Genomic DNA, 72,089 nt, shown 5'->3' with positions numbered 1-72,089 from the left:
ATTGGAGGTTAATTACTTTACAATATTGTATTGGTTTTGCCATACATCAACATGAATCTGCCACAGGTATACATGTGTTCCCCGTCATGGACCCCCTCCCCGTACCATCCCTCTGGGTCATCCCAGTGCAACAACCCCAAGCATCCAGTATCATGCATCGAACCTGGGCTGGTGATTCATTTCATATATGATATTATACATGTTTCAATGCCATTCTCCCAAATCATCCCACCCCTCCTCCCACAGAGTCCAAAAGACTGTTCTATACATCTGTGTCTCTTTTGCTGTCTTGCATACAGGGTTATATCCTTTTAATAAATTCTTTATCATTATAAATTAATCAGAATTGATTTCTATGACTTGCAATGAAATCAGTCAGTTTGTATCAGGAGTTTGCAAGAAAAGAGACCATCAGGGAAGTGGATCAATCTGGGGATGAAAAACCTGACCTAATGGGGCTGAAAGCAAATGAAAACCCAGTTGATTCTAAGGAGTAGATTAAGTATGCAAGAGTGGAACAGTTGATAAAAAATTAACTCTGATTTCTTGGAAGGAAGTATTGAAGGCAAAGCCTTGGGGGTCACAAGATTTTTGCTATAGAAGAGTATTAAAATAGATGATCATTTAAAGCCTGTGGGCGTAGATGATTTCTTCTGAAAGTGCTGGACAGTTTAATGAAACAGAATGGTAAATTCTGCTACTTAGTGATGTTGAGTATCTAGTTCAACTTCTCTGACATTCTCCTCTCTCTCATCATGGTTGTGAGACGGCTACTGCAGCTCCAGACTGTTGTGCCCTAACATACTATCGAAAGGTAGGAAAGAAAGGATATTTTCTTTTTTTTTCCAATTGAAGTACAGTTGATTTGCAATGCTGTGTTAGTTTCTGGTATATAGCAAAGTGATTCAATTACTATCTATATATGTGTGTATATACATACATACATACATATATATATATATACACATACATACATACATATATATATATATACATACATACATACATATATATATGTAGTTGCTGTTTTTTAATTGCTCAGTAGTATCCAACTCTTTGCAACCCATGGACTGTAGCACACCAGGCTTCCCTGTCCTTCACCATCTCCTGGAGCTTGCTCAAACTCATGTCCATTGAGTCAGTGATCCCATCCATCCATCTCATCCTCTGTCGTCTCCTTCTCTCCTGCCCTCAATCTTTTCTAGCATCACAGTCTTTTCCAATGAGTCAGCTCTTCACATCAGGTGGGCAAAGTATTGGAGCTTAAGCTGCAGCATCAGTCCTTCCAATGAATATTCAGGACTGATTTCCTTTAGGATGGACTGGTTTGATCTCCTTGCAGCCCAAGGGACTCTCAAGAGTCTTCTCCAATACCACACTTCAAAAGCATCAGTTCTTCAGTGCTCAGCCTTCTTTATTGTCCAACTCTCACATCCATACATGACTACTGGAAAAACTCATAGCTTTAACTATACAGACCTTTGTCAGCAAAGTAACGTCTACTTTTTAATACTCTATCTAGTTTTGTCATAGCTTTTCTTCCAAGGAGCAAGTGTCTTTTAATTTCATGGCTGCAGCCACCATCTGCATTGAGTTTGGGGCCCAAGAAAAAAAATCTGTCACTGTTTCCATTGTTTCCCCTTCTATTTTCCATAAAGTGATGGGATTAGATGCCATGATCTTCATTTTCTGAATGTTGAGTTTTAAGCCAGCTTTTTCATTCTCCTCTTTCACCTTCATCAAGAGGTTCTTCAGTTCCTCTTTGATTTTCTGCCATTAAATTGGTGTCTTCTGCATATCTGAGGTTATTGATATTTCTTCTTGCAATCTTGATTCCAGCTTGTGCTTCATCCAGCCTAGTGTTTCTCATGAGGTACTCTGCATATAAGTTAAATAAGCAGGGTGACAATATACAGTCTTAATATACTTCTTCCCCAATTTGAAACCAGTACATTGTTCCATGTCCAATTCTAACTATTGCTTCTTGACCTGCATACAGGTTTCTCAGGAGGCAGGTAAGGGGATCTGGTATTCCCATCTCTTTAAGAATTTTCCACAGTTTGTTGTGATCCACACAGTCAAAGGCTGTAGCATAGTCAGTGAAACAGAAGTAGGTGTTTTTCTCTAGCTTTTTCTATGATCCAGTAGATTCTCTTGCTTTTTCTATGATCCAACAGAAATTGGCAATTTGGTCTTTGGTTCCTCTGTCTTTCTAAATCCATCTTGAACATCAGTGAGTTCTCTCTTCATGTACTGCTGAAGCCTAGCTTGGAGAATTTTGAGCATTACTTTGCTAACATGTGAAATAAGTGCAATTTTGCAGTAGTTGGAACATTCTTTGGCATTGCCTTTCTTTGGGATGTGTGTGTGTGTGTGTGTGTGTGTGTGTGTCCTTATGTGCACACACTAAGTCACCTCAGTCTTGTCCAACTCTTTGCAACCCTATGGACTATAGCCATCCAGTCTCCTCTGTCCATGGGGATTCTCCAGGCAGGAATACAAGAGTGGATTGCCATGCCTTCCTCCAGGGGATCTTCCCGACCCAGGAACTGAGCCCACGTCTCCTACATTTGCAGGCAGGTTCTTTACCACTAGCACCACCTTGGAAGCCCCATATATTTTATATACCAATATACCAATATATTTGCACCAATATATACATATTCTTTTTCATTTTCTATTATGGTTTGTTTCAGGATATTGAATATAACTCCCTGTGCTATACAGTATGACCTTATTATCTATTTTATTTATTTATACAAAATTTTCTTTTATATTGGAATATGGTTGATTAACATTGTTGTGTTAGTTTCAGGTATATAGCAAAGTGATTCAGTTATGCAAGTATCTATTTCAAACTCTTTTCCAATTTTGGTTATTATAGAACATTGAGCAGAGTTCCCTGTGCTATACAGTAGGACCTTGTTATTTATCTTTGTTATATATAGTAGTGTGTATCTGCTAGTTCCAAATTCCTACTTTATCTCTCTCCTACCTTCTTTCCCCTTTGGTAGCCATAAGTTTGTTTTCTATGTCTGAATGTATGTTTCATAAATAAGTTCATTTGTGCCATATTTCAGATTTCATATATAAGTGATATCAGATGGTATGTCTTTTTCTGACTTACTTCATTTAGTATGATGATTTCTAGTTGAATTCATGTTGCTGCAGAGACATACTTTCATTTATTTATTCATTTTTTGGCTGAGTAATATTCCATTGTGTATGTATACTGCATTTATGTTGTTTTTCTGTCTTGGCTATTATCAATATTGCTGCTATTAACCTAAGGGTGCATGTATTGTTTTGAATTAATAGTTTTGTCAGGCTATATACCCAGGAGTGGGATTGCTAGATCATATGGTAATTCTGCTTTTCCTCTTCATGGATCACTGCCTTGTCATGGCAAAGGGGCTTGCATAACTCAATGAAGCTATGAGCCATGCTGTGCAGGGCCACCCAAGACAGACGGGTCATAGTGAGGAGTTCTGACAGAACGTGGTCCACTGGAGAAGGAAATGACAACCCACTCCAGTATTCTTGCCTAGAGAACCCCATGGACAGTATGAAAAAACAAAAAATATGATCCTGGAAGATGAGCCTCTCTGGTCAGAAGGCGTTTGGTATGCTACTGGGGAAGAGTGGAGGGCAGTTACTAGTAGCTTCGGAAAGAATGAAATGATTGGGCCAAAGCGGAAACAGAGCTCAGTTGTGTATGTGTCTGGTGGTGAAAGTAAAGTCCAATGCTATAAAGAACGTTGCATAGGAACCTGGAATATTAGGTCCACAATCAAGGCAAATTGGAAGTGGTCAAGCAGGAGATGGCAAGATTGAACATCAACATCTTAGGACTCGTGAACTAAAATGGACAAGAATTCAGTTGAATTCAGTTCAGTTCAGTTCAGTCACTCAGTCGTGTCGAACTCTTGGCGACCCCATGAATCACAGCACGCCAGGCCTCCCTGTCCATCACCAACTCCCGGAGTTCACTCAGACTCGCGTCCATCAAGTCAGTGATGCCATTCAGCCATCTCATCCTCTGTCGACCCCACTCCTCCTGCCCCCAATCCCTCCCAGCATCAGAGTCTTTTCCAATGAGTCAACTCTTCACATGAAGTGGCCAAAGTACTGGAGTTTCAGCTTTAGCATCATTCCTTCCAAAGAAATCCCAGGGCTGATCTCCTTTAGAATGGACTGGTTGGATCTCCTTGCAGTCCAAGGGACTCTCAAGAGTCTTCTCCAACACCACACTTCAAAAGCATCAATTCTTCGGTGCTCAGCCTTCTTCACAGTCCAACTCTCACATCCATACATGACCACAGGAAAAACCATAGCCTTGACTAGATGGATCTTAGTCAGCAACGTAATGTCTCTGCTTTTGAATATGCTATCTAGGTTGGTCATAACCTTTCTTCCAAGGAGTAAGCATCTTTTAATTTCATGGCTGCAGTCACCATCTGCAGTGATTTTGGAGCCCCCCAAAATAAAGTCTGACACTGTTTCCTCTGTTTCCCCATCTATTTCCATGAAGTGATGGGACCAGATGCCATGATCTTCATTTTCTGAATGTTGAGCTTTAAACCAACTTTTTCACCCTCCTCTTTCACTTTCATCAAGAGGCTTTTTAGTTCCTCTTCACTTTCTGCCATAAGGGTGGTGTCATCTGCATATCTGATATTTATATTATTGAGATTTCTCCTGGCAATCTTGATCCCAGCTTGTCTTTCTTCTAGTCCAGCATTTCTCATGATGTACTCTGCATAGAAGTTAAATACGCAGGGTGACAATATACAGCCTTGACGTACTCCTTTTCCTATTAGGAACCAGTCTGTTGCTGCATGTCCAGTTCTAACTGTTGCTTCCTGACCTGCATACAGATTTCTCAAGAGGCAGGTCAGGTGGTCTGGTATACCCATCTTTTTCAGAATTTTCCACAGTTTCTTGTGATCCACACAGTCAAAGGCTTTGGCATAGTCAATAAAGCAGAAATAGATGTTTTTCTGGAATTCTCTTGCTTTTTCCATGATCCAGTAGATGTTGGCAATTTGATCTCTGGTTCCTCTGCCTTTTCTAAAACCAGCTTGAACATCAGGGTGTTCACGGTTCACGTATTGCTGAAGCCTGGCTTGGAGAATTTTGAGCATTACTTTATAGCATGTGAGATGAGTGCAACTGTGCAGTCGTTTCAGCATTCTTTGGCATTGCCTTTCTTTGGGATGGGAAAGAAAACTGACCTTTTCCAGTCCTGTGGCCACTGCTGAGTTTTCCAAATTTGCTGGCATTTTGAGTGCAGCACTTTCACAGCATCATTTTTCAGGATTTGAAATAGCTCCACTGGAATGCTATCAGCTCCATTAGCTTTGTTCATAGTGATGCTTTCTGAGGTCCACTTGACGTCACATTCCAGGATGTCTGGCTCTAGATGAGTGATCACACCATCGTGATTATCTGGGTCATGAAGATCTTTTTTATACATTTCTTCTGTGTATTCTTGCCACCTCTTCTTAATATCTTCTGCTTCTATTAGGTCCATAATATTTCTGTCCTTTATCGAGCCCATCTTTGCATGAAATGTTCCCTTGGTATCTCTAATTTTCTTGAAGAGATCTCTAGTCTTTCCCATTCTGCTGTTTTCCTCTATTTCTTTGCATTGATCGCTGAGGAAGGCTTTCTTATCTCTTCTTTCTATTCTTTGGAACTCTGCATTCAGATGCTTATATCTTTCCTTTTCTCCTTTGCTTTTCACTTCTCTTCTTTTCACAGCTATTTGTAAGGCCTCCTCAGACAGCCATTTTGCTTTTTTGCATTTCTTTTCCATGGGGACGGTCTTGCTCCCTGTCTCCTGTACAATGTCACAAACCTCATGCCATAGTTCATCAGGCACTCTATCAGATCTAGGCCCTTAAATCTATTTCTCACTTCCACTGTATAATCATAAGGGATTTGATTTAGGTCATACCTGAATGGTCTAGAGGTTTTCTCTACTTTCTTCAATTTAAGTCTGAATTTGGCAATAAGGAGCTCATGATCTGAGCCACAGTCAACTCCTGGTCTTGTTTTTGCTGACTGTATAGAGCGTCTCCATCTTTGGCTGCAAAGAATAGAATCAATCTGATTTCGGTGTTGACCATCTGGTGATGTCCATGTGTAGAATCTTCTCTTGTGTTGTTGGAAGAGGGTGTTTGCTATGACCAGTGCATTTTCTTGGCAAAACTCTATTAGTCTTTGCCCTGCTTCATTCTGCATTCTAAGACCAAATTTGCCTGTTATTCCAGGTGTTTCTTGACTGCCTGTTTTTGCATTCCAGTTCCCTATAATGAAAAGGACATCTTTTTTGGGTGTTAGTTCTAAAAGGTCTTGAAGGTCTTCATAGAACCGTTCACCTTCAGCTTCTTCAGTGTTACTGGCTGGGGCATAGACTTTGATTACGGTGATATTGAATGGTTTGCCTTTAAAATGAACAGAGATCATTCTGCTGTTTTTGAGATTGCATCCACATACTGCATTTTGGACTCTTTTGTTGACCATGATGGCTATTCCATTTCTTCTGAGGGATTCCTGCCCGCAGTAGTAAATGTAATGGTCATCTGAGTCAAATTCACCCATTCCAGTCCATTTTAGTTTCTGATTCCTAGAATGTCGATGTTCACTCTTGCCATCTCCTGTTTGACCACTTCCAATTTGCCTTGATTCATGGACCTGACATTCCAGCTTCCTATGCAATATTGCTGTTTACAGCTCAGACCTCATTTCTATCACCAGTCACATCCAGAGCTGGGTATTGTTTTTGCTTTGGCTCCATCCCTTCATTCTTTATGGAGTTATTTCTCCACTGATCTCCAGTAGCATATTGGGCACCTACTGACCTTCGGAGTTCCTTTTTTGGTATCCTATCATTTTGCCTTTTCATACTATTCATGGGGTTCTCAAGGCAAGAATACTGAAGTGGCTTGCCATTCCCTTCTCCAGTGGACCACATTCTGTCAGACCTCTCTACCATGACCTGCCCGTCCTGGGTTGCCCCTTGGGCATGGCTTAGTTTCATTGAGTTATATTAGCCTGTGGTCCTAGTGTGATTAGATTGACTAGTTTTCTGTGAATGTGTTTTCAGTGTGTCTGCCCTCTGATGCCCTCTTGCAACACCTACCACTAAGCCCAGCTGGCGCACTAAGCGCGCGGCGGAGAGGAGCTACCCTACATCCGAGGTCAGGGGCAGTGGCCGAGAGTGCCAGGCTGTGAAGGTGCAGGAACAGCCGAGAGGAGCCATTCCGAGTCCAAGGCCAGGGTCGGCAGCCGGCAGGGGCCACCCACTTGCAAGGAGCAGTGGCTGCGCTGGTGCAAGAGGGCCTAGAGAAGCTGTCCCACGTTGAAGGACAGGAAGGGCGGCAGTGAGGAGATAGCCTTCGCCCAAGGTAAGGAGCAGTGGCTGCGCTTTGCTGGAGCAGCCGTGAAGTGATACCCCACGCCCAAGGTAAGAGAAACCCTAGTAAGATAGACAAGAATGGGTGAGTTTAATTTGGATAACAATTATATCTACTACTGTGGGCAAGGATCCCTTAGAAGAAATGGGGTATCCCTCATAATCAACAAAAGAGTATGAAATGCAGTATTTGGGTGCAGTGTCAACAAGGACAGAATGATGTTTGTTCGTTTCCAGGGCAAACCATTTGCAATCACAGTACAATATTTCGTTTTCTGAGGAACTCCCATACTGTTTTCCCCAGTGGCTGCACCAGCTTAGATTCCCACCAACAGTGTAGGAGAGTTCTTTTTCCCATATACACACTTTCTAGCATTTGTTATTTGTCAACTTAAAAAAAATTAATTTATTTTCATTGGAGGCTGATTACTTAACAGTATTGTAGTGGTTTTTGCCATACATTAACACGAATCAGCCATGGGTGCACATGTGTCCCCCATCCTGAACCCCCTCCCGCCTCCCTACCCATCCCATCCCTCTGGGTTGTCCCAGTGCACCGGCTTTTTTCATGCATCAAACTTGGACTGGTCATCTATTTCACATATGGTAATGTACATGTTTTAATGCTATTCTCTCAAATCATCCCACTCTTGTCTTCTTCCTCAGAGTCCAAAAGTCTGTTCTTTATATCTGTGCCTCTTTTGCTGTCTAGCATATAGGGTCATCATTACCATCTTTCCAAATTCTATATATGTGCATTAATATACTGTACTGTTTTTTAATGATAGCCATCCTGAATGGTGTGAGGTGGTAACTCTTTGTAGTTTTGATTTGCATTTCTCTAATAATTAGCAGTGTTGAGCATCTTTTCATGTGCCTATTGACCATCTGTATTTTTTTCTTTGGAGAAATGTCCATGTGGTCATGAAGACTTTTATTTTTAAGGTCAGGTTCTGAAATTTTATTATAGTATAAGTAGGCCTATAAAAAGAATTTTATTGATGGAAATGGAGAAAGGGATAAAAATGTTATTTAAAAACAGTAAAATAAAGGACTATTGTTTTCCTTCTTCTATTTTTATTTTACTTTTTGGCCATATTGTGTGGCCTGCAGGATCTTAATTCCCTGACCAGGGATAGAACTTGAGTCACCCTGCAGTGGATACATGGAGTCTTAACTACTGGACCACCAAGAAAGTCTCTCCTTTTTTATTATTAAATGCCTAATATACTTACAAATTCTTTCTAAAAAGACCCTGAAACTTCAGAGAAGAAAAATGGTCTATCCTTGGGTTTAAGTAATAGGATAAGTGCATTCTCGTTTAATGGCATTCCAGAGAGGAAATATTTAGGGCTTTTACACAGTTCAATATTTGTCAACAATGGAGATAATTGACTAAAGAATATACAAATTAACCTGCATTTAATGGTATATGATTCAGAATAGGTGTTTCTCAGACTGCATATGGAATATCGAGTTTAAGAATACTTGACAATATGTAATTAGGAATAAAGAGGACATGGTGGTAAGGGAGAAAGAAGTGTGTTAGGCAGCTTCAGCTAGCAGAGGGGCTGAATTTTGTGATGCTAAATAGGAAAAGGAGTATGTCAAGGCTGTATATTGTCATCCTGGTTATTTATTTTACATGCAGAATACATCATGAGAAATATCAATCACCTCAGATATGCAGATGACACCACCCTTATGGCAGAAAGTGAAGAGGAACTAAAAAGCCTCTTGATGAAAGTGAAAGAGGAGAGTAAAAAGTTGGCCTAAAGCTCAACATTCAGAAAACGAAGATCATGGCATCCGGTCCCATCACTTCATGGGAAATAGGTGGGGAAACAGTGCAAACTGTCAGACTTTATATTTTGGGCTCCAAAATCACTGCAGATGGTGACTGCAGCCATGAAATTAAAGACGCTTACTCCTTGGAAGGAAAGTTATGACCAACCTAGATAGCATATTCAAAAGCAGAGACATTACTTTCCCAACTAAGGTCCATCTAGTCAAGGCTATGGTGTTTCCAGTGGTCATGTATGGATGTGAGAGTTGGACTGTGAAGAAAGCTGAGCGCTGAAGAATTGATGCTTTTGAACTGTGGTGTTGGAGAAGACTCTTGAGAGTCCCTTGGACTGCAAGGAGATCCAACCAGTCCATCCTAAAGGAGATCAGACCTGGGTGTTCATTGGAAGGACTGATGCTGAAGCTGAAATTCCAATACTTTGGTCACCTCATGTGAAGAGTTGACTCATTGGAAAAGACCCTGATGCTGGGAGAGATTGGGGGCAGAAGGAAAAGGGGATGAGATGGCTGGATGGTATCACCGACTTGATGGACATGAGTTTGAGTGAACTCCAGGAGTTGGTGATGGACAGTGAGGCCTGGCATGCTGCCATTCATGGGGTCGCAAAGAGTCAGACACAACTGAGAGACTGAACTGAACTGAGAGAACAGAACTAGGGAGGCAAACTTTAGTTTTAGCCATAAAGAAAAATTTGACCTCTTTGCTATGTACCTAAAGAATATTAAAAATGGCCTTGCCCTCAAAAAGCTGTGGTCCAGTGATTATTTTGAAGACTCAGATTAAATAATGCACATGAAAGTACTTTTAAAAATGTCAATCATGATATATGTGAAAATTGCTGTTGTCTCCCTGAATTCTTTTTCTCAAAGGAAGTGTGTGAAAGTGTTAGTTGCTCAGTAGGGTTCAACTCTGTGACCCTATGGACTGTAGCCTGCCAGGCTCCTCTGTCCACACAATTCTCCAGGCAAGTATACTGGAGTGGGTTGCCATTTCCTACTCCAGGGAATCTTCCCAACCCAGGGATTGAACCCCAGTCTCCCACATTGCAGGCAGATTCTTTACTATCTAAGCCACCAGGGTAGCCCATTTTCTCAAAGAAAATAGATGGAAAGATAGTAAAGAAACAAACACCAGAGGGCATTGTGGTAGCATTTGGAAAACAATGACAGTCCAAGACGTTTGAAGACAGTTAATACATGTTAAAAAATCATTTTTTTTCCTTCTAAGGAGAAGTGATGGTATTGCTTTTATCCAGGTATTATTCACCCTGTTAACTGGCATTCTTAAAGATTTCTAATAATTTCAGGTCACAATATCCTTAAAAAACACACCTGTGTATCTTACTATGTTAGAGAATACAAACCTTTACCTGGTTTTTCATCTCATATTTTTATTTTGGAAGGGTCAAATTCCATTTCAGTTTTGTTTCAGTGGCTTTGTGCCCTAGAAATACTATAACTTGTATTGCTCCTAGTATTTCATAAAGTAACATTTTAGGGAATTTTCCGGTGGTTGGTCCAATGATTAGGACTTGGAGCTCCCACTGCTAGTTAGATCCTACAAGCCAAGAGGCACAGCCAAAAAAAAAAAAACAAAAAACAAAAAACAAAAAACAAAAAACAAAAACCGGTAACATTTTGGAGAGGGATGAATTGAGAGTTTGGGGCTAGCAGATGCAAATTATTATATGTAGCATGGATAAACAACAAGGTCCTCCTGGATAGCACAGGGAAATATATTCAATATCCTATAATAAACCATAATGAAAAAGCAAAAATTTTTAAAGTAACATTTAAAAAGTAACAGATGACTATTAGAGCCCTCAAGAAAACCATACAGTTGTCAGTAGTTTGCAGATTATTTTTTATGTCTCTAAAGTGCAGGTTTTAAATGGAAGTTTTCTGCATATTAGCAAATGAATTATTGTTGCATGATTTTTATTGTTTCTGGAGTATTCTGTAAAAACTCAGCATTATTTCTTACCTTAAGAGGGGCTATTTGGATAACTTTGACATTAGATGTACATTTTGGAGAATTATGCTATTTAAATTCACTAGTAATTTCAACTGGGGACCTGGATGAGAAAAAAGGCCTTTGCTGCTAAAGGAATGATAATGGTTAAGCCTTAAACCCCATATATATCACCCTGAGTTTTCACTGATTTCGTAAATATTCCCAGCATCTTTGTTAGGAATAATGAGACTTTTTTTGTTTTTCAAATCAAAGAAGCAGACATGGAAAAGTAGAAGACTGATAGAGGCAGGGATGGTGAGCATGAGTGTTTGGAGAGAGAGAGGGAAACTACTGCTTCACAGCTTAGTTAATTGTTATTAACCTAGTTATTAATTTTACTAATTAACTTTAGCAGTTAATAGTTTTAATTAATTAATTTACTAATTAAAAATAAAATTCCTAATGGCTATTCTAAGTTTTTAGGGTTAGATTTGCATTTCTCTATATAGGAAAAAAAGAGGGGTATAGAAATGTTTTGGAAATTTTTCATTCAAAAGGTCTAATACAAACTATTTGGAGACTTGTTGAAGGAGGAAACAGACAGAACAGGCTCCATCTTGAAAGCGGGACTCCACCTTGGGCTGGACTGTGGACTTATGCCCAGTATCTATGGAGACGACATACCAACTAGAAAACCAGACCCTCACCCCCTCCATGGAAGAGCCCCAAGGATCGTACCTAGACTCTCCGTTACCTAAAAGAATACCCTAATTATCTGTGTAACCAAATAGAATCATAAATTCTATTATGCTTATTGGGGTATGACCACAGGCCTATTGTTAATTGTCCACTGTTAACTACCTAGGCTTAAGGCATATGAATCACAGGTTAACTTTGATTGTATCTTTCTTTTCATTTGTTCAGACTAATTTCAGGGAATTTAGGGAGGCAGGTTTGGGTGGGTACACTTAGGGTATATAGTGAAGTCAAGTTGCTCAGTCGTGTCCAGCTCTTTGCAACCCCATGGACTATGGCCTACCAGGCTCCTCTGTCCATGGGATTTTCCAGGCAATAGTACTGGAGTGGATTGCCATTATATATAAGGTTTTCACAAAAACTGGTCGGGGTCCTTGGCTAAGAGGAGACTCTGCCTTGGGCCTGCCGGTGTAATAAACTGCACTCTGCTATCTGCATTGTCCTTCTGAGTGAGTTCGTTTCCTGGAACGTGTGGCTACAACATTGTGAGGATAAATTTTGGTATCAGACACCATGTATCCATTGAGCATTTCTAATAGAAGGGTGGATTCAAGGATTGTTCTACCTTTAAGGAGCTTACCAACATAGACTTGAAAATAACAATGGAAGAAGCTGCATGTGGTAAGGTTTCACTAAAGACACTAAGAGCCAAAGGAGATCAGGGAATAAATACAGCTTTGTGGCTGCCAAGATCTGAGAGGAGGTGGGTCTCAAGCTAGACCTGGGAAGGACTGAGGAAGCCAAGGAGAGGAGGGCAGGGCATGAGGAGAAGGAAGAGAACTAACATAGGAAATAGCATGAGAAAGGGCAACCACACATGGGGTGCATCCTATTCCCCACAATGCCGACAAAGGGAGCCTTTACTGATGGATCGACTGGCTGCTATTTCTAATGAGAGAATTTAAATAAAGACAAATAAAAGTTTCTACTTTGAGATATTACTACCTTCCTCAGCCAAAACTTCAGAGAAGTTTATCTTCTCTCAGAGTTCAGTGTGTTGTAAACATTAAAAACAAACAAACAAAACCCCAAACTGGTAGATTTCAGAAATTATGCTAAACTGAGAAATAGTCTTTGTTTCTCTGATCTGAATTATTATCTATCTTAAACTGTCCAACAAACAAACAAAACCCCAAACTGGTAGATTTCAGAAATTATGCTAAACTGAGAAATAGTCTTTGTTACTCTGATCTGAATTATTATCTATCTTAAACTGTCCATTGTAAAATCTGTTAATATAACAGTTTGAAAACTCTCATTTTGCTTTTCATATAAATCTTATTGTCTATTATGTCCTGCAACTATTAGCTTTATTTACATTTATAATAAGTACATTGTTCTTTGTCATTTCTAGTTGAATATAGAAAATAGATTAATATGAATTATTAACAGATTATTTAGTACAAATTTAGTAAATAGATGTTCACATTGTACATTGTGATCATTCTGAAATAAGAAAGGGGACTTATTTAATAAAAACAGAAATTAGAGAGTATAAATATATTTTCTAAAAAAAATATATATACACTTATTTATATAGTTTCTGATATCCCACTACTTGTGATTATAGTTCACAGTGGTGAAGTGGAGCTAAGAGAAATGAACAGGTATTAAAATTATTTAGCAGCTAATTAGGGAAGAATAGCTTGTTACTTATTTTAAATTGTGTTACATAATGATGCGTGTTTTAAAGATATATGTATCTTATTACAGTGTACATATCAATAATGATTTTTTTCTGGTAAAAAGATTTTTATTATGGAAAAATGAAAACATATACAACAGTAGAGAGAGCAGTATAATGAAATCCCATATATCTCTCACCCCACCTAAAAAATTATAAACATATAGACAATCTAGTTTAATTTGTGACCCCTTCATTCCCCACTTCCAGCTCTCAGAACTAGTTTTAAACAATATCCAAACATCATATGACTCTCTTCACAAACATATCAACTATTAAGCTTATTTAACATAGGAAATATTGATGTATTTTATAGATGCAAATGCTATAATTTTTATAGCTATTTAATATTGGGTGTTACCTGTAAATATCTGTTTAAACTGATGGCTATCATTATTCATCATATCAGGTAATGGATTAACCAGACAGGTTCAGATTTAGTCAGCTAGTATTCCAAATTGTTCCTGGTGTTGTCAAAAAAGCAGGACTGTCCGAATGCTGTTAATAATAATAAAACAACAATCAGTATAATTTGCATGGTAAATTTCACCAAAATCCACAAATAATTTTTTTTGTTTGTTTCAAGATTGGGTTTAATATTTCTGTATAGATACCTACTTTGCTAAGCCTAATTTCTTTTATCTTGTCACCCACTTCCATTCATGACATTACTAATGTTTCATATGGTGTTAGTAACCTGGGGAAAAATTGGAGACCCTCACTTGACTCTGGGCAAAGTTCTTGCTGCCCACTGGTGTTATAAAGAAGTAGAGTACTCCACTACAGTGGAGACTGTAGTGTGATTTTTGTCTTGGGGTAATTGTTCTTGGCTCTCCTGTAGCTTAGAGGAAACTGGGCATCAAAAAAAATTAGTGGTTGATGTGTTGGAATGCTGCTTTCAGAGAATTCAAAGATTTCTTCTCCTTCAATATATGCAGTCTTCTCCTGGACCTTACTGTTGGAGCTGTGAAATCCCTGGCATCAGCAGGTTGCCAGCATACATACTGTTTTCACCCAGGACCTGGAGCTACACCTTCCGATGGAAGGAGAACTTCTGTGGCCTTTCTGCACTATAAGTCAGGGTCAGTGTATCTTGAGAGGCCAGCTGGGTGCTGTGTTCCCTCCACTACCTTGCTACTATGCAGTTAGTATGGCAGGAGGGTCTAACCGCAATTGTACTTCTTGTTCCTGTATGGTATCAGCATACCTGGATGTATCAGCATCCCTGGGGAGGCCCATCCTCTGCCTTCTCTTTTGCCACCTTTCTAGCTGTGTGGGCAGTCAACTGGTTTTCTTGGTGAGCCAGGGGGAAGCCGGAGACCTCATTCAGGTGGTCTACCCCTTGGCCTCCATTCTCCACTGATTATCAGGCCTACATGGTATAGTGCGGGAGTCTTGCCCAGGTATTGGTAAAGTAGTGCAACATTTTCCGTTTGGCTGCTCTTAGTAGTCTTGTGGATATATGCCATGACTGAGAAAAGAGTGCTGGAGGAGCTATGAATGCCAGTAAGGCTCTAAAGGGAAAGTGAAAGTTGCTCAGTCATGTCCAAGGCTCTGCAACCCCATGGACTGCAGCCTGCCAGGCTCCTCTGTCCATGGAATTCTCCAGACCACAATACCGGAGTGGATAACTGTTCTCTTCTCCAGGGGATCTTCCCAACCCAGGGGTCAAACCCAGGTGTCCCACATTGCAGGCAGATTCCTTACCATCTGAGTCACTAGAGGAGCCCAGTAAGGCCCTAAATCCTAATCCAACTCCTAATGTGATGAATACTACTTACAGGGTTATTGAGATTGTACAAGATATTGTGGGGCTTACACACTAAATTACTCTGTGTAGCTTAAAGAATAATGCTTATTTTTCCTGTTTTTTTCTCTAGAAAATCTTCACTTTGCAATAGCTAGGAAGTAAAGCAACTTTATATCTGTATGGATTAGTTTCAGGTTAGCTCCTAACCACTGTTAGGATCCCAGAAAAAGACTGAGTGAAGTCAAGATATTAGGAAAAGTGTGGACAGGGAGAGACCTTGTGAAAAGGAAGGAAGGAGAGCCCAGAAAGAGCAGCGAGTGGGAAGGGACTCATGAGAAGGAACAGAATGCAGATAGTCATAAACCGAACTAAAGGATCCCTGGGAGGTGGCTCAGACAGAGCCCACACATTCCACCCCTGTGCTGCTGTCATTCGCTGGACTTCTTTCTTTTGCAGAAAGAGCTCTGCAACTTTAAAATAGAGGTCTAAAAGCAAGGGCTATGACAGATAGTTATGGTCATTGTCAGTGCCCACAGATAATTAGAAACATTTGGGAGAAAGAACTACCTCTACCTAACTCTTAAAACACAACCATGTGTGCAATGTTACAGCTCAATTGTAGGCACGATTTTCTGGCAGAATCGACTGCCTCCTGGAAGAGCAGAGGCCTTTGCCCACCTGTAGACAAGATGTCTCTCTCATTGGGCTTGTCATTACTCTTGATACAGAAGATGTCTTATGTGGCCAGTTCAGTATAACTCAGGGGTGTCCAGGTCTCTGCCTTTGATGTAGTTTGATGTATTTCTGGTAGTATTCTGGATTTAGATCTTTATCCATAGGCTCCTTCTGTGAGTGTTTTACAGGACTGGACAGCTGCGTGTCCACCGTGAAGGCCTCAGGGTAGAGGTATATGCACTTTCACCCACTTGATATTGAATGACATGCTTGGTAACTGAACCGTAGGGAACTCGGCCATCCAGGTGCTCAAGCTGCTCTGTGATCTTGGGAATTTCTTGTTGCCTCATTTCAGTCAGATACGCACAGCTTGTGTAGACTTTTTACTTTTCCTCCATCAGCTGAGTTTTTGGTGGGAACTCAAATCTCTCATAGTCTTGATCATACCACTGCTTGTGGATATAGGTCTCCCTATCATCCTCTGCCATCAGGGCATCAGAATCCATGCCCCCTCCAAGGCCTAGTTTTCTGACAGGACTTTCTAGACCTTTACTTTGCTGTGAATGTGTGAAAAGCTACATGTCCTCACATTTGCCTACTAGGAACAGCTCCAAGAGGTCTGATGTGATATCATCCAGGTACTGTCTGCACTGAATGCACTTCAGAGGGTGGGTCTTGGAGGACACCACTGTTTTAGTTTGAGCTGTTTTTTCTTTTTCTCAGTTGGGTCTTTGGATGTAGTTTTCCATCTCTTCTCCTCTCTGCTGGCACTTTAATCTTGGACTTCCAGTTTCCAGAATTTTTCATCCTCATCTTTGTAATGAGAAACTTGTGATTTTACTCTTTCAGGGTATTTTTCTTCATGTCTCTGGCAGCTAGAGTCTTTGGGTTGTCTTTTGTGTTTCTTTCCATCTTTCTCATCTCCTTTATCCATTTCAGCCTGAACTTCTGGTTCTGTGTGGCTCCTCCTTAGATTTCTGTTTAGGTGTTGGTTCTTTGCTTGACTTCTAAATCTCTTCATGTCTTTGTTCTTCCATTTCCAAGTGTGTTTACGGGTTTTACTCTTTCTGGTTCTTCTGCAGCAAGTGGTCTAGCAACTGGTTCTCTGGATGTGACTTTATGTCTTTTTTCCTCTTGGTCCTTTTCTTCTTCATTGACAAAACTGTCCAATTTTGGTCTTTCAATTTCTTCCTCAGGTCTCCTTGTGAAATGAGATGTGATGGTGGTCTGCCTGCTAGTTTGCCTTATAATCCTGGGTGGGCCTAAACTTTGTTTCTCATCAGACTTGCTTTTTCTCAGTATACAAAGTTTAGAAACGAGTTTGGGGGACTCGTTTTCCTCTGCTGTTCTCATTCTGCAGTCTTTACCCAGTTACTAGGGATCCCATAATTGGGACACTTTTATAAATCAGTTCTTAGGGTCTATGCCAGGAGAGCACAATATAGCTGAAATTGTAGACTTGAATTACTTACAGGATACCCATGACAAACCTAGAAAATGAGAAAGTTGGGAGATCCTTGAAGTATTGGACATCTGCCCCCCACTGCTCACATTTTCATGGTTTTCATTTGAATCTAGACATCCATTCACTTCCCAACTGAAAGCCTGAGCTCTGTTCTCGAAGGACAGATCTTTATATAAAAAGGATTTGATTTTACCCAAGTAGCCCTCCACTGATAATTCTTCTGTATGTAATTTACATAGTCACATAACTGCTTCTTTATTTCTGTTTGCAGAAATTCATGCAAGAGATTCAGTTTCTTCTTCACACATTCCTTTTCTGTGAAGCTATCTGAAAGCACAGGGAGTCTGCTCTCAAACTGCAAAGAAAATTATCTTCACCTCACTCAGCAGGGATGATTTCCTTTCTTTTTATTGACGTTCCTTTTGATATGTCGCAGTGAACACATTTGCAAATTAGGAAGTTCATATAGTAGAGATATTTTCTCAGGTTTCTTCCTCAGGAAATATCCTGGGTCTTCACACTGTGGACCTATTTTCTTCTTTTGCAACATTTATTCTCTGCTTCAGATTCCTGTCATTTAACTGTATGGTTTTCCCCTGCCTCTTTTGTGATATATTTTCTTTTTGTTGCCTTTTTGCATTTTCTCTATTCAATACTGTTCCTGGTGTTTTGTCCTTTGCTCCCGTTGACCTGTGCTGTGGTTATTTTAACCAAAATCATTGATCCTAGTCTTGCTCCCCAGTTACTAGGGATCCCATAATTGGGACACTTTTATAAATCAGTTCTTAGGGTCTATGCCAGGAGAGCACAATATAGCTGAAATTGTAGACTTGAATTACTTACAGGATACCCATGACAAACCTAGAAAATGAGAAAGTTGGGAGATCCTTGAAGTATTGGACATCTGCCCCCCACTGCTCACATTTTCATGGTTTTCATTTGAATCTGATAATGAAGGACCTGGAGTGGGCCCTCTATGTCAATTGCAGACCACAGTGATTCCAGATCCAGGGCAATAATGTACCAAAGGAACCTGACATTATAATCTAGAAATCACTCTCTCTCCAGAGTAGTCCCAACTGAGTTAAAAATTGTTTACAAAGGGGAAAATGTGTGTCAGTTTATACCATCACTCTATTTTGGAACAGTGTATGGAAATCAACTCTGAATATTCATTGGAAGGACTGATGCTGAAGCTGAAGCTCCAATACTTTGACCACCTGATGTGAAGAGCTGACTCATTGGAAAAGACCTTTCTGCTGGGAAAGATTGAGGGCAGGAAGAGAAGTGGGTGACAGAGGATGAGATGGTTAGATGGCATCCCTGACTCAATGGACATAACTTTGAGCAAAGAGAGAATGAATTAGTGAAAGAGAGAGAAGATAGTGAGAGACAGTGAAAGACTGTCTGGGGAGATAGTGAAAGACAAGGGAAGCCTAGTGTGGTGCAGTCCATGGAGTCACAAAGAATCAGACATGACTTAATATACTCCATGTATATTTGGGAGATAGAGTAGGAAGCTTTTCTTTTTTCCAAATGGCCACTATTTAATCTTTTAAGGGCTTTGAGTACTTTTGATAATGTGGAAGTGTCAGAAAAGAAAAACTGGTTAGTTTTCAACATCAAATGAAAATAGAATCATTGTAAAGATTTTTCAGACTACTCACTCATCTGGTAATTTACCTTTTTCCTTGGTACATTAGGTCAAATGCCTCATTGACTTTGTCAAAAGGCAGAGTATGGGAAACCAATGCATCCAAATCCAATTTCTTATTCTTGTAGTCAGCAGCCAGCTTTGGAACAGAAGTGACACTTTTCCAACCTGTAATTGCCCAAAATGTCAAATAAACACATGGATCTTGACATGAAGGGATAGTTTAACCGGTGTTTGTCAAATGAACGAAATTTTTAGGTCAGATATGGGTTGTTTCAAATAGATTATCCTCCTGCCATCTTTAATTATTTTTTTTGTATTTTTAATCTATTAAATTTTTTCTTCAAGAGAAAAATCCAAGATTATTTTCTATTTCTAGATAAGAAATTATCTCAGTTTGATCCAAGTCTACCTTTTGTTCCCCTATGTTGGTCTATTTTAATGTAAATTGAATTTCAATTTGCAAATTACAGTTATCCTTCTATAAAAATTCTGTTTACTTTCAAGTAACCAATAGAATAAATAGCTTTCATGTAGTCTTCAGATATGTTCTAGGCACTCAATATTTTTTAAAAATAATTTTTCTTTCCTTTCAGTAACCTTCATTATGATAATTTGAGTACTACTGTGAAGAAAAAAGAAAACAAAAACTGACCACCAAAGCTTGTTCCAGTTAGAGTGCGGCCCATTAATAGCTCCATTGCAGAAACATTCAATCCACTGTCATTAACATTTACTGCAATGATAGTGCATACTCCCCAGCCTACTGTTACACTGTCCAGGGCTGCTCTCTGGAAGGTCAAACAAAAAAAGATTAGCTGAGTAGGTAGAAAAGTAGAACATGAACTGCAATGTGGGTGTGTTCAATGCTTCCGGGAAAATTTACACAACTCTGCATTATGACCTTATGGTCATAATATAGACTGAGACTTTCACTTATGTTCTGTTTCAGATAGCACATCCAATAAAATTCTGAACACCATCAAAAATGATATTTAAACAAAACAAAACATATTTTACTCTGTTTAATACCACAGTAATGCTGAACCTATAGTGTATTTCATTGTATGTCAAGAAAAATACACATAGATCTATAGATGATATTGTAAACTCGATTCAACAAGTTTTTGACCATCTACAATGGAACATGCAAAGATATTTGCAATTCCAGAGGCTTAGGATCCAAATTAAGTCATGAAGAGAGAGTGAATAAGTAAATATGAGGCATATACTGTAAACTTAATAGATCTCAATGTAGGATAAATTAAAAGAAATATTATTGAAAATAGAAGACAAAACAGTTAAACGGAAAATGACAGTGGCTGCTGCTCATCAAACATTTCATCTGCTTCCCTATAGTTTTTAGCTCTCCTGTGGTTACATACAGTCATATGACTAGTTCTGGGCTACCGGCCAGAGTAATGTGTTCCATTTCCTGGCCAAAATGGAAAAGCCGGTGGGCAACCTGCCAGCTATCCCTTCAGCTCTAACAACCAGGAGAACCTCGTGTTAAGATTGTAAAGCCATAAATTAGAACTTCCTTCATTGCCAAGTCACCACATGGAAAACAGGGACCCAGAGGATTTGCACTGATCTTTGCATGATAGAAGAAAAAATATTGTTATCTTAACCCACTGCAGGTTTGGAGTGAATATGAAATGCCAAGATTGAAAACATAAATAAGTTTAAGAAAAATATAAACTTGTGGATGGCCATTCCACGTAGAAGCCCTGTGGTATAGTCGAATATTTAAAAATCTTTTGAGACTGATGTCATAGAAGAAAAGCATAAGATGCTTTTGAACTGTGGTGTTGGGGAAGACTCTTGAGAGTCCATTGGACTGCAAGGAGATCCAACCAGTCCATTCTCAAGATCAGCCCTGGATTTCTTTGGAAGGAATGATGCTAAAGCTGAAACTCTAGTACTTTGGCCACCTCATGCAAAGAGTTGACTCATTGGAAAAGACTCTGATGCTGGGAGGGATTGAGGGCAGGAGGAAAAGGGGACGACAGAGGATGAGATGGCTGGATGGCATCACAGACTCGATGGACGTGAGTTTGAGTGAATTCCAGGAGTTGGTGATGGACAGGGAGGCCTGGCGTCCTGCGATTCACGGGGTCGCAAAGAGTTGGACACAACTGAGCAACTGAACTGAACTGAACCCCATATCCTTTGCGATGCGTACTCAGTCACTTCAGTCATTTCTGACTCTCTGCGACCCCATGGACCATGGCCCGCCAGGCTCCTCTGTCCGTGGGATTCTCCAGGCAAGAATACTGGAGTGGGTTGCCAATTCCTTCTCCAGTGATAAAGTGTGAAATGAGTGAAGTGAATAAAGTGAAGTCGCTCAGTCGTGTCCCACTCTTTGTGACCCCATGGATTGTAGCCTACCAGGCTCCTCTGTCCATGGGATTTTCCAGGCAAGAGTACTGGAGTGGGTTGCCATTTTCTTCTCCTTTGCCATAGTACGTAGTCAACTTGATTCTCACTTGTCAACGTGACTTTTACTTCTACAGAAGTTCCACTAGAAATACTGTTTCTTTTCATCACTGATCACTATATGAAAGAAGCAGTCTGAAGTATGGTATATTCTCTCCCTCTTCTCTCGCTGTCGCTGTCTGTCTTACCAGGGATGGAAAATGACCTAGAACTTTTAGAATGTGTTTTGAAATCTTTATTTGAATATGTGTTTATTTATAGTTTTGAAAATTTCAAACATTTCTAAATAGCAACTCTTTTACTTTCTACACTTCTTGTATGGCAGAAGCATTTTTGTTTAATGCATATTGTACAGAAGAACCCACAAAGAGAGGAAAACCACACAGGCACTGCTTGTTACCTTTAAGGGAGCTGCTTAGATTATTCCCATTTTGGGTTTGGCTGTGCCATGTGGCTTAGGGATCTTAGTTCGCTGGCCAGGGATTGAACCTGTGCCCTCTGCAGTGACAGTGTGGAGTCTTAACCACTGGACTGCCAAGGAACCCTCCTCTTTATTTTTAAATTTAACGTCTTTCCTATTGCCCTTTTCTCCATTTCTGAGCTTTTCTCCAAGCAGGGAATTAACCTCCATAAATATGACTTAGTTAAATGGATATTATATGCAAATAGAGGGTTTTATTTAGTAGCCTCTGATATCTTTTGATGATAATTATTTTTAATTCTCAAAATCTTATAAAATTGTCCATTACTGTAAATCTCTAGTTGTTTTGTTGGGTTTCTTAGGCTGCTTTAGAGCATTAGAAATCATCAGAATCAAGTTCATACCCATTACTGGAATGTCTTCCACAACCTAGAAATTTAGCTTTCCTTTCCTTTGGTGGAAGGGTAGGCAGCTCATTTTTTGTGGTTAAATAAACCTATCTTTTTTAATTTGGATTCTCTAGTGTGATTCTGATCCATAATTTAGAATACATTTCTTGGTGTAATGAATAAGATAATAATGGAACCTGAAAGATTTAGATCAGTGGTTCTCAGCTTGAGAAACTTGTAAAGAATATTAGTACCTTGGTCCCCAGTGCATGAGAATATCCTAGGTATGGTCTATTCGCTGACACTGAAAAACAACTCCCCAGATACTTCTAAAGTATAGCCAGTTTTGAGAATCTCTGTGCTAGAAAAATAAGGTTAAATGGGCTGAATTTCAGTGTTTGTGAAACATGTGAGCTGTGGGAAGTGGAGGAATGGATGTGGCACATTGCAGTCCTCAGGTTCCAAGGACAATTTAAAAAGTAGGGCCTGAAGCTTTGGATGCAGGGGAGCAGTGCAGGATGAGGAGCCCTCCCTGAGTGAATTTCAGTAATAGCATTTATTGAGTCCTTCCCAGGTGGTGCAGTGGTAAAGAATCTGTCTGCCAATGCAGAAGACACAGGTCGGGAAGATCTTCTAGATGAGAAAGTTGCAACCCACTCCAGTATTCTTGCCTAGGAAATCACATGGACAGAGGAGCCTGGTGGGCTACAGTCTGTGGGGTCACAAAGAGTCAGACAGGACTAAGCAACTGAGCACATATGTGTATACGCTTATTACCGGCCAGATCCTCTCTTAAGCAGTCACACCATTTGCAGTGAAACCATTCTGAGAGGCAAGACCCAGGAAGGGCAGCCTATTGCTCTCAGCAGCTCTTCCCAATTTCCATTCTCTCCTGGGAAAGACATGTCAGCTGAGAACTGAGGAGAAGAATCAGCAAAGCCTGCTCCTGGGAGACTGAAGTACAGAATTGCATTCTTTATAGCCTCCCAGTGCCCAGTTGTGTCTGCCTCTTTGCACCCCTGGTATTCAGATGGTAAAGAATCTGCCTGCAGTGTGGAGACCCAGGTTCAATCCCTGGGTTGGGAAGATCCCCTGGAGAAGGGAAAGGTGACCCACTCCAGTATTCTTGCCTGGGAAATTCCATGGACAGAGGATCCTGGTGGGCTACAGTCCATGGGGTCACAAAGAGTCAGACATGACTGAGTGACTAACATACACACACACACTTTGCAACCCTTTTGACTGTAGCCCACCAGGCTCCTCTGTCCATGGGATTTCCCAGGCAAGAATACTGGAGTGGGTTGCCATTTCCTTCTCTGGGGATTACACCCTCGCCTCTTGTGTCTCCTGCATTGGTAGGTGGGTTCTTTACCACTAGTGCCACCTGGAAAGCCTCTCCTTAGAGGAGAGTTTTAGGAGCCAGGCTGAGTGAAGGTGTAAATAAAAAGGAAGAGTGTCATAACTATTAATGTTCACAGTTCTCACTAATGAAATAAGACTCCATACGCAGAAAATTTAGTTGATGATTTCTCTAGTCATCTTGTTAAAAAAAAAAACAAAAACAAAACTCTTCCTAATGGTGTCTTTGAGCAAATATGCATTAGCGAGTATTTGCTGGAGACTGAGGCTGCGCACTCTGGAGGCTAACTAATCCCTGTGTTGCCTGTTGGCTCTTTATCCCATTTTCTGGAGCAGAACAGACAGAACTAGAGGTGTGGATTTGCAATCATGCAGTTTCTCAGGACCCCGCACTTAGAAGGGCCCTCCTTTCCTGTCCTGAGAGGAGAAGAAATCTGAATGAATCAAAATTGTAGTGTTTAGGAAAAAAGGATTTAGATTTAATTTTGCAGCTTGTTGATTTTTTTAATTGAAAATTTTACACATAATTTGGACCTAATTCTACTGCTGCTGCTAAGTTGCTTCAGTCGTGTCCGACTCTGTGCGACCCCATAGACGGCAGCCCACCAGGCTCCCCTGTCCCTCGGTTTCTCCAGGCAAGATTCTGCAGCCCGTTTATTTAGATCTGATGGACAGAATTGGCTTGTTTGCAGGTTGCTACCCTCTCCTGACTGTACTTTAATGTGAGTGGATACCTTTGGCTGTTAAGAGGCACACCAGTCACCCTCACTATTCCCTCTTCTAGGACTGCCTTTTCTTTTTCCCTCACTTTTCATAGGCACAATTTTTTCATCAAGTTTTAATTTCTAAGTTTTCTCTTAATGTTTTTGCTGAATTTCATGTGAAAGAATAAACACATGTTAATAACACATTAATATTAAGTAGTAATTAGCAATATAACAAATAAAAATTAATTACATGTTATGTAACATATAATGGCATCTAATATATTAATAAGTATTGCTTATATAAACTTAACTTATATATACATAAATATTAATATTAAATATAAACATATTAATATATTTTCAATGTTAATTATGTCAATAAGCAATGTTTATTATATCCTATAATAAAAAATACATACCATGATTTTAGCTCCTCCTGCACACTCAAAGGCAAAGTCCACACCTCCATTGGTCATTTCAACGATGACCTCTTGAATGGGTTTGTCTAGGTCTTTAGGATTGAGGCAGTCAGTGGCTCCAAGGGCTTTGGCCTTTGTAAACTTCTCACTATTGATGTCAATAGCTATGATTCGGGAAGCTCCTGATGCTTTACAACCCATTACAGCAGAGAGACCGACACCTCCTAGGCCAAAGATGGCACAGGTAGAACCAGGTGTGACCTGCAGGCAAGAACATTATAAATTAACTTTTCAAGCAGCTGCTCCCATTTTTGAAAAAGGGACAGAGTGAAGCGGGAGCAAAAAAAGGGACAGAGTTAAGTGGGGGCAGGAACAGATATATTAAAGCCTGTCTGTTGTAAAGCTAAATGATATAGCTAAATGGGGGAAATTTGCCAATGTGAAAATGTATGAATCACTGGCTAAATTTGAAGAAACATTTGAAGGCTATTGGAATTAGAATTATCAGCTCATAATTCTACAAACCCAAGTAAAAATCATTCTCTTATCTTCCTTTTCCCTTTAGTGTTATGAGAACAAAAACTGAAGCCCAGACATTTTAAAGGGCTTATTGGTTTCTTTTTAAAATAGATCTTCTCTGGTGGCTCAGACGGTAGAGCATCTGCCTACAATGCAGGAGACCTGAGTTCAATCCCTGGGTCAGGAATATCTCCTGGAGAAGGAAATGGCAACCTACTCCAGTACTCTTGCCTGGAAAATCCCATGGACGGAGGAGCCTGGTAGGCTACAGCCCATGGAGTCACAAAGAGTTGGACACGACTGAGCAACTTCATTTTAAATAGATCACAAGCCCCAATGCTCATTGCAGCACTATTTACATATGGATATATGTATATGTAGAACTGAATCATTTCGCTGTACACCTGAAACTAACACAACATTGTAAATCAACTATATTGCGTTATAAAATAAAAAATTAAATTTAACTAAGATATAGATCAAAAAAAGTCACAAGTAATTTGACATCTGTATTTCTAATAGGTCTTTTTTGGTTTTTTGGTATTAATGTTGTGATTGGTTTTGAATGACCAATAATATGCCTCTGAATGTAAATTAACATGATCATCCCAAATCATCACTTCATTCAAATGGAACAAAGAAGGTATGTCTTTGCATGGTATTGAAGGATTTTTATTATCTTGGTCTGATACCTTTCAACTTCTTCTCCATAATCATCGCAGTGCTACAACTACAGCCAAATGTTGCAGTTTTCTTTCCCCATGCCTTAGTTCATGCTGTTCCCTCAGCTTGATGTGCTTTTCACCTTATTTCCTTTAGTCAAAATATAACCTGTATGTCTAGATCTAACTTAAATCACACTCTACCCTTGAAATGTTTCTTGATTCTACAATTAGAAATTAGTACCCATCTTTTTGCTTTTTCTATATCATATAATTTAAAATTAGTTTTGAATGATTTTGTGTGTGTGCACATGGACTAAAGTCTTTGAGGGCATATAACCTTTCGTATTGATATCAAGGAGTCTTCTGTATGTTTTGTCTGTAGTAAATGTTTGTTATATTGAATTCAACAGAAACATGATATGTTAGATGACAAGGAAAGCTGCTGTAACTGGAATATGCTATTTTGTAGAGCGGTATAGTGGGAAAACTACTATACAGAGATATGTTCAATTAATATTTTCCAGTGATGATAAGAACCTGTTAGAATTAAAAGCATAAACCCAAGAGAAAGAGAAAATGTGTCCAGGAAAAGTCCTTGATATATTCTAATTTGAAAACAAAACCGTTAAGGAAAGAGAGACTATTTTACTTTAGTTTATGTGTCATACTCCGGAGAAGGCAATGGCAGCCCACTCCAGTACTCTTGCCTGGAAAATCCCATGGATGGAGGAACCTGGTGGGCTGCAGTCCATGGGGTCACTAAGAGTTGGACACGACTGAGTGACTTCACTTTCACTTTTCACTTTCATGCATTGGAGAAGGAAATGGGAACCCACTCCAGTATTCTTGCCTTGAGAATCCCTGGGACAGGGGAGCCTGGTGGGTTGCCATCTATGGGGTCGCACAGAGTCAGACACGACTCAAGTGACTTAGCAGCAGCAGCAGCAGCAGACATGCATACACTGGCTTTTGCCACTCAGGGAAAAAGAATATATATATTTTGCAAATATTCAGAACACTGTTCTATACATACTATGTAATCTTTACTATGATACTGTGGCATGAGTTTAGTATATTTCCAAATATATTTCTCCAGAGACTGTTTTAAATTTCGCCAGTAAGTCTAACTGGAAGTAGACATGCATTTTTCTCATTGAAGCAATGTTGTACACAGTTGTCGTGCATAGCTTACAACAGTGCCTAAACTGAATACACTGTACCAATTGTGTTATACAACTGGACACTTGTGTGTAAAAGTGTCTTTAATTGCAGTTCGGGGTGGGGGGGGGGTCATTATAAAGTACTGTTTGCTTTTTTGTTTGTGTTAGTTGTTTAGTCATTTCCGACTCTATACAACCCCATCGACTGTTGCCCACCAGGCTTCTCTATCCATGGGATTCTCCAGGCAAGAATACTGGAGTGGATTGCCATGCCCTTCTCCCAGACATCTTCTCAATCCAGGGATTGAAGCTCAGTCTCCTGCATTGCAGGTGAACTCTTTACCAACTGAGCCACAAGCGAAGGTTATAAGGTGTAACCCCACTTAAAAATAGAGCTTTAAATAGTGTGTGATTATCTATCTACAGACAACACTCTTAGGACATTTTTATGCTTTTAAAGATCTCTATGAAATGTAATTAATTTGGCAATAAGGAATGCAAACAGATTGAAAAGAACAAGTTCTGGTCATGCTGGGGGAATGGTCCTTAATAATTAATCAGAGTTATTGCATCACTTTTCTTCTCAGAGGTAATTAAAAATTATGAAAGCTCTTGTCTTTTGTCTAGATTACTAACAATTCACTTCTTTTTACTTGCTCCTATCAAATTTATTTCTCTTTTTTGAGTATCTCATGAGGTGGATTAGCTGTTCTTCAGCATCAGGAAGAACAGATTCTGAGAATTTAGGTAAGCTTTGACTAGATTTAAAAGAAAATTATGGCTGAATCTCAAGGGTTAATATCCCTGAAGAAAGACTCCAGTGGTAGAAGGTGATAGTCGACATGGAGTCCAGAAAAGGGCAGGGTGAAAAGGTGGCTGTGGTGGTGGTGGTGCTGGCGATTGTAGCAAAGAACAGTAATTCTTTCCCATGTCTCCAGTGTTATCTAGAGGAAAATATGCCTTGACTGCCAGGGTCACTCAGCTCTTAACTCCTCCCAACTAACAATGCCCTTCCTGTAGGAGCCTTCAGATTATAGTTTCACTTCCCATATAGTCTTAAATTTTTGCTAATGAATAAATGAATGAATCAATTTTTAGAAAGAGATAATATACTGAGAGCCAAGAATAGTATCCCTATCTGCTTGACTGATACAACTCTCAACAAAAAGTTGTATCTTGATATTTTGGCTACTAGGTCAGCCTTTTATTTTGGTTAGGCTGACTTCATTTTCTTGACACTGAACAACTCTATGTAATCTTATAAAAAAGAACAGTTGGATTGCAAAGCTGAGGACCAAGCCTCACCAAGATGTTTTAGGGATTACATATGAACCCGGCTTTATTCATTCACTTGCTGAAAATTTTCCAAGCTCATACTATGTGTCAGGCACAAGGCTAGGCTCCAGAGCCATCACAATGAACAAGAGAGAATTCTTGTCCTTATGGAGCAAATCATCTAATAAGAAGGAGAAATAAGTGGGAAATATCTCCATAATGTGATAAGAAGGAAGAAAGGGATAAATACAGATACTTTAGGGGAAACTGTGAGGGATGCCCAATGCATGCCTGGGAGGATGGAGTAGGTTTCCAATGGGAAGTGACAAATAACTGGAGTCAGACAGAAGAAGTGGGGGAGCTTTCCAGGCAGTGTTGGTGGGAGCCAGGTGTGAAAAGTCTAGAGGCCATATTTAGAACCCAGAGCCTGGGGGTCAGGCCCAGGGGAACAGCGAGCCATGAAAGGAAATAGAAAGAATGACTAGCATATTGAAGGAAAAGGGGACTACTTAAAGGGGAATGAAATCTCCAGATTTTGTTGCTTTTAGGAAGACCACTCTGGTTGCATTTTGCGGTTTAGAGTTAAGGGATAAAGATTGATGTCAAGGAGGTTCAAATAAGGAGGTTACCAGTATTCTTGCCTGGGAAATTGCACGGACAGAGGAGCCTTGTGGGCTACAATCCATGGGGTTGCAAAGAGTTGGACACAGCTTAGCAACTGAGCATGCAAAATCCTGCAGAAGTGGTAGAGTGGGGTTTGAACCTACATGTGCCTGACTCTGGCAGCTCTGTGCTTTCCCTCAGCCTCCTGAAGCTTAGAATGAGGCCCTTGAAATAGGCAGAGAGCGAGCGCTAGTGGACGGATGGAGAGAGGGAGAAAGGGTAACTAAGGGCAGGACAAGAAAGATGGATAGTGTGCTCAGATCTGCCTGTGGGGGAGCGCTTGGAGGCAAGGGGGTGGGTTCACCTATCCGGGGTGCTGCATGGGGACAGTGAGGGCAGCCTGGGGACCAGCTTCTCAGGTGGCACCAGAGGGAGGAGGAAGTGGGAGTGGATGGAAGGGGAGCCTTTGCTTGCAGGCAGGCAGTACAAATTTAAAAAAAAGAAAGAAAAGAAAAAATAGAAAAAAAAGAAGGTCGTTTGAAGCATCCAAGTGATAGTGAGATCTCTCTAGTCTGTCAGTTGAAGAACTTTGTAAAAAGCTTCTAAATTCTAACATGGAATTTCAGGGATGCACGTTGCCACCATCAGGGCTGCCATCTGAGACCCTCCCTTGAAGCCACAAAGGGGTAAAGTGAGACATAGAGATGAATTACTACATTTGAGAGAGAGGAAATGGCAACCCACTCCAGTATTCTTGCCTGGAGAACCTCATGGACCGAGGAGCCTGGCTACAGTCCACGGGGTCGCAAAGGTCAGACACGACTGAGCGACTTCACTTTCTTTCACTTTCACTTTCTAATCTGCTGCATCAGGGAGAAACTAGGTGGCTATATGGGTGTAGTTTCTGTTGTCTCTTGACCGGATCTGCTGTCCCAGGACAAGGGACATATTTAGGGGACATGTTTAAGCAGACTGTACTTAAATCAGGGATAGTCAATAATCTAACATAGTAGTAAAGGAAAGGAAATGAACATGAACTGGGTGCCAGCTATATGCTAGCCTCTGGGCCAGATGCCTTGCATATGTAATATGGTTTAATTATCCCTACAACTATTTGTAGTAGATATTACAGTAGAGAGAGAGGAGTGGAGAGGTTAAATATCTTGCCTAGAGTCACAAAGGTAATAAATGACAGAGCTAGTTTTTGAAGATAAATCTGGCTGCTTTATCATGCTGCCTCCCATAACATCTATCTTACACAGCCTGGTGATTAACCATTTTACCTTGGCATTGTTGATGACAGCTCCATAGCCAGTTGAAAATCCACATCCAAGCAGACAAACTCTCTCTAAATTGGCATCGTCCTCTAGTTTGGCAAGGTTGACATCTGAGACCACAGTGTATTGACTGAAGGTACTGGTCCCCATGAAATGGTAAATTGGTTTTCCTTTGCAGGTAAACCTGCTAGTTCCATCTTCCATTAATTTTTGATCACTCAAAGGGTTTTTAAAATTCCTAGGGAAAAAAAAGATACAAAAAAGGGAAAGTTGATGGACAACTGATAACTTTCCTGAAAAAAAGTACCTACCTGCTCCCTGATGCAAGCACCTACCCTCCCCACTTTGGACTATTTTCAAGTAAATCTCAGACATCACTGTTTCATCTGTAAATATTTCAGTATGTGTCTCTAAAAGATTCTTTTAATTCTACAGATTTCATTTGGTTGGTGTGTCTCTTATTTCTTTTGATTTATAGGTTCTCACCCTACCTCTTGTTTGTTCCCCCGCAGTTTTTTTGTTGAATAGTTATTTGTTCTACAGAATTTTCTTGAATCTAGATTTTTCTGATTATGTTCCTATAATCTGGTTTAACATATTTCTCCATCGCTGTATTTCCCCTAAACTAGTATTTTTGATTTAAATGCTTGATCTGATTCAAATTTTATGTTTTTGTAGGAATACTGCTAAAATAGTGTAGTGTATTTTCATCTGGAGGCATGTAATAGCTTATCTCTTTGTGATGCTGGAAAGAACTGATAGTCATTGTCAAAATCTATTATTTCATTAGAGGTTTGCAAAAGGGTCTATTCATTTTTTGATTATCTGCAACAACCCTGTGAAGTAGGTATTATTATTGTCTCCTTTTTATAGATGAGTAAATTGAGGCACAGTATGGGCAGAAGAGCCTGGAGGGCTATGGTCCATTGAGTCGCAAAGAGTCCAACATGGCTGTAGCCACTGAGCACGCATGCATGCATAGATATGAGCAGTAAAATTTTAGCTTCTGAAATAACTAGTTTCAGTTAGCATTAAAGATAAATATTTCGTTTCTATAGTCTAAGTAAAAAATAGGGCAATTAGGATTTTTGACCCCGGATCCAGACTGCCTAGGTTCAAAATCTAGCTCCAATCCATGTGGCCTTGGAATAAATTACTGTGACACATTGCATTTCTCTCTCATCCTCTGTAGAAGTGAGAGGGTAACAGGCAGGTAAGGAACTGAAAATCAGTCTGGGATGCCATCAGGTATATCCCTGATGCATCTCCACCCCGCCTCGGTGGTAGAACCAGGAGGTATGAGTATGGTGCCTGCGTCAGTAAGGGACAGACTAAGTCAGACAAGGGAAGGAAAGCTTCGGTGGAAAGTCTGTCTACATCCCCATCTAGAGCAGGGAGGGACGCCTCCGGTAGAAAGATGGTGCTGGTCACTTTTTTTCTCTCTTACAGATGGGAGCTAACAATTCCAGCCTCACTCCTTTGAACTGTATCCTGAAAAACTGGGATAGATAGATTTGATCCTTAGAGCTTAAAGACGGTATGCCTGATCTTCCTATGTGGTACTGCATGGCCACGGTATCCATTGGAGGAAGGCAAATGGTAGCCAGTTGGAGGGCCTCTTAATTATAATACTATTTTACAATTAGGCCAGTTCTGTAGAAAACAAGGGGAATGGGTAGAAGTAGCATATGTGTTGACCTTTTTCTCTGCAAGACATGCCAGACTTGTGTCCTACGGGTGTAGATTTGGGTATGAAACCTTCAGCTCCCTTCTGTCTTCCTACTTTGCCCCCGTACCCGGGGCTCCAAACTGAAAGTCAGGCCCCCCCTGCCCCCCGCCCAGAAGGGTTGCCTCAGTAAAAATCCAAACTGAGATTCAAACTGCCCAAGTAGCGGTCCAAACAACCCCTGTCTCATTATGACCTCAGACTACGCTGGTTTCAAAGAAACTCAAACAGTTGAAGTAAGAGAAGCTCAGACAGCTGTAAGGCGAGTGCAGAGGAAAAGAGAGTGAGCTGGGCAGTCAGGCAAGAAAAAGGAAATTTATTAGAGGGAAAAGAGAGAGTGACTGGCTCTTAAGGAGAACCAGTGTTCTCCCTTTCTGACAGAGTCCTTCTTATACCAATGAAAAATTCTCTGAAGGGATGGTCACATAGCCAGAGGTCTGGAATCTGGTGGCCTTGCAGCTTTGAGAAGATAAGTGCCAGTGAGATAACAGGATGCCATTTGGGCAATTTGGTCAGTCTCACAGATCACTGTGATTTTACTTTTCGTTTGCAAGGTCGACATAATGAGCCACCTTATCAATGAGACCCCATGTGGGTCCTATCATTCCAGCCTTTTTGATTTAGGATAAGGGCCAAAGGTCAATCTTCTGTAACTACTTCCTTCAGGGCAGGGGCATCATGGGGGTAAGATAAGACATTGTGGGGGTAAGATAAGAAAAGGCTGCATTGCGGGTCAAGGGGTTTTGTGTGGGGTCAAAGTTTTTGATAATCTGAGTGAGTTAGAAGTAGCTCATGGATAGTTCAGTTGGTGAAGGCTTGTAAGCGGTCCTGCCATTGTAAGAGTTACCCTGGGCTCCGTAGAGGTAATGAGAGTCAGGCTCTGGGGCCCTGGGCACCTTCAGTCTTCAGTGGCAAGTCTGTGGAAGCTGGGCAGAGCTGGGTCGGAGGACTCCTGCTCAGAACCAGGAGGGGAATGTCCGGATCCTTGGAGGTGGATTTGGGCAGTTGATCTTCCAATATCTCGTTATGCCACAGCTGGGACATGGACCTGGAGGGGGCCTTGGCTTTAGGCACGAGCGTGTCCAGTGGCCTTCTTTGCCGCATGTGAAGCAGGGTCCAGGTGGCTTCCTTTCTTTGTTGGTTGATGGCGGCTTGGAGTCATGTAGGGCAAGGGCTAAAAGGTGGCATTTGGCCTGATCTCTTTGGGCCTTCTCTAGCTTTGCCTATTCTTCCCGGTTATTGAAAAATTTTAAAGGCTAAATTTAAAAGGTCTCGTTGAGGGGTTTGAGGGCCTTCTGCCTTTTGGGTATCTGGGGACGACTGGGAGATAAAATGGATATTAAGGACAATGGTGCCCTCTGCTGAAAGTGAAAGTGAAGTCGCTCAGTCGTGTACGACTCTTTGCAACCCGTGGACTGTAGTCCACCAAGCTCCTCCGTCCGTGGGATTCTCCAGGCAAGAATACTGGAGTGGGTTGTCATTTCCTTCTCCAGGGGATCTTCCCGACCCAGGGATTGAACCCAGGTCTCCCACGTTGCAGGCAGACGCTTTAACCTCTGCACCACCAGGGAAGCCCTCAAATGTAAGAATCCAAGTACTAACATCAAAGATTTCAAGGGAGGAAAGGAATCCAGGTTGAAAGAAGAAGGGAGAGGAGGCGGGAGAGGGGGGGCGAAAGGGGTGGCCTTACAGACATCTCCTGCCACCTACACATGCCCAGGCGTTATGGGACTTTTTCCTGGGCCTCCAGAGAAGGGGGGGCTGGAACTCGGCCCTACCAGAAATCAGACCAGACCAGAACCAGAATTCGCGTTCTCTGCCAAGAGACCAGAACCAGAATTCGCGTTCTCTGCCAAGAGGAGGTGATCAGTCTCCAATCCTCAGCTCAGGCTGAGGGCCTTTTGACCAGATTCCTGCATCCAGGACCAGGGGACTAGAAAAACAGGGAAGGATAGGAAGGGTTAAGGAGAGGAAAGAGAGAGGGAAGGGGAGAGAGGTCAATAAAGTCTCTTGTTCCTTATTGGTCAGGGCACTCTGGCCAGTTGTCCACATCAGGAGGAGCCCAGGGACAAAAGGGTCCCAGTTGCAGCTGCTGGGTCTGGTCCATTGGCAGGCAAGCTGGCCCCTGAGTACCCCGAGTGGTCAGGATGTCAGTCTCAGTGAAGAAGAATCTCACCAGAGTTGCCATTTGTTGCAGGAAGGTGGACCCCTTCCAGGACCCAAAACTGGGCTCTTGTCTAACACTCGGAAATGAATTGTCCAAGGAGACACATGTGCTGACAAAGCAAGAGATTTTATTGGGAGAGGGCACCTGGTGGAGAAAAGTAGGATAAGGAAACCCAGGAGAACCACTCGGCCGCGTGGTTCCCAATGTTGGGTTTTACCATCTGAACCACCAGGGAAGCCCTCTGCTGAACTTAGATCTAATTTTGTATATTTTTGTAGTGCTTCTGTTAGCCTGGCTAGAAATTTGCTGGGTTTTCATCTAGCCCTTGAGTTATTTCCCGGAGCTTATCAAAGTTGATGGCTTTATGCCTTGCCTTTTGAAGGCCCACAATGAGACAAGCAACCATGTGATTATGGGCTGCTAGTCCAGGTCTCCCTGCCTGATAATCCTAGTTGGGATCTTCTCAGAGGACAGCTGTTGCCCCTACAGGCTTAGTGTCTGTCCTGTGTATCTCATCAGCATGCGCCTGAGAGGCTTGCCATACTCATTCTTTCTCTTCTGGGAGAAGAGTGGAGGAAAGGATGATGTAAATATCATGCCAGGTTAAGTCATAAGGCTGGGTAAGACACTTGAATTCTTTTAGATGATATCCAGGTATGAGGAGAAGGAGCCAAATGTTTTCAATCTGAGACAGATAGTGAGGGAGAATGGGACATGAACCCTAACAATGCCTTCTGCTCCAGCTACTTCCCTTGAAGGGAGGAGTGGAGCAGGGGAAGGAGCGGGGTCCTGCAGTGAAGTTTCCTGTTTTAAAGTCGTTCAGGACTGCCTATGGGGGAGGGGATCTAGGGAGGTCTGGGTAAAGCAGTAGGACCCTCAGGGTAGAGGATGAGGCTGAGATTTCAGAGCTTATTACAGCCAAAGGCTGGGGAAGGGAGTTGGGAGCTGCCTTCAGAAAGATTGGGCTTCCCTGGTGGCTCAGAGGTTAAAGTGTCTGCCTCCAATGTGGGAGACCTGGGTTTGATCCCTGGGTTGGGAAAACCCCCTGGAGAAGGAAATGACAACCTATTCCAGTATCCTCGCCTGGAGGAGGCTGGTGGGCTACAGTCCACAGGGTCGCAAAGAGGGTGCCCACTGCAGTCCACGGGGTCGCAAAGAGTCGGACACGACTGAGTGACTTCACCTTCACCTTCAGAAAGATGGAGGGAGGAGGGGATGTAAGGTGAAGGCTGTGGAGCTGGATCTGGAGCAGCTGCAAGGGGATCGGGAGCTATAGGGGGTAGGCTGTGGTCAGAAGGGTCGAAGGAAGAAGAAGAAAAGTCTAAACACGAATTGGGAGACATTTTATTCAGAGGATGTGGCCCAGAGTAGGCTAAGAGTATTTGAGAAGTAGAAAAGGATTCACAGAGAGAGGGCTGAGAGCAGAGAGTGAAGAAAGCCTGAACATAAGGGATTTCTAACCACTTGCCATTGTGGCAGCAGATGTTTATCAAGGTCCCATAGAGTATTATAACTGAAAGTGAAAGTGAAGTCGCTCAGTTGTGTCCGACTTTTTGCGACCCCATGGACTGCAGCCTACGAGGCTCCTCCGTCCATGGATTTTCCAGGCAAGAGTCCTGGAGTGGGTTGCCATTTCCTTCTCCAGGGGATCTTCCCAACCCAGGGATCAAACCCAGGTCTCCCGCACTGCAGGCAGATGCTTTACCGTTTGAGCCACCAAGGCAACTCTCAATTATAATTGAGAGTTCTGTTTTCTGGCCATTGTGATCCACTGGAGAAGGGAATGGCAAACCACTTCAGTATTCTTGCCTTGAGAACCCCATGAACACTATGAAAAGGCAAAATGATAGGATACTGAAAGAAGAACTCCGAAGGTCAGTAGGTGCCCAATATGCTACTGGAGGTCAGTGGAGAAATAACTCCAGAAAGAATGAAGGGATGGAGCCAAAGCAAAAACAATACCCAGCTCTGGATGTGACTGGTGATAGAAGGAAGGTGCGATGCTGTAAAGAGCAATATTGCATAGGAACCTGGAATGTCAGGTCCATGAATCAAGGCAAATTGGAAGTGGTCAAACAGGAGATGGCAAGAGTGAACATTGACATTCTAGGAATCGGTGAACTAAAATGGACTGGAATGGGTGAATTTAACTCAGATGACCATTATATCTACTACTGCAGGCAGGAATCCCTCAGAAGAAATGGAGTAGCTATCATGGTCAACAGAAGAGTCCAAAATGCAGTATGTGGATGCAACCTCAAAAACGACAGAATGATCTCTGTTCATTTCCAAGGCAAACCATTCAATATCACGGTAATCCAAGTCTATGCCTCAACCAGTAACGCTGAAGAAGCTGAAGGTGAATGGTTCTATGAAGACCTACAAGACCTTTTAGAAATAACACCCAAAAAAGATGTCCTTTTCATTATAGAGGACTGGAATGCAAAAGCAAGAAGTCAAGAAACACCTGGAGTAACAGGCAAATTTAGCCTTGGAATATGGAATGAAGCACGGCAAAGACTAATAGAGTTTTGCCAAGAAAATGCACTGGTCATAGAAAACACCCTCTTCCAACAACACAAGAGAAGACTCTACACATGGACATCACCAGATGGTCAACACCGAAATCAGACTGATTATATTCTCTGCAGCCAAAGATGGAGAAGCTCTATACAGTCAACAAAAACAAGACAGGGACCTGACTGTGGCTCAGATCATGAACTCCTTATTGCCAAATTCAGACTTAAATTGAAGAAAGTAGAGAAAACCGCTAGACCATTCAGGTATGACCTAAATCAAATCCCTTATGATTATACAGTGGAAGTGAGATATAGATTTAAGGGCCTAGATCTGATAGATAGAGTGCCTGATGAACTATGGCATGAGGTTCGTGACATTGTACAGGAGACAGGGAGCAAGACCATCCCCATGGAAAAGAAATGCAAAAAAGCAAAATGGCTGTCCGGGGAGGCCTTACAAATAGCTGTGAAAAGAAGAGAAGCAAAAAGCCAAGGAGAAAAGGAAAGATATAAGCATCTGAATGCAGAGTTCCAAAGAATAGCAAGAAGAGAAAAGAAAGCCTTCCTAAGCGATCGATCCAAAGAAATAGAGGAAAAGAACAGAATGGGAAAGACTAGGTATCTTATCAAGAAAATTAGAGATACCAAGGGAACATTTCATGCAAAGATGGGCTCAATAAAGGACAGAAATGGTATGGACCTAACAGAAGCAGCAGATATTAAGAAGAGGTGGCAAGAATACACAGAAAAACTGTACAAAAAAGATCTTCATGACCCAGATAATCACGATGGTGTGATCACTCATCTAGAGCCAGACATCCTGGAATGTGAAGTCAAGTGGGACTTAGGAAGCATCACTACGAACAAAGCTAGTGGAGGTTATGGAATTCCAGTTTAGCTGCTTCAAATCCTGAACGATGATGCTATGAAAGTGCTGCACTCAGTATGCCAGCAAATTTGGAAAACTCAGCAGTGGCCACAGGACTGGAAAAGGTCAGTTGTCATTCCCATCCCAAAGAAAGGCAATGCCAAAGAATGCTCAAACTACCTCACAGTTGCACTCATCTCAAATGCTAGTAAAGTAATGCTCAAAATTCTCCAAGCCAGTCTTCAGCAATACATAAACCACGAACTTCCTGATGTTCACGCTGGTTTTAGAAAAGGCAGAGGATCAAATTGCCAACATCTGCTGGATCATGGAAAAAGCAAGAGAGTTCCAGGAAAACATCTATTTCTGCTCTATTGCCTATGCCAAAGCCTTTGACTGTGTGGATCCCAATAAACTGTGTAAAATTCTGAGAGATGGGAATACCAGACCACCTAAGCTGCCTCTTGAGAAATATGTATACAGGCCAGGAAGCAACAGTTAGAACTGGACATGGAACAACAGACTGGTTCCAAATACGAAAAGGAGTATGTCAAAGCTATATATTGTCACCTGCTTATTTTAACTTCTATGCAGAGTACATCATGAGAAACACTGGACTGGAAGAAACACCAGCTGGAATCAAGATTGCCAGGAGGAATATCAATAACCTCAGATATGCAGATGACATCACCCTTATGGCAGAAAGTGAAGAGGAACTAAAAAGCCTCTTGATGAAAGTGAAAGAGGAGAGTGGAAAAGTTGGCTGAAAGCTCAACATTCAGAAAACGAAGATCATGGCATCTGGTCCCATCACTCCATGGAAATAGATGGGGAAACAGTGGAAACAGTGTCAGACTTTATTTTGGGGGGCTCCAAAATCACTGCATATGGTGACTGCAGCCATGAAATTAAAAGACGCTTACTCCTTGGCAGAAAGGTTATGACCAACCTAGATAGCATATTCAAAAGCAGAGATATTACTTTGCTGACTAAGGTCCGTCTAGTCAAGGCTATGGTTATTCCTGTGGTCATGTATGGATGTGAGAGTTGGACTGCGAAGAAGGTTGAGTGCTGAAGAACTGATGCTTTTGAACTGCGGTGTTGGAGAAGACTCTTGAGAGTCCCTTGGACTCCAAGGAGATCCAACCAGTCCATTCTGAAGGAGATCAACCCTGGGATTTCTTTGGAAAGAATGATGCTAAAGCTGAAGCTCCAGTACTTTGGCCACCTCATGCGAAGAGTTGACTCATTATAAGAGACTCTGATGCTGGGAGGGATTGGGGGCAGGAGGAGAAGCGGACGACCAAGGATGAGATGGCTGGATGGCATCACTGACTCGATGGATGAGAGTCAGAGTGAACTCTGGGAGTTAGTGATGGACAGGGAGGCCTGGCGTGCTGCGATTTATGGGATCACAAAGGGTCGGACTTGACTGAGCGACTGAACTGAACTGAACTGGGGCCTGTTATCAAGTCTGTATTGTGCCAGCCAATTTTGGAATAGTAAATAAATAAACCTTTGGTCTTATCTCCCCTTGGAAGCCTAAGGCTTTTCGGTTTTGGAGAAGGCATCTTAGAGGAGTAGATTTTGAGGGATGGGATTGAGAATTTCCCATTGTGGCTGAATAGGGAGGTTAGACAAAGGCAAGAGAAAGCGAGGAGAAAGGTCTGAGAGAAAAAGCATCCCCATTCTCAGGACTTTCTCAGAGAGTAATAATAGTCTGCTTTGAAATGGGAGTCCCCTATTTCAAAGGAGAGAGGAGGAGGTGGGCTCCTTAGGAGCCCACCCAATTGCAGTGGATCTTCCCTCCCGGGTTTTCTGACAATGAGACCCCATGTATGATAGGGCCCACATGGGGTCTCATTGATAAGATGGCTTCTTATGTCGACCTCGCAAACAAAGAATAAATCACAGTGATCTGTGAGACTGACCAAATTGCCCAAATGACATTCGGTTATCTCACTGGCACCTAACTTCTCAAAGCTGTGAAACCACCAGATTCCAGACCTCTGGCTATGTGACCATCCCTTCATAGAATTTTTCATTGGTGGGGTATAAGAAGGACTCCGTCAGAAAGGGAGAATGCTGGTTCTCCTTAAGAGCCAGTCACCCTCTCTTTTCCTTCTAATAAATTTCCTTTTTCTTGCCTGACTGCCCGGCTCGCTCTCTTTTTCTCTGCACTCACCTTACAATGTGGGCCCTGCTGTGGCTGCTAAGTCACTTCAGTGGTGTTCGACTCTGTGCGACCCCATAGACGGCAGCTCACCAGGCTCCCCTGTCCCTGGGATTCTCCAGGGAGAACACTGGAGCGGGTTGCCATTTCCTTCTCCAATATAATGTGAGCCCTGTCAACAGTAAAGCTAAGGGTGACATACTGGATGAGATGGAAGACAGGAGACAAAGAGTTAAAGAAAAGTAGGTTTCTCCAGTCTATCCCTGGGATCATATGCACAGAGCAGCCAGAGGGGCTGAGGAATAGCCACACAAGCTATTGCATCTTCATGAAGCACCCACTGGGAGAAATAGTCAGTCTGAGAGTTAATAAGCCCTTTTCTTATCAAGAAATACAAAGAATCAAGGAGGATCTAGGAGACTGTTTAGAGCACCTAGAAAAATATATTAGTGCTTTTATGGGTGTTACTCTGCTTTATGACCTTACTTGGCAGAGTGTGATGTATGTCTTGGGACAAACACTAACTCCTGCCTCAAAAACTCGAGTTTTGTGGAAAGCGGTTGCTTATGGAGATGAATGGCTTGGTAACGAACCAGTTGGGAAGATGGAGGACAAGATAGCCACCCTTCCCACTGAGAATCAGGTGGTTCCCACTGTAGAACGAGATTGGGACTGTAACACAGCTAAAGGAAGATGGGATCAGAGTCATTTTGTCAGATGTGTTTTTGAAGGACTCAGGCGAACACGTGACTTTAAAATAAGTCTTTAAACTATGCCAAACTGGCAAACAGAAAACAGAACAGGAAGAGAAGGAAGCTCCTGGTGAATTCCTAGATAGACTGAGGGAAGCCCTTTGCAGATTCACCGAGACTGATCCCGAAAATGAAGAGGGAAGAGTGATCTTAAAAGATAGATTTTTCACTCAATTGGCTCCAGATATCTGCTGTAAAGTATTAAAACAGGCATATGGGCCAAATCAGTCTTTAGATAATCTGTTGCCACAGGCTCAGACAGTCTATTATAGCAGGGAATATGAGGAAAAGAAAGGCAGAGAATAACAAAAGAACAGGCGGAAGCCCTTTTAATGGCTGTCTGAACCATTCTTAAACAGCCCGAGAAAAATTCCCAGAGGGACCCAGGTGAAAAGGCATAGGCTTGCTATTCCTGTGGAAAGGAGGGGCACCTCAAACAGGATTGCCCTCAGGCATCTAAGTCACTCCTGGCTCCATGTCCGGTCTGCAAGGGACCACAGTGGAGGAGAGACTGCCCCAGAGATGTAGGTTTCAGGGGTCAGACTCCCAAGACAATCAGGACTGAAGGTGCCTGTGGGTCCACGCACGAGCTCCCATCCTAATTACATCTGAGGAACTCTGAGTATTAATAACTGTGAGGGTGCCAATCTGTCGATTTCCTTTTGGACACTGGGGCAACTTATTCTGTGCTTACTGAAGCCCCTGGCCCTCTTTCTCCCAGGTCTGCTTCCATAATGGGACTGTCTGGACGAGCCAAATGTTATTATTTCAGTATGCATCTGGGACTCTGCTATTTTCACACGAGTTTCTGATGGTGCCAGAGCCTCCCTCACCCATTTTGGGAAGGGATATAATGAATAAGGTCCATGCCTCTGTTTTTGTGACTATGGAGCCCTCCATTTCTCTCCTTTTAATTGAACAAAATGTAAATCCAAGAGTGTTGGCTGATGGAAAGGCTGTGGGTCAAGCACAAAACGTTATTCCTGTAGCTGTCAAGCTCAAATACCCACACTTATTTTCACATAAAAAGCAGTATCCACTGAAACGTGAGGTTAGTTCAGTTCAGTTGGGAGGGTTAAAACCCATTATTGAGAATTTAAAGGAGCTGGGGCTATTAATTCCCTGTAACAATCCGTGCAACACTTCTATCATGGGTATAAAGAAGTCAAATGATAAATGGAGACCAGTTCAAGATTTACAAACAATAAATGAGGCTGCAGTTCCTTTACACCCCACGGTGCCTAATCCTTATACTCTATTGTCTGAAATTCCTGAATGAGTCAAATATTTTTCAGTCATTGATTTGAAGTTTGCTTTCTGAGTTAAACCTATATTAAATCATCCTCTACCTATGACTTTAAGACAATTGAGAGGATTTTTTGGAATCATAGGGTACTGCTGCATTTGGATTCCCAGTTATGGGGAACTTGCCTGGCCTTTGTATAAGCTTATAACTGAAACTCAACAAGCCCAAACTGACAAACTGCTTTGTTCTCCAGATGCTCAAAGGCTTTTAAGGCTCTTCAGATTGCTCTCCTGCAAGTTCCAGCTTTGAGCTTGCCCGCAGGGTCAGAAATAAATTTGTCACTGAAATAAAAGGTATGGCCTTGGGATTTTTGACACAACCCCGAAGGCTTCACCAGCAGCCTACAGGAGTGTATTCTTAAACTCTAAGGTTAATATTTGGATGACAGACAGTTGGCTTCTTAGATATCAGTCATTGTTGTTAGAAGGACCAATAACTAACTTTAAAGTTTGTGAAAACTTAAATCCTGCCACTTTCCTTCCTGAAAAGGAAAACGAAACACCTGATCATGACTGTTCCCAATTTCTAACTTTATGCAGCTTGGGAAGATCTGATGGATACCCCATTAGACAATCCTGACATGGAAATATTTACAGATGGCAGTTCTTTTCTTTGGGATGGGAAGTGTAAAGCAGGTTATGCCATGGTAATGGCTGAACAGGTTTTAGAAGCAAAATCTCTCCCAGGGAATGAGTGCTTAGCTAGTGGAGATTGTGGTTCTGGCTCTCGAGTTAAGCAAAGGGCAGCGAGTAAATATCTACACTGATTCTAAGTAGGCTTATTTGACTTTTCATGCTCATGATGCAAATTGGAAAGAAAGACAATTTAAAATAGCAACAGGAGAATCTATTAAGCACATTTCAGAGAGAGTGAGAGACTTTTAACTGCTATATATTGTCCTAAAGACAGAGAAGGCAATGGCAACCCACTCCAGTACTCTTGCCCAGAAAATCCCATGGATGGAGGAGCCTGGTAGGCTGCATGTAGTCCATGGGGTCACGAAGAGTCAGACACGACTGAGCGACTTTACTTTCACTTTTCACTTTCATGCATTGGAGAAGGAAATGGCAACCCACTCCAGCATTCTTGCCTAGTGAATCCCAGGGACTGTGGAGCCTGGTGGGCTGCCGTATATGGGGTCGCACAGAGTCGGACACGACTGAAGCGACATAGCAGCAGCACAGCAGCATTGTCCTAAAGAAGTAGTAGCTGTTATGCATTGCAAAGGGCACAGCAGGGACAGGAGTAAAGGAGCCAAGGGTAATCAGCTGGCTGTCAAGTCAGAAAGGTGGCACTTAAGGAAACCCCTTCACTACAGAAGCCTTTGATCTGGACAGGTCCTGTGGATAAGGAAAACCACAACATACTGAGGAAGAATTAGAAAGGTATGAGAAAAGAGGAGCAAAGGTTACTGATAAGGATGGTTACAGTCCAAGGATGGACAATCAGTAATTCCTGAAAATGCTCAATGGAAAAGTTTTCCTAAAGCCCTGGAATTAACTGATTATGTAACTCAGCTCTCAGCTTTTCAACAGGCATTAAAGGACTCTGAGAGGTAACTCCTGACCCAGCCTCTGAGTCAAAAAAGCTTCTGTTTGAGCTAGGAACAGAGGTCCCGATAAAAGCATTGGGATCTGGGGGCCAATCCCTCAAGCCCCTCTGGGAAGGCCCTTACCAGGTTATTCTTTCTTCTCCCACAGCTGTCAAAGTGCCAGGAATTGATTCGTGGGTGCACCACACTTGAGTTAAGAAGTGGCACCCTGACCAGAACTAAGTGATGTCATTTTATGCCTTTACTTTCTATGCTCTTATTCTGTACCTTTCAGATGGGCCTGATAACCTATGTGAGCCTGCTTCTGCTGACTCCAAATTTCTTGAGACTGCTGTTTGATCCTCGAGATTATGCCTTCCTGTCCTGGGCTCACTCCCACACTGCATTCCACAATCTATGTAACTACTGGGTCTGTGGAGTGCCCCCCTCTTCATCAGTGGATGGCTTCCCGTGGCGGGAGTCCTTCCACTTCAGGGAAAGGACTTTCTCCAAATCTGTGACTACCTTCGATAACAACAATCATATGTGATACCTCATTAATCTGATGACATCTAACAATCCTAAGATTGACAGGTGCAACACTTTGTACCTTAACTATGGACATAATGTGACTTTTTGCTTATTGTTCTGTTTTTGCTGTTTGCTCCCTGCATCTGTAACGGTGTAGCTGGATTTCGTTCTAGTTGCATGGAGGTTTTTAAGTTACAAATGGTTGCTCAAACTCCTGTTGACTGCCGCAGCTTCCTCTAACTACTACTTGGGGCCCATGGATTAGAGACCCTCAATATGAAGGTTAGGAAAACAGGCTGCCTCACCAATTTAGGGACAATGCCCCTTACCAGCTTGGAAGCAGTTACAGAATGAGAATGACTCCCCTTTCCCTAGGCAACATAATTCTCCTAAAAGAAAAGGCGGGAATGAGAGGGTTAAAGGCAGGAAGGCCAGGGGTCTCCAAATGGAGGAAACAGGCTGCAAGTGTCAGATTTTTAATCTCTCTCTTAAGTGGCAGAAGGAAACAACTACAAGTGTCAGATTTTTTTCCCCTTTCTCTATGCAAACTTAAAAGAAGATTTCTCTTAAAATTCTGTGTTGCCATGACAACACCTGGCTCCACCTGAACTTAAGTTTTGTCAGACCTTGAGCAAACCAATGCATTTCTCTTGTGGAAATGTTTCTCTTAAGCTATGTTAATGAACTACGCATTTACCCTAGAGTCTGTCTTCAAGTAGGTTCCACCTAGAACTCAGAACCCAATATGTTTTACTCACACATTTGTTCTCCTAATTTATGTTAATGAAACCATATATTTGCTTGGAAACCTGCCTTTATTCAAGATTCATGGCAATTGTTTTATGGCCAGGGATGTCTCACATTGTGCCAATGTTATCTCAAAATGAATGTTGTGGGTGAGGGGCCTGGTACCACTCTGAGTTTTGAGACATTTCCTTTCTCTGATTAGCAGCCTGCTAGAAACTATATAATATCCCGCTAAAGACTAGCGGGGGTTGGGGGGAGGCACTCTGTCTGCCCTCTTCTGATACCTATGTCAGAAGCTTTCTCTCTTTTATACTTTAATAAAACTTTATTACACAAAAGCTCTGAGTGATCAAGCCTTGTCACTGGCCCCAGACTAAATTCCTCTCCTCTGGAGGCCAAGAATCCCAGTCTTTCATGGTTTAGCAACTACCTTGAGTAGCAATTATTTTCAATTTGGCACTTATCACTTTCTTTACTATATTCACATAAACCATAAACAATACGGTATATAGTATTGTTATTGTATATGACTAAATGTATGTCATAAACTTGCTTCTTTCCCTTACCATTATATGTGTGAGATTATTCTGGGTTGAAACATTCAGAGCAAGTTTAGCCATTCTCACTTTTATATGGTAATTCAATTGTGTTACTACACAATGATTGTTAATATGTTCTCCTATTGATAGGCATTTACCCTATTTTCAATTTCTAGTTATTACAATGTGGCAGTGATCACAATAGTGCATGTCCATTTGTGTGATTTTGCAATGGTTTCTTATACACACCAAGAATTAATGGGTACAGAATATGAACATTTTCAACTCCATTTAGGTATGCCAATGTATTGCTCAAAATATTTGTACAGGCTATCTTACTAATAGCTTATAGAGCTTACTTGAGTTTTCCACAAAGATTTGTGCGTGGACTCAGACAGAACTTGCATTTTCCACATTGAGGTACGCCGAGTGGAATTACTTTGTCACCTAGAAAAAAAAGGCCATGTGTTGAATGATGCATAGTTGTTACTTATAAATAGTTTTCACCAGGTGAATTGGTGGAAAACACTATTCTTTATTGTATATATCTTATATTCGGTAGGAAGTATAGGTAGCTACAATACTTTGTTAACCTACAAGATTGCTGATTCTCCCAAGTACTGCATATGTTATCTTTTTCCTTCTTTTCTCCTGGGCTGGACAGTCAAGCAACACATCTGTATTGATACCATCAGGTGCAGAATCCTGTCTGACACTCTGTTGTCCTTGAAACGCTCTGCATCATGACTATTACTTACTATATCATGCCTATTATTTGTTACATTTGTGAACACCTTAATTATAGGAGATGTGGGCAATAGGCTTGATATGGAGAGTAAATTATATATCATCTCCATGTTTCACCATAGTTCACTCAAATTCTACATTTTTCTACTTTTTATTCAATTTGAATTTAACAAAGACTTCTAGCCTCTGATGACTAAAGTCCAATAATGATAATTAACATTTGTTCAACCTTTAGTATGTGTCAGTTACCATTCTAACTGCTTGCATATATTATCTCTTTAATTCTCAGAACAACTCTTTGAGATGGGTACTATTTTATCCCCATTTTAGAAAATGGAAATCTAAATTGAGTCACATAAAAGTGACTTAGCTGACTAAGGTTACACAGCCAGTAAGTGACAGAGCTGTGCCTTAATTGGCTGGACTTCTTTGTAGATTCCAAATTTTGAAGAGCAATTTGCTTCTATAATCTTGTTTGGAATAGAAATGTGACGAGTCATTAAAGCCCTCGGCGTGTCACAGCTCTCAGGTCTTGGACAGACTGTGTTATAGCTCTTAGACAAATCAGTGTTATAGCTCCGTGTTACAGCTCTATTTTATTTAGAAAATAGCAGGAAAATCCATCCTCGAGGCATTAGGGCACCTTGACCCAAAGACATGGAAGAGAAGAGTGCCCCAGTACGCGGGAGAGAGAGAAACCCCTGGCCCTTTGGCTCCTCTTTTTATATGTCTTTTCCTCTCCCCTGGGCCTGCTGTATGTAAATTGGGCTAGCAAGGAGTGCTGTTTGCTCTACCTGAGGTCCTCACTGTGGTCCTCGGACCTTCCTTTCTTCTATTTTCACGGGCTTTTCCTTTCCTTGTCTTTTAGCCACCGCCATTTTGGACTCCTGTTTAAAATGGACTGGAATGTGTGAATTTAACTCAGATGACCATTTTATCTACTACTGCAGGCAGGAATCCCTCAGAAGAAATGGAGTAGCCATCATGGTCAATAAAAGAGTCCAAAACGCAGTACTTGGATGCAATCTCAAAAATGACAGAATGATCTCTGTTCATTTCCAAGGCAAACCATTCAATATCACAGTAATCCAAGTCTATGCCCCAACCAGCAACACTGAAGAAGCTGAAGGTGAACGGTTCTATGAAGACCTACAAGACCTTTTAGAACTAAAACCCCAAAAAGATGTCCTTTTCATTATAGGGGACTGGAATGCAAAAGTAGGAAGTCAAGAAACACCTGGAGTAACAGGCAAATTTGGCCTTGGAATATGGAATGAAGCAGGGCAAAGACTAATAGAGTTTTGCCAAGAATATACACTGGTCATAGCAAACACCCCCATCCAACAACACAAGAGAAGACTCTACACATGGACATCACCAGATGGTCAACACCGAAATCAGATTGATTCTATTCTTTGCAGCCAAAGATGGAGAAGCTCTATACAGTCAGCAAAAACAAGACCAGGACCTGACTGTGGCTCAGATCATGAACTCCTTATTGCCGAATTCAGACTTAAATTGAAGAAAGTAGAGAAAACCGCTAGACCATTCAGGTATGACCTAAATCAAATCCCTTATGATTATACAGTGGAAGTGAGAAATAGATTTAAGGGCCTAGATCTGATAGATAGAGTGCCTGATGAACTATGAATGAGGTTCGTGACATTGCACAGGAGACAGGGAGCAAGACCATCCCCATGGAAAAGAAATGCAAAAAAGCAAAATGGCTGTCTGGGGAGGCCTTACAAATAGCTGTGAAAAGAAGAGAAGCAAAAAGCCAAGGAGAAAAGGAAAGATATAAGCATCTGAATGCAGAGTTCCAAAGAATAGCAAGAAGAGAAAAGAAAGCCTTCCTAAGCGATCGATCCAAAGAAATAGAGGAAAACAACAGAATGGGAAAGACTAGAGATCTCTTCAAGAAAACTAGAGATACCAAGGGAACATTTCATGCAAAGATGGGCTCGATAAAGGACAGAAATGGTATGGACCTAACAGAAGCAGCAGATATTAAGAAGAGGTGGCAAGAATACACAGAAGAACTGTACAAAAAAGATCTTCATGACCCAGATAATCACGATGGTGTGATCACTCATCTAGAGCCAGACATCCTGGAATGTGAAGTCAAGTGGGACTTAGAAAGCATCACTACGAACAAAGCTAGTGGAGGTGATGGAATTCCAGTAGAGCTATTTCAAATCCTAAAAGATGATGCTGTGAAAGTGCTGCACTCAAGATGCCAGCAAATTTGGAAAACTCAGCAGTGGGCACAGGAATGGAAAAGTTCAGTTTTCATTCCAATCCCAAAGATGGGCAATGCCAAAGAATGCTCAAACTACCTCACAGTTGCACTCATCTCACATGCTAGCAAAGTAATGCTCAAACGTCTCCAAGCCAGGCTTCAACAATACATGATCTGTGTACTTCCTGATGTTCAAGCTGGTTTTAGAAAAGGCAGAGGAACCAGAGATCAAATTGCCAACATCTGCTGGATCATGGAAAAAGCAAGAGAGTTCCAGAAAAACATCTATTTCTGCTTTATTGACTATGCCAAAGCCTTTGACTGTGTGGAACCCAATAAACTGGAAAATTCTTCAAGAGATGGGAATACCAGGCCACCTGACCTGTCTCTTGAGAAATCTGTATGCAGGTCAGGAAGCAACAGTTAGAACTGGACATGGAAGAACAGACTGGTTCCAAATAGGGAAAGGAGTGCATCAAGGCTGTATATTGTCACCCTGTTATTTAACTTCTATGCAGAGTACATCATGAGAAACACTGTACCAGAAGAAACACCAGCTGGAATCAAGATTGCCGGGAGAAATAGCAATAACCTCAGATATGCAGATGACACCACCCTTATGGCAGAAAGTGAAGAGGAACGAAAAAGCCTCTTGATGAAAGTGAAAGTGGAGAGTGAAAAAGTTGGCTTAAAGCTCAACATTCAGAAAATGAAGATCATGGCATCCAGTCCCATCACTCCATGGAAATAGATGGGGAAACAGTGGAAACAGTGGCTGACTTTATTTTTGGGGGTCCAAAATCACTGCAGATGGTGACTGCAGCTATGAAATGAAAAGACGGTTACTCTTTGGAAGCAAAGTTGTGACCAACCTAGATAGCATATTCAAAAGCAGAGATATTACTTTGCCGACTAAGGTCCGTCTAGTCAAGGCTATGGTTTTTCCAGCGGTCATGTATGGATGTGTGAGTTGGACGGTGAAGAAGGCTGAGCGCCGAAGGATTGATGCTTTTGAAGTGTGGTATTGGAGAAGACTCTTGAGAGTCCCTTGGACTGCAAGGAGATCCAACCACTCCATTCTGAAGGAGATCAGCCCTGAGATTTCTTTGGAAGGAATGATGCTAAAGCTGAAACTCCAGTATTTTGGCCACCTCATGCGAAGAGTTGACTCATTGGAAAAGACTTTGATGCTGGGAGGGACTGGGGGCAGGAGGAGAAGGGGACGACAGAGGATTAGGTGGCTGGATGGCATCACTGACTCAATGGATGTGAGTCTGAGTGAACTCTAGGAGTTGGTGATGGACAGGGAGGTCTGGCGTGCTGGAATTCATGGGGTCGCAGAGTCGGACACGACTGAGCGACTGAACTGAACTGAACTGAACAGGAAAATACTAATATACCTCTCAATTTGGAGCATCTTCATTAAAGAAGGAAAGAAGGATATGGTTCATCCTAGATAAGTGACAATTGCATAGCTCATATTCCAGTATTTGGTGGATCTGTTACAAAATGTAAAGTAAATAATTTCAGCTATTGGAATGCTTTGTATGTATTTATCTTACAAGTTCCCTAGAAAACATTTCAGCTAACTTTGACATATGCGTATATTTCCCACTTAAGTTACCTAAGGGTCTTCATTCTTTCTGTATTAAAGTAGTTCTGTTTTATTTAGAGGAGGTTAATGTAAATTGTCATCTGTGCCCCCATGGAGGCTTCAGTGTAAGCTCACTTTGTAGCTTTGCTTCGTAGGACAACTTCTCAGCGCTGGATGTAAATAAAGTGACTGTGTTCTCCAGATTTCATTAGACAGTTCTGACTGCAGATATTCTGCCTCATTGCTAGATTGTGATAGATTGTGTGTCTTAGTTTTGCTTTGGAAAATATGGTCCCCTTGTGTAAGTAGAGATTGATTATAGCATGCAAAGGCAATAGTGCAGCAGAAATTATCTCTGAAATACCCTGATGTTTCCATTTAGTTGGAATCAGAAATTAAAATACCTGGTTTGAAGTTGGTCACTCCTGGCCCAACACTTTCCACAATTCCTGCACCCTCATGGCCAAGGATCACTGGGAAAAAACCCCCCTCAAATTGAGGATGGAGGATATGGGCATCAGAATGGCACAGGGCGGTGGCAATTATCTGCAAAGCAATCACAGACTTGAGTCCTGTTTCTGTAATTATATCATTAGGGTTGTTCGGATGATTTTAGGCCAATGACACCTTGAAACTTAACAACACTCATTGAGGTCAATAAAAGAACTGCATTTTGAAAAATAAAAGGAACAGTTAAAAATATATTAGGTTATATTCTTTCCTCTTAATGCATCTTTGTTTTCTTCCTTTTGCTGTCCCTGAAAAATGACACAGAGAATTGGCAGTCACTGTCTCTAGGACAGGAGAAATCAAAGGTAATAAAATCTATTAGAGGGAGTGCAGGAAACACAGGCTTCCAGGGCTTGTTCAGATTTTATTGAAACTGAATGAAATACAATTGAGGTAATAAACTTTTACAGTTAAAAGAGCTGTATCAATTAAGGATTATCTTAATTAATTAGAAAGTATCCCTGCATTATTCTTCAAGATTCTGTTCATGAGGATATCTCATTCATTCTCAGGCAAAAACTTACTGTGGTGATCCTGAGGAAAAATATAAGCCAGGTCAACTGTAGGGAAAATAGAGAAATTGACCCACCCTGTCACTTATGATCCCTCTCTGCTCAGTACCATCTCTTCTCCTTGCCCTCTCGCTTCTGTTCCCTCCTGTGAGCACCCAAGACCCTTAGCACTTCAGATCTTTTCTTATTTTGAACTAAACTCTCAATCTTCCTTTTAAAACATCTGTCAATAACTGGCAACTGGAAAACAAAAGAAAACTTACCTAATTCTAATCTAATGTAAATTCCTGTGTCTGATTCTTATAATTTATTCCTCCTGGGAATAAATACCTGATTTTGATGTGAACCTAAAAACGTAATCCCCCACAGTGGGAAACTCCTGAGACTCTCAGTCAAACCACATAGGTCTGACCTGACCAAAGCCAAGTCAGCATTTGGTGTCTTGTTTATCCTGCCCTGGGAGAGCCCATACTTACCTGAATTCGAACTTCATGATCCTTGGGGGGAGCTACTTCAACCTCTTCAATGCTGAGGGGCTTGTTCGCTTCCCAGGCGATAGCTGCTTTGCATTTAATAATCTGAGAAATAGGGAGAAAGGAGGAAAGGGGGAGGAGGAAAGAACAGAAGGGAGGAAGAGAGAGAGAAAGAAAAATATCGCGGAAAAAAGTGAAAGAACATGTTGACACCATTATTTCATGAAAGAGAGTTTTGGGGTTTGTGGCTGGATGTTATACATAGTTATTGTAAAGACAAGCGACCTTAATTGACAATAGAAAGTCAAAGTCTACATTATAGTCATTGCACTTTTAATTTTTGAAAAGAACAGGTGTATTAAAGTTTACCTTAATGTAAGGCCTTGATTTTTTTTTCCCTCTCCAGAACAGAGAGGATAAATTTATAGGATTTGGAGAGAGTAGATGACCAATATGTATTTTATGATTGAGCAATTTATTTATCAGCTCTGCATTACCTGAATCCTTATTGCTAGAGCGGATGTGTTTTACAACTTTGCTACTCAAAATGTGAACCTCCTTGACACCAGCAACATCACTTGGGAATTTGCTAGAGCTATAAGCCCTGTCCAAAATCTACTGAATCAAAACCTGCTTTTTTTTTGATTAGTATGCACAAAAAAGTTTAAGAAATGAGGCTTACATAATTATTAAATTTATCAGTGGAATGTACATTAAAGATTTTTTCCCTTTGAAATCTGGATAAAAATATATGAAAAGAAATTAAGTATTAAAGATTCTATAATCTATAATTTTAGCCCCTTAAAATTTTATTTTTAATTTTAAATATAAGTAATATTGAAGGAAAGTAGAAAAAATAAACCTATACTTCATTCTAATGCTATTATGTTTACTTTTGGTATGATATTCCTAGTCTTTGTTCCCATGAACATGTATTTTTGATACTTGTTATGCAATTTGAACTGTTTTAAATATCATTAGTTTTATTATAAATGAAACATAGAAATGCAAATAAGAAAAAAAGAAACAAAATCCATCTGTAACTTTGTCTTCTACTTTATGATTTTGAAGTAGATCCTCTGAGCTTTTTCACTTGGGACAAAATTGTATGTAATATTTTAAATCTCTTTCCTACTTATTAATATACAATGAATATTTTCCATATTCTTTTCTAAAATGTTAACAAATACAAATTTTATGATTATGGCACAGGTACTGAAATCTCTCTTTTTGGGCCACTATAAATAGTATTTGATTGAACACCCTTGTAGTAAGCATTTTGGCAAATTCAATTATTTTCTAGAATAAATTCCTAGCATGGAGGTCACTCATATCCTTTTGATCATCTTTATTTTTTTTCTTCAGATTTGTTAAAATATGATTGATATACAGCCCTGTGTAAGTTCAAGGAGTATATAGGATAATGATCTGACATACATACATGATGAAATGATTACTACAGTGGGGTTAGTGAACCTCCATCATCTCATATGACATAAAATTAAAGGAAAAAATGAAATTTTTCCTGTGATAACTCTTAGGATTTACCTTAACAGCTTTTAAGTATAACATACAGCAGTGTTGATTATATTTAGCATGTTGTACATTATATCTCTACTACATACTTGTCTTATAACTGGAGGTTTGGAAGTTTGTACCTTTTGACTAACTTCACGCAATTCTTCCTCTCCATCCCCCCCTCAACCCCCACGCCCCTCACCCCCGCCCTGCTTCTGGTAACCACAAACCCGACCTCTTTTTCTATTTGGTTTTGAAGTATAATTGGTCTCTGCTTTTTTAATATGCTGTCTAGATTGGTCATAGCTTTTCTTTCAAGGATCAAGTATCTTTTAATTTCTTGGCTGCAGTCACCATCTGCAGTAATTTTGGAGCCTAAGACAATAAAGTCTCTCACTGTTTCCAATGTTTCCCCATCTATTTGCCATGAAATGATGGGATCAGATGCCATGATCTTAGTTTTCTGAATGTTGAGTTTTAAAATCATTGGAAGGAATGATGCTGAAGCTGAAACTCCAATCCTTTGGCCACCTGATGCAAAGAACTAACTCATTGGAAAAGACCCTGATGCTGGGAAATATTGAAGGTTGGAAGAGAAGGAGATGACAGATGTTGAGATGGTTGGATGGCATCACTGACTCAATGGACATGAGTTTGAGTAAGCTCTGGGAGTTGGTGATGGACAGGGAAGCCTGGTGTGCTGCAGTCCACAGGGTCACAAATAGTCGGACATGACTGAGCGACAGAACTGAACTGAACATTCATTTTGTGTGTGTGTGTGTGTGTGTGTGTGTGTGTGTGTACACCACATCTTCTCTATCCATACATCTCTTGATAGTGACTTAGCTTCTTTTTCTGGCTGGCCATGTGGCATGCAGAATCTTAGTTCCCTGACCAGGAATCAACCCCGTGCCCCTGCAGTGGAAGCTCAGAGTCCTAACCACTGGACCTCCAGGGAATTCCCTGGGACTTAACTTTTGATCAGCTTTAAATTGCTGCTTTCTGAGAGCAATACCCAAGGAAACTTCTTTTAGCAGATGTACAAAGAGACATGCACACACACAAAACCCCAAAATAATTGATCAAATAAATGGTATATTTACTTACTTTTCCCTTGGTGCCCATTTTCTTTGGGAAATTTGCCTTGGAAGTTTCTCTCTGATTTAAGAAGCTCTGCTGCTTCTATCCAGGGTGCTCCGTGTCCTGTAATGAACTAACTTTGAATAAATAGCATTTCAGCTCTTGTGTTCTCCAATCATTTTCTCTCCTTTTTTGTTTGCTGTAATCTGAAACTTTGCCCATCTCTTCACGTCATTATTTGTACTATCTTGTTTCAGCTGCAAACCCTCATTTCTTCCAAATGTTATTGGGAGATTTTCGTTTACTTGTTTTTTTCTTCCTTAATTGCAAAATATAAGATAACATAGAAAAGTTCATTAAACTTATTGGATAAGTCAACAGATAATTATAAAGGTCATTAAAGCTATTAGATAAGTTATCATATAATTATAAAATTAACAGATATCTCCAGTGCCTCAGAATCCCTCCTATATCCATCCTTCTCTTTCACAATCCTAGTAATAATTTCCTTGTATTTCTTTTATGATTTATGCTTCTCTGTACAATATAGTTTAGTTTTACAGATTGGAAGTTATATGGATAGAATCATAGGGCATGTGTTCTTTCATGGCTTTTTTCCCCCCTCTCAACTATTTTTGTGAGATTTAGCCACATTGCCTGTAGCTATACTTTATTTTAATTATTGTAGAGTATTCCATTATATGAATACTGTAGAGTATTCGATTATATGAATTGACCACAATTTTTTTCATCCATTTTCTGTTTTATAGTGAATCAGGATTGCTTAAAAGTTCCTTTCATGTATTCTTGTTGTGTTTGTGCTTGAGTTTCCTTAGGGAAAGTTCAGGGCTTTTATGCAACCAACATACCCTATTAAGGCAAAGCCAATTGTTAAAATATTGAAATACTTTTCATCCTGTTGGTAAAAAGCCATAGTATTCTACTATCTTCTCCAGAGAGATAGTAGAGCTATCTTTATATTAGTTAAATATCTTTATATTAGTTAAAACTTTAACTAATATTTTATTATTGACTAAGTTTTTCTATTTCAATTTTTAGAAGTATGATTTATACTCTTCGTTTCTACTTTCTCACTACTCATGGTTTCACTTCTCCACTTTCTGGTTTCCGTCTCTATATTTTAATTGAAAATTCTTTGGAAAATTGTAAATGACCTCATTTTTTTAAAAGTGACCTTTAAAAATTTCTTTCTAGTGTTTGATTTTTCTAGCATTTCTTATTTTATTTTAAGACTTCTTTCTCTTTAAACCAAACTTTTGCCAGGAGTTTCTGTTTGCTCTTAGATGTTTCTGTTTTTTCTTTAGGTGTTTCTATTTTAATAGTGTTCACAAAATAATTTCATTTTCTTTCTTGACTCCAGGCTCCTTTCTCTAGCTTGCCTGTTTTGGCACTAGCATCTCCATTCTCCTGAAACTCCACTTGACCTTGCTTTCTGCATTGTTTACAAGCTTTATGTATTCTACCTCTCATATGCTTTTCATTTCCTTCTTTCTGTTTTTATTATTACATTTAGATAAGATAGATAAGAGTAATCTAACGTATTGCTTATGTCATCACAATAGCCTTTTTTTAAAAACTGATTTTCCTATGCAGAGCTCCGTCTACCAGTCTGTGTTTCAAAATGTTGTTAGATGAGTATTCTCTCTCTCTCTCTTTTTTTTTTAGCTGTGTGCATAGGGTTCTTTATTCTCCACAGAGTGACACATGCTAAGGTGGGTTGGGCTTGGGCTGACATCCCCATATCTACAGAACTGAATAAAGTCTGAGAAGAAGTCTGATTTGCCTTGATGTGGAGGGGAGCTGGGGAGGATGGAGATGGATGTGACAACCAGGATGTGTTCAGTCCTGTGCTGGTTCTGGCCTGGAATGTAGGGAGTTATGGCAGCTCTCAGGGTGGTCAGTTCCAGGCAGGAGTGACCTGCTGGGCTTGGAGGGCCTTCTGTACCACATCTTCCCACTGGGCATCTGATATCTCATGAGCCCAGGCAGGAACCCCTGGCGCAGGCAGGCTTATGCCAGCCATCGTCCTTTTCACCAGCTCTACATGTTCTGGGTCCATGGGAATAGAGCTGTGGTTGTTCAATGCTGTAGCTCCCTGCTTATCTTCGTCCTCACTTTCTAGTGGTGGGTCTGGCAAATGAAGCCCCAGGGCCTCGGTCTGATCTTGAATATCAGCAACTACATCTTCTCCATCCCCCATTGGTGCCAGTTCCACCTCCTCTGACTCAGGATCTTGGTTCAGAGGCTGGTAGGAGTAGCCAGCTGGTCCTGCCCCTCTTTCCTCTTGTTCTTCCTCTGGTTCCTCACTTCTCCAATCCCCAGTGCCTTCCATGGGACCCCGATGTGGCCCCAGTTCCTCAGTCTGATTGGGGAAGATACATTCAGGACCCACGGTGTCTCCCCCTAGAACTACTGCTGCCATTGGGCAGGGGCCGCTCAGAGCCCACAACCCAACCCTAGATGAGTATTTTCAACAATTTTTATTATATCATTCTCTTGGTCTAACACCATCAAGAACTCTCTAATCCCTACTGAATTCTCATTCTGGCATTCAAGACCATTTATCTACAACCCAGGTTGTGTTTCAAAACTTATCTTCCAGCCTTCCTCCAATGTACTGTGTGCCTGCCTTCCTGCCTCCATGATTTTATCTAAACTGATTCCCCTGATTAGAACCAACCTACTGCTGCCAGTTCTGCCTACTAAACTAACATATTCTTTTTTTTTAAGATTTATTTATTTTTGCTTGCACTGGGTCTTCCTTGCTCTGTGCCAGCTTTCTCTAGTTGTGGTGGAGTGGGGGAGCTATGCTTTAGTTGCAGTTGTGCGCTTCTCATTGCGGTGACTTCTGTGAAGCATGTGCTCTAGGGCATCTGAGCTCAGTAGTTGTGGCACACACCCTTAGTTGCCCCGCAGCATGTGGGGCAAGTGGGGCATGATCCCTTTCCAGACCAAGAATCATTGAACCAGTGTGCCCTGCATTCGTAGGTGGACTTAATCTCTGGACCACCAGGGAAGCCCTGAACTTATTCAGGACCTTAAGAACATATTCTTAAGGTTTCTTTTCTGATACCTATCTTGCCATTTCTAGCTCTTCTATTCAGGATGATCTTTTCCCTCTTTGAATCCCTACAGCATTCATTGTGTTTCCATCCCCTTATTGCTCACACATAGATAGCTACATGAAGCAAAACTACTCCGTCTCCAGCCTCCAGTGTCCTTAACTATAATGATTGTATTTACTTACATTTTACACCCTTCAGAGAATACTTCAGAGTCCTGAAAGATACTAGGTACTTATTAAATGCTGGGCAAATTGAGTATTTACCTTGGAAACCCAATATGTTTTAACATATTTTCTGAATGTTGGGTATTTACCTTCTTTCTGCCTTTCTTTTTGTGCTGCACTTTGATGAACTTCTTTGAAGATGGGGACTGTCTTTTATATTCTTTCATAAAGAACCTGCTAAGAAGTGTTTTGAGTGGAAACTTGATAAGAGATATTGAAATGGTAGAACCCTGGGATTTTGAATGTGAAGGTGTCTTCCAATTCTAAAATTAATATTGTAGATTCTTTCTATGAGGATGGCTTTACCTTCTCTAACAGTTGATTTTCGAACTTGTAGTTCTCAAAATTTCTGATGTTATATATGTTTAAAGTATAATCTCTCACCCACTGAATTAGTATAGACATTATTTTAATAGTAATTCATTAATCTCAGTATAAACACCCAAACAACATATTTGGAATCCATGATGGTTCAAACTGAATTTGTTGTGTTTCTACACAAACTAGCTCTTGCTTTTTAATGCATGTTTTCTCTATTTCCTATATCTAATTATGTTTCTCTGATTTTAGCTTTTATTTTTTTTACAAGTTAAAATCTCTGATATTAGTTGAGTTTAGTTCCTCAGTCATGTCCGACTCTTTGTGACCCATGGACTGCAGCATGCCAGGCCTCCCTGTCCATCACCAACTCCTGGAGTTTACCCAAACTCATATCCATTGAGTTGGTGATGCCATCTAACCACCTCAAACTCTGTCATCCCCTTCTCCTCCCATCTTCAATCTTTCCCAGCATCAGGGTCTGGAGAATTCCATGGACTGTATAGTCCTTGGGATTGCAAAGAGTTAGACATGACTGAGCAACTTTCACTTTCACTTTCTGTGTATTCTTGCCACCTCTTCTTAATATCTTCTGCTTCTGTTAGGTCCATGTGATTTCTGTCCTTTATTGAGCCCATCTTTGCATGAAATATGTCCTTGGTATCTCTAATTTTCTTGAAGAGATCTCTAGTCTTTCCCATTCTATTGTTTTCCTCTATTTCTTTGCATTGATCGCTAAGGAAGGCTTTTTCATCTTTCCTTGCTATTCTTTGGAGCTCTGCACTGAAATAGATAATGAGTGAGAACTACCATATAGCATAGGGAACTCTACTAAATGCTCTGTGGTGACCTAAATGGGAACAAAATCCAAAAAAGAGTGTGTGTGTGTGTGTGTGTGTGTGTGTATCTGATCCACTTTGCTGTACAGCAGAAACTAACATTGTGAAACAACTATACTTCAATAAAAATTAATTAATGAAAAATTTGCTTTTAATCCAACAACTAATTTTTTCAGAAATTACCAATATCATACACTGTAACAGAATGTGCATGACAGATGGGATATAAGCTTGCCTTCCTTATTAAACTGGCTGTGTAGTTGAAAATGTCTGTAAAATATAAAATTATTCTTCTATATCTCAGTAGAGTTCAAATTATGAAATTCATTTTGTGCTTCATGGCAGCTTCCTGTTAACATGAATTTCAAAAATTATTGGCTGTGCTTAATATCAATTCCTGACTTTTAATAAAAAAAGCGTAAACATTAAAAAAAAATGTAGACTGTAATTTCTTACCATTTCCCTCTTTTGTCCTCCTAGTCACATGACTACCATTGTAGTCTATTTCCTCAGTATTTCTTTTTTGTTTTTAAAAAATGAGATGAATTCATTTAGTTAAAATTCACCATTTTGACTATTTTAAAGTATGCGGTTTAGTGATTGTTAAATATATTCACAATATTATGCAGCCATCGTGAATACTAATTCCAGAATTTTTTCATCACCCCGAAAAGAAACCCCATACTTAGTAGTTTATTTATCCCTTTGCCTATCCTTATGGCAACCACTAATCCACTTTCTGTCTTTGTAAATTTGCCTGTCCTGGAAACTTTATTTAAATGGAATCTTACAGTGTATGGCCTTTTGCATTTTCACTTGTCATAATGTTTTCAAGTTTCATTCATATTGTAACATGCATCAGTATGTCCTCCTTTTTTGTTGCCAAGTAATATTATATTGTATGGATATACCACTATTTATTTCTATTTTTTCAGTTGATGAATATATTTTTTCACTTATTGGCTGTTATAAATAAATATTCTGCTAAAATATTCATGTACAAGTTCTTTCACGTAGAAAACATATCTTTTCAATTCTTTTGAGTATATAGCTAAGAATGAAATTGCTAAGTTAACTCTATGTGTAACTTTTGAGCAACTGCCAAAGGTTTTGTCATGGTTGCGCCATTAACTTTTCCACTAGCAATGTATGAGGCTTCCAGTTTCTCTACTCTCCATCAACACTTGCTATTTTTTTTTTTCTCTCTTTCATTGTAGCCATTCTAGCAGGTGTGAAATAGTATTCCTCACTGTTTCTTAAGTGGTATTTCTCTCACAACTTCTTCATTGACCTTCTGGTCTCTTACTTCTTCAGAATAGATTTCCAAAGGGACATTAAAATCATTTAATTTCCCTATTCAAAAATCTAAATGGTTGCATAATAGATCTATCAAATTAGATATGAATTTGCTATCCTTTAACTCAAGGATTTTTAATCTACTAATATGTATGGAGCTACACTTTGGTTGCTAATGCATTAGTTTTCAACAAAGCTGAAAAATTCAGCTGTCACCTGACTATCTCTTAATATTGTCCTTTTACCTGACTTTGTTAATTTTGTTTCTTGTACCTCCACTTCTGTAGGTGAAATGACTACTTTTCCTTCAAGGCTTATCTCAGAAATCATCCTCCAAATGAAGCCTCTTCTGATCCTTCCATTCTTTCCCTTATTTTGAACATCCAGAGTAATTGCTATCTTATTCTGCCTTATAATCTGAAACACTGAGTTCTTTCCTTGACCTTCCTCCTTAGTACAAAGACTTACTCATCTTGTGTCCCTGCAGTGCCTTACACATGTAAAATATTGAATAATGATCAACTAATTTGGAATTGTTCAATGGTTTAACAGATATTAGATGAACTTTTTGAGGTACAGAGTGCTGTGTGGTACTGAAATGGAGCAGGACCCTATGCTCCTTCTTCCTCATGTCCTCTGCCAGCCTTTTGTCTGTGGAAAAACTTTAGCCAAAGGATAAATTTAATCAGAAGTGAGAAAAAGTAGAAGCAAAGAAAAACAATCTGACAAGACTAATGAAAATTTTGCAACTTGTTTTATGTCCTTGGATATGTTTCAGTGTCACTTGGTTTATAGTCTATGGGAACTGGATAGAATTTGTACCCTGCTGTTGTGTGAAAATTGTATAAATCTTAAATTATGTTGTATTGGTTCATGGTGCTTTTCAGGTATACACTATCATTCTACTTTTCTTTGTATTCATTCTATTAATTTTTGAGAGTTTGTACTGAAATGCCAACCAAAAATCTTAATTTAAAAATAAGGGGAGGGGGGAACAAGATGGCAGATGAGTAGGTGGACATGGAGTACATCTCTCTCCACGGATACATCAAGAATACACCTTCAGACACATAAGTGCATGCAAGACACCAGCTGAGAGTGGACAGGAGTAACTGACCAGTGGAAAAGAATATATAGAACCATGCCAAACTCGGTAGGACCAAGGAACTAGAGGGAAAAACAGGAGTGTTAGTAGTACTGGACCTGCCCTCAGCAGGTGGGAGAACTGAAGCAGGGGTTCAATCCCCACATTGGGGCAATTGTCTGAGTCAGAGGAGAAACATTTAAGGCTGAGAGTGAAACAGCTGACCTGTGGCAGCCTAAGTGGGATGAGAATCAGACAGTCCTTGCCACAGCCATACATACCCCAGACAGGAACCCTGGTTCCCTGGAAAGTGCAGTGGCTGGGAGCTGGAGTTTAGGGATTGTGGAGCAATCCCAGAGTGAGGGCTGCTGTTGACTGCAGAGAGACAGATTGAGGGGATGTGAGGGAGGAGATCATGGTTGGAAATGCTGGTGGAGGAAAGCCAGGCAGCCATGGAAGCAAGGCAGTACTGCTAAGTCACACGCAGAGGGTGGAGCCATCACCATAGCCTCTCTCTCCCCACTTGCCAGCATTGGCAGGTAGAGAGGCTGGCCCATCAAACACGTGATGCACTGAACTAAAGAGTAGAACCTCACCCAGGGTGCCCCTTTAAGGGCCTGATGCACCGACCAACAGAGGAGGACCCCAGGCAAGGGAGCCCTCTAAGTACCTGAATGGGCAGAGCTACAGAGACAGACTGGCCAAAGGGGCCTTCTGTTTGTCAGCTACAAGAGGCTCGAAAAAAGACTCTAATAGGGCTATAACTCCTGCACCTGAGGCAGTCCGTGTCCCTGCACACTAGGTGCCGCCAGGGTCCCCACAAGCCAAGCAGCTGTGCGACCCTCATGCTCAATTCTCACTGGGGCAGAGCTGCCACAGGCAAAGAAAGTCATGCATCTATGTATGCAGGGTCTCTCCACTCGTGTTGGACTCTTTGTGACCCTGTAGACTGTGTGGCCTGGCAGGCTGCTCTATCAGTTCAGTTCAGTCGCTCAGTCGTGTCCGACTCCTTGCGACCCCATGAATCGCAGCACACCAGGCCTCCCTGTCCATCACCAACTCCCGGAGTTCACTCAGACTCACATCCATCGAGTCTGTGATGCCATCCAGCCATCTCATCCTCGGTCGTCCCCTTCTCCTCCTGCCCCCAGTCCCTCCCAGCATCAGGATCTTTTCCAGTGAGTCAACTCTTGGCATGAGGTGGCCAAAGTACTGGAGTTTCAGCTTTAGCATCATTCCTTCCAAAGAAATCCCAGGGTTGATCTCCTTCAGAATGGACTGGTTGGATCTCCTTGCAGTCCAAGGGACTCTCAAGAGGCTTCTCCAACACCACACTTCAAAAGCATCAATTCTTTGGCACTCAGTCTTCTTCACAGTCCAACTCTCACATCCATACATGACTACTGGAAAAACCATAGCCTTGACTAGACGGACCTTAGTTGGCAAAGTAATGTCTCTGCTTTTGAATATGCTATCTAGGTTGGTCATAACTTTTCTTCCAAGGAGTAAGCGTCTTTTAATTTCATGGCTGCAGTCACCATCTGCAGTGATTTTGGAGCCCAGAAAATTAAAGTCTGACACTGTTTCCACTGTTTCCCCATCTATTTGTCATGGAGTGATGGGACCGGATGCCATGATCTTCGTTTTCTGAATGTTGAGCTTTAAGCCAACTTTTTTGCTCTCCTCTTTCACTTTCATCAAGAGGCTTTTTCGTTCCTCTTCACTTTCTGCCATAAGGGTGGTGTCGTCTGCATATCTGAGGTTATTGATATTTCTCCCGGCAATCTATCAGGGAAAGGGTATCTCCAGGTAAGAATGCTAGAGTGTATTGGCCAATACTTGTTGCCATATCCTTCTAGAGCACTACATTTCCTGTTGCTCTAGCTGTCAACTCCCCTGAGTACCTGGTGCTGTCAGAACCTCTGCAACTCAAGCAGCTGCACCACCTCCATGCCTGGCCCTCACAGGGGCAATCCCAAGTCCTCCAGGGCAGCCTCAGGAGCAAACCCCAGTGGATGACCCACATGTATAGGTGGAAATGAAACCACAATTGAAAACCAGGGGCAGTGTGGCTAAGGAAGACCCAAAACCTTCCCACCTCCTGTACAAGCTGCAGATTAAATCCACATGATCAACTATGCAGACTTTGTGTCTATGGTATATATAAAAGGTGATTGAGAACTCCCACACAAACAAAACAAAACAAAACTAAACAAAAACGCACTAGTTCTGATAGCTGTGGACATTGGAGGCAAAAATACACAGGAGTAGGATCAGATTAGAATCTGAGCTGCCCCCACAGCACTTCCAGAGATCAGCACAGTGTTGAAGGGCAATCTAGGGAGGTAAGGTTATCCTGCGACTCCCAGTGAGGGAAAGGACTCTGATAGCAGTGACTCAAGAAAAATGCTTATTATTCTTATGTTTTGACTTGTTCTGCAGATTCTTTTGGAATTTTTTTCTTTTTTCTTTTCCCTTTTTCCTCCCCTTTATTGTAGTTGTCGATTTTGTTGACTCTATGGAATCCAATTAAGCTTTTGAGCTTTTTTTTCCCTCAGTCACATTTTTTTATTGTTGTTATAAACCTCTGCCTCTATATTGGGCTTTTGCAGTTCTATGGAGTTTCTCTCTTTTTTCCCTTTTCTCTTTTAAAAATTTTAATTTAAAAAAGTCTATTTTTTTTTCTACACTTATTCCTTTGCTTGCTCTTCCTGTTTCCTTTTCCCTTGCAGTTAATCTTTAATGTATATAGATATTCTTTATCCACCTCTATTTAACTTTTCATATCTATTCCTTCCTTCTTTTCTTTCTCTCCTTTCCTCTCAATATATTTGTTAGTTTTATTTTCATTGCTTTATTCCCCAATTGGCACCTTGCTTTAATTTTGTTTTCTAGTTTATTCTTTAGTTAGTTTTGTTCTGGTAGATATAATTTTTGGTTTCCTTCTTGGTCATTCTATTGTACTTTATTTTTGTTGGACTGTTTTGATTTGCTTATGGGTGTGTATATATATGTGTATATTCACTCACACTTCTTTTTGTTGTTAGAAACCTCTGCCTCTACATTTGGCTTTTGCAGTTCTGTGAAGTTTTCTTTTTTTTCCTTTTTTCTTTCTTCTTCCATTTTTTTCTTTTCTGTTTTTTTATAATTTTATTTTTTAATTCTTTTAAACCTGCTATATTTTTTCTACATTTATTCCTTTGTTTGCCTCTCTACAGAATCAACCCCAAACAATTAATAAAATGGCAATAGGAACATATATATCAATAATCACTTTAAATGTAAATGGATTAAATGCTCCAACCAAAAGACATAGACTGGCTGAATGGATACAAAAACAAGACCCATATACATGCTGTCTACAAGAAACCCACTTTAGACCTCAAGAGGCATATAGACTGAAAGTGAGAGGGTGGAAAAATATATTCCATTCAAATGGGAAGCAAAAGAAAGCAGGAGTAGCAATCTTCATATCAGACAAAATAGACCTTAAAATAAAGAAGATTACAAGAGATAAGGAAAGACACTGCATAATGATCAAGGGATTAATCCAAGAGAAAGACATAACAATTGTAAATATCTATGCACCCAACATAGGAGCACCTCAATACATAAGACAAACACTAACAGACATAAAAGAAGTTGACAGTAACACAATAGTAGTAGGAGATTTTAACAACTCACTCACACCAATGGACAGATCATCAAAACAGAAAATTAATAAGGAAACACAAGTCTTAAATGATACACTAGATGAGATGGATCTCATTGATATCTTCAGGACATTCCATCCAAATGCAGAAGAATACACTTTCTTCTCAAGTGTACATGGAATATTTTCCGTGTAGACCACATCTTTGGTCACAAATAAAACCTCAGTAAATTTAGGAAAATTGAAAACAAATCAAGCATCTCCTTTGACCACAGTGCTATGAGACTAGATATCAATTACAAGAAGAAAACTAAGAAACACAAACACATGAAGATTAAACAACACGTTTCTAAATAACCAACAGGTTACTGAAGAAATCAAAAGGGAAAACAAAAAATTTCTAGAAACAAATGACAATGAAAACACGACAACTCAAAACCTATGGGATGCAGCAAAAGCAGTTCTAAGAGGGAAGATTATAGCAATACCATCCTACCTCGAGAAATAAGAAAACCATCGAATAGACAACCTAGCTTTACACCGAAAGCAACTGAAAAAAGAAGAACAGAAAACCCCCAAAATTAGTATAAGGAAAGAAATCATGAAGATCTGAGCAGAAAGAAATGAAAGAGACAATAGTAAAGATTAGTAAAACTAAAACCTGTTTCTTTGAGAAGATAAAATTGACAAACCTTTTGCCAGACTCATCAAGGAAAAAAGAGAGAAGAATCAAATCAACAATATTAGAAATGAAAAAGGAGAGGTCACAGCAGACAATGGAGAAATACAAAGGATTGTAAGAGACTATAATGAAAACCTATATGGCAATAAAATAGATAACCTAGAAGAAATGGGAAGATTCTTAGAAAAGTTCAGTCTTCCAAGACTGAACCAGGAAGAAATACAAATTATGAACAACCCAACAAGCACTGAAATTGAAGCTGTGATAAAAAATTTTCCAAAAAGCAAAAGCCCATGATGAGATGGCTTCAGAGGAGAATTCTATCATTTAGAGAACAGGTAATGAAAGAGGAGAGCGAAAAAGTTGGCTTAAAGCTCAACATTCAGAAAATGAAGATCATGGCATCCGGTCGCAACACTTCATGGGAAATAGATGGGGAAAGAGTGGAAACAGTGTCAGACTTTATTTTTGGGGGCTCCAAAATCACTGCAGATGGTGACTGCAGCCATGAAATTAAAAGACGCTTACTCCTTGGAAGAAAAGTTATGACCAACCTAGATAATATATTCAAAAGCAGAGACATTACTTTGCCGACTAAGGTCCGTCAAGGCTATGGTTTTTCCAGTAGTCATGTATGGATGTGAGAGCTGGACTGTGAAGAAGACTGAGCGCAGAAGAATTGATGCTTTTGAACTGTAGTGTTGGAGAAGACTCTTGAGAGTCCCTTGGACTGCAAGGAGGTCCAACCAGTCCATTCTGAAGGAGATCAACCCTGGGATTTCTTTGGAAGGAATGATGCTAAAGCTGAAACTCCAGTACTTTGGCCACCACATGCGAAGAGTTGACTCATTGGAAAAGACTCTGATGCTGGGAGGGGTTGGGGGCAGGAAGAGAAGGGGACGACCGAGGATGAGATGGCTGGATGGCATCACGGACTCGATGGACATAAGTCTGGGTGAACTCTGGGAGATGATGATGGACAGGGAGGCCTGGCGTGCTGCAATTCATGGGGTCGCAAAGAGTTGGACACGACTGAGCGGCTGAACTGAATGCCTATCCTTCTAAAACTCTTTCAAAAAATTGCAGAGGAAGGAATACTTCCAAACTCATTCTACAAGGCTGCCGTCACCCTGGTATCAAAACTAGACACAGACAACACACAAAAAGAAAACTACAGGCCAATATCACTGATGAACATAAATGCAAAAATTCTCAACAAAATTTAGGAAACATATTTGAGCAACACATCAAAAAGCTCATACACCGTGATCAAGTTGGGTTTATTCCAGGGATGCAAGGATTCTTCAGTATACACAAACCAATCAATGTGAACACCATATTAACAAATTGAAAGATAAAAATCATATGATCCTCTAAATAGATGCAGAAAAAGCCTTTGACAAAATTCAGCACCCATTTATGATTAAAACTCTTCAAAAATGGGCATAGAAGGAACCTACCTTTACATAGTGAAGGCCATATTTGATAGCCCATGGCAAACATTAATCTCCACGGTGAAAAACTGAAAGCATTCCCCCTAAGATCAGGAACAAGACAAGGGTGTCCACTTTCACCACTCTTATTCAAAATTGTTCTGGAAGTCCTAGATACAGCATTCAGAGAAGAAAAAGAAATAAAAGGAATCCAGATGGGAAAAGAAGTAAAGCTCTTACTGTTTGCAGATGACATGATACCTTACACAGAAAACCCTAAAGATAGTATCAGAAAACTACCAGAGCTAATCAGTGAATTTAGCAAAGTTGCAGGATAAAAAATCAATACACATAAATCACTTGCATTTCTATATACTAACAATGAAAAATCAGAAAAAGAAAGTAAGGAACCAATCCCCTTTACCATTGCAACAAAAATAATTAAATATCTAGGAATAAACTTACCTAAGGAAACAAATGAACTGTACCTGGAAAATTATGAGACACTAATGAAAGAAATCAAAGATGACATAAACAGATGGAGAGATATTCCATGTTCCTAGGTAGGAAGAATCAATATTGTGAAAATGGCTATACTACCAAACACAGTCTACAGATTCAATATGATCCTTATCAAATTACCAATGGCATTTTTCACATAACTACAACAAAAAAATTCATATGGAAACAAAAAGACCCTGAATAGCCAAAGCAGTATTGAGATAGTAGAATGGAGGTGGAGGAATCAACCTTCCTGACTTCAATTATACTACAAAGCTACAGTCATCAAGACAGTATGGTACTGGCACAAAACAGAAATACAGACCAATGGAACAAGATAGAAAGCCCAGAGATAACCCCATGCACCTATGGGTACCTTATTTTGACAAGGGAAGCAAGAAGATACAATGGGGCAAAGACAGACTCTTCAATAAATGGTTCTGGGAAAACTGGACAGCTACATGTACAAAAAATGAAATTAGAACACTTCTTAACACCATACACAGAGATAAACTCAAAATGGATTAAAGACATACTTGTAAGACCAGAAACTATAAAACTCTTAGAGGAAAACATAGGCTGAACACTCAATGACATAAAGCAAGATCCTCTATGACCCACCTCCTCAGTTCAGTTCAGTCGTGTCCGACTCTTTGTGATCCCATGAATCCAGCATGCCAGGCCTCCCTGTCCATCACCAACTCCTGGAGTTCACTCAAACTCATGTCCATCGAGTCAGTGATGCCATCCAGCCATCTCATTCTCTGTCACCCCCTTCTCCTCCTGCCCCCAATCCCTCCCAGCATCAGGGTCTTTTCCAATGAGTCAACTCTTCGCATGAGGTGGCCAAAGTATTGTAGTTTCAGCTTCAGCATCAGTCCTTCTAATGAACACCCAGGATTAATCTCCTTTAGGATGGACTGGTTGGATCTCCTTGTAGTCCAATGGACTCTCAAGAGTCTCTTCCAACACCATAGTTCAAAAGCATCAACCACAGCTCAAAAGCATCAATTCTTCGGCACTCAGCCTTCTTCACAGTCCAACTCTCACATCCATACATGATCACTGGAAAAACCATAGCCTTGACTAGATGGACCTTTGTTGGTAAAGTAATATCTCTGCTTTTCAATGTACTATTCAGGTTGGTCATAACTTTCCTTCCAAGGAGTAAGTGTCTTTTAATTTCATGGCTACAATCACCATCTGCAGTGACTTGGAGCCAAAAAAAGTAAAGTCTGATACTGTGTCCACTGTTTCCCCATCTATCTCCCATGAAGTGATGGGACCAGATGCCATGATCTTAGTTTTCTGAATGTTGAGCTTTCAGCCAACTATTTCACTCTTATCTTTTACTTTCATCAAGAGGCTTTTTAGTTCCTCTTCACTTTCTGCCATAAGGGTGGTGTCATCTGCATATCTGAGGTCATTGATATTTTTCCCGGCAATCTTAAAGAAAGGCAATGCCAAAGAATGCTCAAACTACTGCACAATTGCACTCATCTCACATGCTAGTAAAGTAATGCTCAAAATTCTCCAAGCCAGGCTTCAGTAATATGTGAACCGTGAACTTCCAGATGTTCAAGCTGGTTTTAGAAAAGGCAGAGGAACCAGAGATCAAATTGCAACATCCGCTGGATCATGGAAAAAGCAGGAGAGTTCCAGAAAAACATCTATTTCTGCTTTCTTGACTATGCCAAAACCTTTGACTGTGTGGATCACAATCAACTGTGGAAAATTCTGAAAGAGATGGGACCTTCCTCTTGAGAAACCTATATGCAGGTCAGGAAGCAACAGTTAGAACTAGACATGGAACAACAGACTGGTTCCAAATAAGAAAAGGAGTATGTCAAGGCTGTATACTGTCACCCTGCTTATTTAACTTCTATGCAGAGTACATCATGAGAAATGCTGGACTAGAAGAAACACAAGCTGGAATCAAGATTGCTGGGAGAAATAGCAATAACCTCAAATATGCAGATGACACCACCCTTATGGTAGAAATTGAAGAGGAACTAAAGAGCCTCCTGATGAAAGTGAAAGAGGAGAGTGAAAAAGTTGGCTGAAAGCCCGATATTCAGAAAATGAAGATCATGGCGCGTGGTCCCACCACTTCATGGGAAATAGATGGGGAAACAGTGGAAACAGTGTCGGTTTTTTTTTTTTTTTTTGGCTCCAAAATCACTGCAGATGGTGATTGTAGCCATGAAATTAAAAGACGCTTACTCCTTGGAAGAAAAGTTATGACCAACCTAGATAGTATATTCAAAAGCAGAGATGTTACTTTGCCACAAAGGTCTGTCTAGTCAAGGCTACAGTGTTTCCAGTCATGTATGGATGTGAGAGCTGGACTGTGAAGAAAGCTGAGCGCCAAAGAATTGATGCTTTTGAACTGTGGTGTTGGAGAAAACTCTTGAGAGTCCCTTGGACTGCAAGGAGATCCAACCAGTCCATTCTGAAGATCAACCCTGGGATTTCTTTGGAAGGAATGATGCTAAAGCTGAAACTCCAGTACTTTGGCCATCTAATGTGAAGAGTTGACTCGTTGGAAAAGACTGATGCTGGGAGGGATTGTGGGCAGAAGGAGAAGGAGACGACAGAGGATGAGATGGCTGGATGGCATCACTGACTCCATGGACGTGAGTCTGAGTGAACTCCGGGAGTTGGTGATGGACAGGGAGGCCTGGCGTGCTGCGATTCATGGGGTTGCAAAGATTCGGACACGACTGAGCAACTGAACTGAACTGAACTGATGAAACCTACAGAAATATGTATCCATAAATATAATAACTTTAAACCTGGCTTGAAGGGGGAGGAATCGTGCTGATGAATTGGGAAAGTGGTGGGTGAAATAAGACAGATTCCTGGAAGTTAACTTGAAACTATAAAGGACAGTATTATTTGGGAGAGCTGGAGCACAGTAGAAAAAAGGTGTAGTTTGTTCAGTAAACCTAGTAACTTAAGTTTCAGGTTTGACAAACTCTTGTTTGTTGGTTTTAATTATTTTCACCTGTGTTCCTAACATCATCTTTTAAGTGGCTTAGAAGTTCAATGACCCATGTTGTTAAGAGACTTTTGTTTTCCCATAATGGTTTTATAGAGCAAACAGGCCTGAGGTCATGGGTCGTGATTTTATAAAGATAATTTAATTTATGCCAGTGAGAAGATACTAAAGTAGTAATAACCAAATGACAGAGCATTTGCTGGTGGCGAAAGCAGTTTTGAGTGAAATGGTGATTTCGTCTTCAGGCAGTAAATCTGGCTAGCAAGATGCAGGTGTATGGCTGTTTGTCTCTGATTCTTTTCCCAAGAGGAGATTGGGACACTCCTCAGCCGGAGTGGCGACACTCTCCCAGCCCCAGACCACTGTTGCTCTGCACTGCTGCAGATTTTCTCATAATCTTACAGTCGAGGCTGTTTAATAAAAAGAAAGATATTTCTAATCTGAGATGGTTTGGGCTAAGACAGAACAGTTACTTTTGGAGGTATTTTTAAAGTGCACATTAGCTGTTGCATTTTTTTCTTGATTGAGGGGAGGGGTGGTGGTGGGATGGAATAAATGGAAGTCAGTAAAATTTACAGAGAAAATTAGCTATTTATGTATTTTTGGAGATGATTACTCTTACACTTTAAATAAGTTTATGTGATTCATCTTTTTAAAGTATAGTTTTGAATACAGATTAATATACTCACATTGCATGAAGTAAACATCTGGCCCATGATTATCTTACTAATTTTAAAGTCCTAAAAAAACAGGATGTTTTTTCATCTAGGGATAAGGTAGTTCTGAGAAAAGAGGCATAAAATTAAACTCATAGGTGGGGCTTCTCTGGTAGTCCAGTGGTTAAGTCTCTGTACTCCCAATACAGGGGGCACAGTCAGGGAACTAAGATCCTGAATGCTGCAGAGTGCAGCCAAGAAAACCCACAAAATCTTCATAGGTGACTGAACACTGTGATGCCAGTTAGTCCTAATTTATAATCGGAGATATACAGGGCCTGTCAGAAATGCATTGCTAATCTCTGCAAAGGCCATATCCTTGCTGATCAGTACATACACTTATGAAACTCAAATTAGAATTCAGAGTTCAGACAAGTCAGTTGGCTTTTGGGAAATCAAAAGAAAGTTGGGTTATTTTGTTTAGAGTAAGGATGGCTTAAATTATTCAAGATATTTTGTGCAAAAAAAAAAAAAAAGATAGAAATCTCTGACTCAAGCTAGCTTCCTAAGATCATTATGACTTTAATTAGATTTCCAGGGGCAGGACTGGCTCTGGAGTTGGTTGATTTAGTGGTTTGGTGATGTCAGTAAGAACCCCGATTTTATTTTTTTCTCTGCTTTACTGTCACTGTGGAATTCATCAAAGGCCCTTTTTCCTTTTGATTACAGTCCTTGATTGGTACTACATGCTTCCTTGTTTGTGTGAAATTGAAAGATGGGGAGAGGGAAGACAAAAGGAAAGAGAAGAAACTGGTTTGAATTTGATGACTGGATTTGCAGTTCCAGAAAAGAAAAAAAACATCAAGGACTTCCCTGGAGATCCAGTGGTTGAGACTTCACCTTCCTGTGCAGGGGGTGAAGGTTTGATCCCTGGCCAAGGAGCTAAGATCCCATGTGCTTCAAGGCCAAAAAAACCAAAACATAAAACAGAAGCAGTATTATAACAAATTCAATAAAAACTCTAAAAATGGTCCACATAAAAAAAAATCTTAAAAAAAAAAGGAAAAAAGTTATATCACTCAGGATGAGGGGTTCTGGAAAACAAAGAAATAAAGCCAGGTATAACCCAGTTAAACTCATGGGATTGTAAGCTAATTAGGCCAACTCAAATCACATGCTCATCTCTAAGCAAATAATTGCAAGGGAATATATTTAAAAGTGCTGTTTGGCTTAATTTCATCATCTGGGAGAAGAATAATGTTGGGAATCAAACAGTATCACAATAAACCTGGATAAATGCTCTTTACTCTTTACTCTAGATATATGTTTACTTAAAGAAAACTAATGGCTCAAAGTCAAAACAATACCTCCCATGAAGAGACATGGAA

At 40.7% G+C, this 72,089-nt stretch overlaps 1 protein-coding gene and 1 pseudogene across 2 annotated transcripts; both read right to left on the bottom strand.

The window, feature by feature from the left end:
- Positions 13,655-54,084, bottom strand: LOC102173738 (alcohol dehydrogenase 4). 2 transcript variants are annotated; one of them, XM_018049288.1, is made up of 9 exons: positions 53,957-54,082; positions 51,335-51,436; positions 50,241-50,382; positions 45,616-45,703; positions 30,404-30,635; positions 24,899-25,159; positions 19,820-19,955; positions 19,194-19,332; positions 13,656-14,118 (listed from the first exon to the last, which is right to left on the bottom strand). In XM_018049288.1, the coding sequence occupies exons 1-9, from the start codon at positions 53,972-53,974 to the stop codon at positions 14,094-14,096; spliced, it is 1,143 nt and encodes a 380-aa protein (XP_017904777.1). In that variant the 5' UTR covers positions 53,975-54,082; the 3' UTR covers positions 13,656-14,093. The 2 variants fall into 2 exon arrangements, with proteins under 2 accessions (XP_017904778.1, XP_017904777.1); XM_018049289.1 differs by lacking the exon at positions 19,820-19,955 and having other exon boundaries at positions 13,655-14,118; positions 53,957-54,084.
- On the bottom strand, positions 55,848-56,386 carry LOC108636264 (annotated as a pseudogene).

The sequence above is a fragment of the Capra hircus genome, chromosome 6 (genome assembly GCF_001704415.2).
Source record: "Capra hircus breed San Clemente chromosome 6, ASM170441v1, whole genome shotgun sequence".
NCBI lineage: Eukaryota > Metazoa > Chordata > Mammalia > Artiodactyla > Bovidae > Capra > Capra hircus.
Note: the sequence above shows the minus strand (reverse complement) of the source record. Positions and strands in the feature narration are given on the sequence as shown.

What these genes read in the sequence shown, in the direction of transcription:
- LOC102173738 (XM_018049288.1), bottom strand. An exon ending in AATCTTTGTGGAAAACTCAA is followed by an intron (nt 30,636 to 45,615) that starts GTAAGCTCTATA and finishes TTTTTTCCCTAG; the next exon opens with GAATTTTAAAAACCCTTTGA. An exon ending in CAGGAGGAGCTAAAATCATG is followed by an intron (nt 19,956 to 24,898) that starts GTATGTATTTTT and finishes TTGACCTTCCAG; the next exon opens with AGAGCAGCCCTGGACAGTGT.